The 72089-nt window shown below is 38.8% G+C and overlaps 1 protein-coding gene across 1 annotated transcript; it reads right to left on the minus strand.

Moving 5' to 3' along the window:
- Window positions 1-8752: 8752 nt before the first annotated feature.
- LOC136879103 (uncharacterized) lies at window positions 8753-33809 on the minus strand. The gene is made up of 3 exons (XM_068229045.1): window positions 33730-33809; window positions 31311-31625; window positions 8753-9637 (listed from the first exon to the last, which is right to left on the minus strand). The coding sequence occupies exons 1-3, from the start codon at window positions 33807-33809 to the stop codon at window positions 8962-8964; spliced, it is 1071 nt and encodes a 356-aa protein (XP_068085146.1). The 3' UTR covers window positions 8753-8961.
- Window positions 33810-72089: the final 38280 nt, after the last annotated feature.

The following is a 72089-nucleotide window of genomic DNA, read 5'->3' on the forward strand; positions in this document are numbered from 1 at the left end:
GAAAGATTAGTGAATATTTCAATGTATGAAATGTCATTAATGTGCAACATGGCATATGATCCTTCTAGTGACAATATCATATTGTTTGAAGATTTAGGTGATGAACAGACACCAAAAGTGCATTAAGCGCCTCTTTCGTCACGTATTTAGAACCTATACATTTGTTATGATGATAAATGAGGTTTTTAGCAAGTTCAGGCAGCCATTATTATATTGTCTTTCTCAGGATGGAATAAGTGCCAAGCATTTGAAAAACTTATTTTTTACTATTGTAGATAAACTGAAAGAAATAGGATTGACTGTTAAGACTTGTGTATGTGATCAAGGCCCTAATTTTATGGAGTGGAGAAAGTGTTTGGGCATTACTGAGTCAAAGCAGTACATAACAGTTGGTGATAACAATATTTCTTTCTTTTATGGCACACCTCATTTATTATGAAGTGTTAGTAACAATTTCTTTAAATATAATGTGATGTACAGCTTAGAAAGTGGTGAAGTAGGAATTGCTTCTTGGCAATATGTTAAAGATTTGCATGAAAGTGACAATAAAAAAAAAATTATAAACTTGCACCAAAGCTTACAAAAAAAAATCTATAGAGCTGCCACCTTTTTCAAAAATGAAAGTTAGTACTGCTTGTGTGCTAAGCCACTCTCTGGCAACAGCTATTGAAACACTTGTGGCAGGTGGCAGTATGCATCCAGCAGCCTTGCCTACTGCAGAATTTTACCAGAAGTTGAGAAATGTCATCACATGTTATTCTGAGCATTTTGAAGTGCTTTTTAGAGAATTTGTAGAATCTTGGAGATTTGTGGATGTGTACAGTAAAGATGCAACAAATAAGATAAAGTGTATAAAGGGGTTGAGAATGAATATTTTTGCATTATGGGTGTTGAAAAATGAATTGCTGGATAATGATAATAATATTAATGCAAAAAATAAACCAGGATCGCCTGGAACATTTCTTCTCTCTAATAAGGCAGAAAGGAGGATTTTGCTCCAATCCATCTCCACAGCAGTTCATTTCTACATTCAATAGTGCTACATTCAGTCAACTATTTATTAATACTTCAAAAGAGAGTAGCAACTGTGAGGTATTCAGTTGGGGCCGTTTAATGTTGGGCATAAAAAGTGCCCATAAACTTAAATTGTCAACATTATTAAATAGTGTTAATGTTCAGTCAGTTATTGATATTCTGAATGTCAAACTCTCAAAAAGATTTTGGTGAGTTAAATAGCATGAAATATGTGTTCAGTTACTTATTAAAACAGTTTCCCTCTGTTCACGATTGTAATACATGCAGACAGTTTCTAGAAGGTAAGACAGATTTTCTAGATAATAGTGCTATGATTTATTGTCATTTCAAAAATTATGAACATAATAATTCTGGTGGTCTGACTATGTGTAACCATGTGTTATATTCTTTTTTAGGAAAGTGTGAACACAGGCCTTCCTCTATGTTTGAGGAGAATGCTCACAAACTTCTGTGTGGTGCACTGTTCGTTAACTCCCTAATGGAAATACCTAATTTTCCACAGGAATGCTGTGAAGGTACTAAGCTGTTGCTATTGAAATTATTTGTGAAACTAAGATTATATTACATTGTCAAATTTTGCAAAGAAAGTTTTCGGTGCAGTAGAAAAAATATGAAGTACCTAAAATTCAGTCATTTAGGTTGCCGAGATGTTAACCAAATTCACTTCAATAAAAGGTCTTTGAAAATGGCTAATCTTAACGAGGCTATTCATGCTGTAGCAATAAATAGTCTATCAGCGTGTTTTGTAAAATTTACTATTAGTATAGTTGTTCAGGTGGTTGCAATATTTATAATTTACGTGGAAAGGTACAATCAGCTTTTGGGTAGAGAACAGTACTGGCTTGCTGGCCGCTGTGAGCGCTGGCATCATTCCGCTTGTGAACAGGATGTCATTTCATCACTAAGGAGCTTCGCGACTGTGTGTATTAGACAATGGTAAAATAAAATCCTCAAAGGATTGTGGAGTCAAAACAATCTAAACCAAGTGAGTAAAATCACATTCAATGGAATTTTTAGTTATTTTTATTTATTCATTTTACATGAGTATTTGTATCACTGCATACCCTCAGCAAGTTCAAATTTATATTTCCTTTAAACTCAAAACTAATTTAATTGAGACACCAGTTACGCCAATTCTTAATTAGTGTGATATAGTTTATAATGTCTGCACTGATGAATCACTACAGAAGTTACAGCGCTCACAAAATGCATGTGTGAGGTTCATCTGCTACCTTAAATACACAGACCATGTGACATCGTCCTACACCAAACATGGCTCGCTCTGTCTACAAGATAGATGTAATCTTCACTACCTAACCGCACTGCAACCAACTTTAAATCTCAATTCTCCTTCTTACCTTAAAGAAAGTTTTCTATAATTTCTCTTTATACTGCGAAAAAACCCACAAGAGCATAGAACATGCATATTCTTACCATTCCCAATCACAAATCTTAGTATATGGTAATTCCTTCACAGTTAATGCAATTCGTGAATGGAACAGTCTGTCACAAGACGTCAAAAGAATACCACACTGGTGTTCAAGAAATTTAAACATACGTGCACAAAAGACACAAATAGCTCTTCCCCCCGTCTACATTATCCTTCCCCTGTACCTTTCTGAACTTAGGTGGAAACTTACATTACAAGAGTTAACTTTTGTTTTACAGTAAATTCTATTTTGTTTTGTAATTCTCTTTCTTTCTTTCTTTCTTTCTTTCTTTCTTTTTAAAACTTTAGTGTTTATGTACAGTATGTCTTCAAAACTGTAATCCTTTTCTGTAATATTGTGCTCTTTCCCCTTGACTTTTAAAACTTTTAATGCACTAGTAGTTACTGTTAGCGTTAACTAGTTCTCATAGTTTACATAGGTTACTTGGCACAGGCCAGAGCAAAGTGTAGTGTAGTATAGTGTACCTTCCACACAATTCAATTCAATTATCCACAATTACAAAAAACAAACCCCATGGCACAACAGCCCCGAAGGACCATGGCCTACCAAGCGACTGCTGCTCAGCCCGAGGTGTGGTGTGGTCAGCATGACGGATCCTCTTGGCCGTTATTCTTGGCTTTCTAGACCGGGGCCGCCATCCATCAGATAGCTCCTCAATTGTAATCACATAGGTTGAGTGGACCTCGAACCCGGGGCCTCTGGGTAAGAAGCAGGCGCGCTATCCCTGCACCACAGGGCCGGCATTCACATTTACATCCATCATTAAAGTTGAACATCCCCTTTTGACTAGCTTGGACTAGACTACTTGGACTGCATATACAAGATTTTTTCCAAGATCTTATATGGAAGGATTAATGATTAACTAGAAAAACAGTTAGGAGAATACCAAGGAGGTTTTATACCCTGGAGAAGTTGTGGTGAGCAGATCATCACTCTAAAATTAATAATGGCATACAACAGAAAACAAAACAAGCCTATAGTAATAACATTTATTGACTTTAAGAAGGCATATGATTGTATACATAGACCTTCAATGTTAAAAATTTTACAGAATTTTGGACTCCATCCTAAATTAATTTGATAGAACTTATTTTAACTAATACCATATAAAAAGTAAAGTTTAGAGGAGAGGTTTCTGAACCATTTTTGATTAAAGCAGGTTTAAGACAAGGAGACTGTTTATCACCATTACTATTTAATTGTGCATTAGAATTTGTTCGAAACAAAATTTAAGTTTAAACTGTTCATGATTTGCTGATGACCTCACTCTATTATCCACGTGGACATTTGATATTTCTTCTGTGGATGCAGAGCACAGTTCTCTGCAAAACGTTAAAAATTTCACCTTATTTTCTTGACAAAAGCCTATACAGTATCATGTCTATGACCTCAGAGGTTGTTGTGTGTTTGGTCTGCGAGAGCTATTTTATTTCTCTCAAGTCCACCGGCAAACCGGTGAGACCCCCACTAACCCTATAATAATAATAATAATAATAATAATAATAATAATAATAATAATAATAATAATAATAATAATAATAATAATAATAATAATAATAATAATTTTTTTTTTTTTTTTACGAGGGATTGTGGAAAATCTTCAAAAAGACACTTGTGAAGGGTCCGCACTCCACAAGTGTGTGGGATTCTTACCCACTAAAAACCACACACCCTTTTCCCACGATGTGAGTCATCACCCCGGAACCGCTCTCGCATTACTTCAGGGTGATATCGTGCTTTGTCTTTCAGACGTCTTCTTTCTTCATTTCTTCTTTACGAACGTTCGTATGCTTCCAAATCCTTCTTCTTCTGACGAAGGATGTCCTCCACATGTACTACCACGCGATCCCAGGATTCCTGGTTTCGCAGCATCACCGAAATGACATTATCTGTTGTCAATTCTCCTAGTTCAGTTTCCACACATCTTCTCTGAATTGTCCAATGGCCGCATACAAAAAAGGTGTGATATACGTCGTCAATATCATCGCAGTATATGCATGCTGCGTCACTCGCTCTGCCCACTTTATGCAGGAATTTCCGGAAATATCCATATCCTGTTAGAAGCTGCGTGAGGTAGTAATTTACTTCACCATGGACCCTTTCAACCCAGATATCCAAGCGTGGTATCAGTCGCTTGGTCCATTTGCCTCGAGGGTCACTTTCCCATCTGAGTTGCCATCGCCTCATCAGTTGACTGAAGGCGCGCTTCTTTGCACATTTCTTTCCCAGCTCTCCTTGGGTACGCCAGATTTCATGCCGCTCCAATGCAAGTAGGTCTATTGGGGCTATCGCTGCCACCGTGAGGATTGCCGGTTCGGAAACCGTGCGGTATGCACATGCAATACGTAAAGCCGCTCTCCGTTGTACGGCAGCCATCCTTCTCCGATACCAAGCAAATCTCAAGGATTCAGTCCAGATTTCAGAACCATATAGAAGCACTGACTGAACCGTCGACATGAGAAGACGTCGTTTACTGGATTTCGGACCTTTAATATTTCCCATTAGTCTGCTAAGTGCAGTCATGTATTTTACTGCCTTGTCTGTCACTCTCTGAATATGAGTCCAGAATGTGAGCTTGGAGTCAAGTGTCACTCCTAGATAATAATAATAATAATAATAATAATAATAATAATAATAATAATAATAATAATAATAATGATAATAATAATAATAATAATAATAATAATAATAATAATAATAATAATAATAATGTTGTAACACAACAGGCAATACACTCACAAAGGAACCTGTACACAGCGTATATAGATTATCAGAAAGCATTTGACTCGGTTCCCCACTCATGGTTAAAAGAAGTAGGCCTACTTCATTTGTACAAGATCAATCCTGCCATAATTCATTTTCTTGAGGATACTATGAACATTTGGAGGACAGTGCTCTGCACTAAGACAAAAAATAAATATATCATGTCTGACACAATTAAAATTGAATGTGGTATATTTCAAGGATATTCATTAAGTCCTCTGTGGTTTTGCGTTGCAATGAATCCCCTATCCAATCTTCTAACAGCTACTGGTTTTGGATTTGATATTAAATATAACAATAGGAAACACAGTATCGGTATCTCATTTGTTTTATATGGATGATCTGAAAGCGTATGCCCACAATGAAACACAAATGAATGCCCTGCTGAATATAATAGACTCTTACTCATCTGATGTGCGAATGATGTTGGGAGTAAAGAAGTGTAAGGTGCTAACAATTGAACATGGTCGGTAGACAAACTCCCAACCATATAAGTTTCATACCAGATCTTTAGTTGAGGAAATGACACAGACAGAGACATACAAGTACCTTGGATTTACTCAGAATGTCACTCTGGAACACAAGAAAAACAAACAGGAACTCATTGATAAATACACATCGAGGTTGCATCAGATTTTGCGCAGCTACCTAAATGCCAAGAACAAAATTAAAGCAATAAACACGTACGCTATTCCAAGTCTTGTTTATTCATTTGGAATTCTGAAATGGTCTGCTACAGAAATAAACAGCATACAAAGAAAAACAAGAACTTTGCTCACCACCTATAGATTACATCATCCAAATTCATGCATGGAAAGGGTCACTCTTCCACGAAAATTGGGAGGCCGATGAGTACTGGATCTTCAAGTCATGCTCCTGAATCAGATAAAGAACCTAAGGAGATACTTCCATAAAAAGCAAGAAAACAGCCTTCTCCATAAAGCTGTAGTACGTGCTGACAAGTACACTGGTCTGTATCCACACAATGCCTCTGATCCCTCATACAAATCACCAAGTATCCCTGCAGGAGAAAGAAAGGACTTGGCGAGAGAAGACCCTCCATGGAAAATACTACAGCAATCTAAACCAACAGAGCATAGACAAGGATGCGTCGTGCATGTGGTTACAAAGTGGGCACTTATTTGGGGAGACAGAGGGATTTGCAGTTGCTATACAAGACCAAGTAATAGCTACAAACAATTACAAAAAGTACATCATCAAAGACACCAACATACTCTCCGACAAATGCAGACAGTGCTCCATTTATCTCGAGACCATCGACCATATCACTTCAGGCTGCTCAGTACTTGCCCCCGTAGAATACACGAGACGACACAATCATGTCTCGGGGATTATACACCAGGCACTTGCTCAGGAAAACCAATTAATTCAGGAGCATATCCCTTATTACAAGTACCATCCAATACCACTCCTGAAGAACGAGTTGATTAAGCTTTATTGGGACATTGCTGTAGTGAGAGACAAAACAATCAACCATAACAGACCAGACATCTTACTGGTAAACAAGAAAACTGAGGCAACTTTCGTTATTGACATTGCTATCCCCAATGACACCAACATTGACAGGAAGTACCATGAAAAAATCTACAAGTACAAAGAACTTGCAGAAGAGATCAAGAGGATCTGGAAGATGAAACTGGTATGGATAGTCCCTGTGATTCTGTCAGTCAATGGCCTCATTCCACACACACTTCACAAGAGTCTGCGAGAACTGGGTCTTCCACCGAACATCTACAAAATTATGCAACATTCTGTCCTCCTGTCAACATGCAACATTGTGCGATCATTCCTCTCGCAAGAATGAAGATCCCGTGATCTACAGTTTTGTATATACCTGTACATCAATATTTGTGTTATAATGTGTAAATACTTCAATTATTGTAAGGCACTTGGTGCATCCCGTGCCCCGTTACAACCCATATTTCCTGTGGAGAAGAGTATGAATAATAATAATAATAATAATAATAATAATAATAATAATAATAATAATAATAATAATAATAATAATAATCGTATGGCCTCAACTACCATGTGTAGACATTTTAATTTGATGCCATCTGGCTGTGTGCTCACCAGTTTCAACGTTCCGTTTTACTCTAGGCCTACTAGATGGTAGACAGAGTAAACTGAATCTCTCTTGACCGTCTGTGGTTGAAATTTAATGAATTGATGAGTGACTACTAGGCTATTTGCATGGTGAAAAATATTTCTTTTAATGACAAAATTGACAGTTATAATACATCAACAAAACTACGTTTTACTTATAATGGTTTTATTTTACTGTATTTTGTAGTATTGGATTAAAAATAAAGAAATAAATTAATGATACTGTAATAAATAATTCCTGTGAGATTGAAATGAAGTAAAAACTAATCAAAATACACAAACAGATGAGACATGTGAAAGATGGCAACTGTGTTTAACATCATATATCACCATGTGCTTCGCATGGGTGTGGTTTGGGATAGTTAAGGAAGGGAGAGAGATGTTAAGGCATGTCTCTCCCTGTAAATTATATCTACAGTGCTCCATATGAAGATTTCACATGCTATATATTCACATGTTGAAGATATGTACTGTAGGCGTATGACTGAGACACATGGTGATGCTAAACGTATTTGTCCGCATTTGTCATGTCAAATCATTTTATCATCACCATTTGTGAGATTGGTGTTGTATATACAGCATGTTTAGGAATGAGGTAAACATGGAAAGAACAGCCCTTTCTACTACTGACTGCATTCATATTCTAACTATGCTGCAAGATGAGTGATGACAAGTAGATGTCATCGTTCATATTGGAGTGAATCAATGTCTCTAGAGTTTAGAAGAAGTTCAGAGTAGTGTCTCTAGAGTTTAGAAGAAGTTCAGAGAGACACAAAAATGGTTGATGATCGACGATGGATGGGACACCCATGCAAAGCAACTTTCAGGGAGCTCTTCGAAGGGCCACCAGATCAAACAGTATACGTTGGAGGACCAACATCATGGAGGCCTCTGCCAGAAGCCCAAGGCACAGAGAACAGTGAAAGTGCACGCTCTTTTCCAATGAAGCATTAGATTCTGGTGAGAGATCAGCTACAAGTGGGTTCCATCATGCTCTGGGGTGGGATCATGTTTGTTTGACGTATTAACCTGGTCTGGTATATGAAGACAACATCCTCCAACCTGTAGTTACAGGATTTGCTGTCACTGCGGGTGAGGACGTTACACTAGCAATGCCCACCGAGCCTGAGTGGCCAGGATATTCTGCAGATTCTGCAGACATGAACTGTGTTGAGTGTGCATGGCGTGAAATGAAGAGAGCAATATCCTGCTGCTAATATTCGGCAACTGAATAAAGCTGCTATCCAAGAGTGCGATAATCTGACCGAAAACAAGTTGGATTCTTTGGTGCTGAGTGTGTTGTCATGTTCAAGCATGCCTTAGGACCCGAGGTGATCTACCACACAATGAACAATCATTTTGTGTTCAAACTCCCACATTACCAACTTTTGCTTTGTTGCATTTCTGTTGCTCTTGCATGCTGTTTCTCTTTGTATATACCCTTTCCATGTACATGCACACAACAAAATAAAAAGTACACTAAACCAGAAAATGCAAAACTCTTTTAGAGCAGTGATTGATAAAAAGTCAGTACTTTACAGGCAAAGCAATTGTTTTATTAACCATAAATTTGTATAAGAGTGACTTAGTTAGCCTCCATGCCTGACACAACAGTTAATGTATCCTCTTCTGGAGTCTCCTCTGCTACCTCCTTGTATGCCAGGGGATCGTACGAAACTGTTGTTGTTTGTGATGGCTCTCTCTCCCCTTCCAAGGTTCCAAATACTGCTCTTCCTTCTTCTTCTTCCTCATCCTCCTCACTCTCATATTCTTCATCTTCATCTTCCTCTTCACTCTCTTCTTCTCCTTCCGCTGGTTCTCTTTCTTCTCCTTCTATTGGTTCTCCTTCTATTGGTTCACCTTCTATTGGTTCACCTTCTTCTGGTTCTCCTTCTTCTGCTCTCACACTTGGAACTTCTTCTACTCCTAGTCCTTCCAGTTCTCCTTCTCCTTCACCTTCTTCTCCCTCTGCCACCACCAACTTCTTCTTCTTCTTTTTCTTTTTCTTCTTCTTCTTCTCCACTGTAGGTACTGCCTGCACTGCCATGGAAGCACGGGCAAAGGTTGATTCGGTGATCACCAGGAGATCGGGGAAGTCTTCTGGTGCTGGCTCTGCTCCTTCTAGGTACTGCGGGAAGAAATAGTTCTGATCCTTGGCGCCTACTTCAGTGGTCGGACTGATGTAGATTGGGTTCAGCAGACTCAGGGAGAGCAAGGCATCATCCTTGGTCACATTCACAACCACAACCAGCTTCTCAAGACTGTGAACAAACAGAGCATTCTTCAGTCTTCATCTCCGTAAGCCTCTCAGACCTACATTATTTTCACATGAATAAAGGATTTTGGGTACTGTATGATAAAAGAAAAAGTCTATATCAAGTAAAAGAATTTAGATATCTAGAAAGTCTGATCATATCTGGTGGAAAATATACAAGTAGTAAACACCTGAATTGCACACGCAAAGGAAGCTTTCTCAAAAGAGAACTATCTATTAACATCTACGAAAACGCTTTGTGAAAAGTTTTGTATGGAGTGTTCTAAAGTATGGCTCAGAAACATGGACCCTGAAAAATTCATAAGTACTGAAACTCAAGGCCTTTGAGATGTGATGCCAGCTTCGACTCAAAGAATACCTTGGACCGATGAAGGGTTAAAAATGAGAACTTTCTCAAAAGAGCAAATGAGGAGAATGCACTTTAGATGATATGAGTATGTTTTTTCATAGAGTATTCATTAATGGGTACCATAATTGGTACAGTATCAAAATAACTGAAGCACAAAACACCAAAGTATAAAAATGAAACACTTAGAAATCTAGGATTTATGTTGTCATTGAGGATGAAAGCAGTAAAGCATTGTCCATTTATTCATTGATTAGTGCAATGTTAAGATGTAGCTTGTCATAACAATTTGAATCTCACAGAAGGAATCGATGAAGAATTATTATTATTATTAGCGTATGGTAACGTACACAAAACAATACAAAGATTAAATATACATGAACAGTAAGCATAAACTATTATATACATAATTATAAGCTATACACATTATAACATTGAAAACAATCATGCAAGCCAAAGGGTTCAAAGAGTTAGATCTAAATTTTCTAGCCATTGTATGGCCTCAGCAGAAGCCACCACAAAGTCCTGGCTGGATCCAATGAATGTCCTTCCAATGCATTCGGTGACAATATCCATAGTCTGTTTAACTGCACCACAGTCACAGGCTGGGGAAGATCTCATACCCCATTTAAACATCATTGAACCACATCTCCCGTGGTTAGTACGGACTCTGTTGAGGGCTACCCATGTCTTGCGGGGCAAATCAAAGCCAGCTGGAAGATTCTTATAATTGAACAATGTCCGCCATTGAGTCGGAGCTACGCTGTTCCACTCTTGTTGCCAATCAGTTTTTGGATTGAAATCCCTCCTAACAAGTTCCTGTGCTGTTTGAATAGGAGGAGATCTTGATTTGAGGCGGCTGAATCTGACTTAGCATCTACATGGATGGGGAGATCAGGATTGGTTAATATATTGTTGTATTCTCTAAACAAGTTATTCAATCTTCTAATTCTAGGAGGTTCTATGTGGCTGAGCACTGGCAACCAGAAAAGAGGAGCAGATTTTACTGTGCCACTTATGGCACGCATTGTTTCATTCAGGACCGTGTCCATCTTTTAAGCATGAGAGCTGTTGATCCATACTGAAGAACAGTACTCAGCTGTGGAAAGCACCAGCGCCATAGCTGAAGTACGCAAAGTAGATGCAGTAGCTCCCCATGTGGAGCCAGCAAGTTTGTGAATGATGTTGTTGCGTGACCTTAATTTGGCTGCTAGGTTGGTTAGATGTTTCCTGTATGATAGCGTTTGGTCGAGAGCAACTCCAAGATATTTGGGGTTGGCATCATGAGGGAGAAGACTTCCATTAAGTGACACTTTCAAGGTGATATTCGCTTGCCGGTTATTTAAATGGAAGAACAGGTTTCCGTTTTACTAGGGCTTGGTTTCAAGCACCACATTTTGAAGTATGTGCACAAAACATCCAGGTCTGCATTTTAAGTTCTTTCTATCACATTAGCATCCACATGCTGACTAATTATTGCCAGATCATCGGCATAAGCAAACTGATGAGAGCTTGTGACAGGTATGCCTGCAATATACAGGTTAAACAGTAATGGAGAGAGAACGGATCCTTGAGGTAGACCATTGTTAAGTACCTTTATTTTGCTGTGATTTGTATGGATGAATTATAAAAACACATATGAACAGTGGAAAATAATACATCAATTAGAAAAATCTTATGTCAATTATCATTATGAACATTAAAACATTGTCCTTTCATTCAATGCTTCTTTATTCTTGTCTGGTGATATTATTGGTGCAATTGTAAAAAGTTTGTGGAGTAGAAGTGAGTGGTTCACTGGTGAGTAAAGAATTAGCCCGCCTGGTGGCCTTGATTGTCAAGGAATTGAAGTGTAAATGGTCTGACATCGTGGTCCCGTTGTTCGAAAAAATGTTTCCCAACAGAATGTTGGCTGGCACGGTAGGTGAGGTGGTGGTATACAATTTCTAATCACTAGATTGCGTGCCAAAAGCCTAGATTAAGTTACAACTCTGCAGTGATCATATGAAGTGAGGGCATATGATGCTGTTGATGGTGATTTGTCCATCAAGTGGTGCTATTCGATAGGAGTAGGTTATGTGCTGGCACCGGGTTTCACCCTCTCCCTTCCTACTATCATAATCACGTCTTTCATTTCATCTCATTAACTCCTCTGATAAGGTTGACATCAGGAAGGACATCCGGTCATAAAAACCTGCCACAGCAGATTCATCTCACCTCATATTCAACCACATAGAGAAATGGGACAACAGTTGGACAAACAAACAATCTGGTGAGTAAAGAATAAGATATTTACATACTTATTGACATGCATGTTACCCACCTACCTTAGAGTTGAGGAGAAGCAGAAGAAGAAGAAGAGGAAGAAGAAGAAGAAGAAGAAGAAGAAGAAGAAGAAGAAGAAGAAGAAGAAGAAGTTGAAAACAAGATACAAGATCAGTTTTCATCCTTTAAAAAAGTTGCCATTTATTTTCTATGTCTTTCACAATTTAATTTTTCTTTTTTCTTCTAAGATACACACTTTTTCAAGGACAAGTTGAGGTGTAAAATGTCAAGTGTTATGACTAAGCTACATGTTGTACAAAAGAAGAAAAAAAATATATACGAGGATTGGGGCAAAAGTCATGGCAACTATTTTTTTTCTTGAAGATACCAGTCCAGTTGGAATATGTGACATATATAGACGAAAGGACAAGGTGTTAACTACATGCATGGACAATGAATAGCACTGAAATATCGTAACACATTAACTTATTATGGTAGTATACAGGGCAATATGGCCTTCCCGATGCAAAAGAATGACAACACAGTACACATACAGTTGACATGACAAACCTGGCCCTAAAGACCCTCAAAGTAGTCCCCTGCTACTGACACCATATGCTGTCAACGATGTGGGAGGTGCTGAATACCATCTGCCTCAGCATTTGCCACACCATGTGTGAATCGGGTCACCTGTTGGCGCACAGCATTAGCAATGTCCTCTCATGTTGCAAACCGTCTACCACGTAGTGGTTCCTTAATCTTTCAAATGAGATCAAAGTCACAGGGCAAAATGTCGGCAGAGTATAGTGGGTGCTCCAATTCTTCCCATCCCCAGTGTTGCAGTAGCTGCCCTAAACACTCTGCTTTATGTGGTTTTGCATTGTCGTGCATGTTTATTGTACTGTCCACAAGATCCGGACGCTTCTCCTGAATGCCAAGTCGTACCTGTCGCACCAGGAAGTCTCTGTAGTGCTGTGCGGTCACTGTTCTGCCATGTGGAACAAAGTGGCAAACAATGACACTCCTGACATCATACGCGATGATCACCATCAATTTGACTGGGGAAGGATTCTAACGGACCTTCTGCCTCCTTGGTGATCCAGCATGTCACCACTCTGCGGACTGACATTTCAGTTCTGGTTTGTATGCCCTGGCCCAAAATTCATTGATGGCGATTATTCGTTACAAGAATTGATCGCCGTCCTGTTGCGAGCGTGCAAGGTGGTCGAAGCATATTGCATAGCGCATCCACCTTGGACTTCCGTCAGTGCATGCGGTACCCACCGCGATGTGATTTTGTGCGGTTGCAGCTCATTACGCAATACCCTGTGGATTGTGCGTTTCTCAATGCCACTTGCCCTCTCTAACTCCAGTAGCGTCCATTGTCTGTCTTCATCCAGGAGTTGCTCGAAGACGACACGTGCAACGTCGGTCCGCACACTGACAGGTCGTCCCAAACGTCGCTCATCACTGGTTGAAACACATCCTTGCTGAAACTTTCCTACCCACTGTGCTACTGTACGGTATGGTAGGGCATTATTCCCAAGGGCTTCCACTAATTCACTGTGACATTCCATCGCATTTCTTCCTCGGAGAACGGCTATTTTGACGTAAGTGCGCTGCTCAGCACGGATTACTTCCATCTTGCATGACACTCACCAACTGACTGATTTCACAGCCCTCGCTGCGCTACTACCAGCTATTACAGAGCCATCTGTTGTTCTGCATACATACTATCCCTGCAGAACAGCCACACGACACATATGTTTGTGATCCGTTCATATATCTACAAGAAAAATAATAGTTGCCATGACTATTGCCCTAATCCTCGTATATATTGTACCCAAAATGCCGGTACAGCAATTCCAAGTTAAAGTTAAAAAGTATTTCTGTGCATGATTACATGCCAGCTCTTGGTTCAGGCTAACGTAGGCCTCGCCACTCCTGGGCAAGGTTGAAACACGTCATCTGGGATCACTTGATGTTATATCCCATTTTATATCTGCTATAATAATTGTAATCTGAGAAAACAGACAACGGCAACTTATGTACCTCTATAAGATCTATGAAATCTTCTAATTTGATGAAAACAGGATCATTATGGAAGTTACTGAGGAGGCAAGAAACCGATGCAGTTGGCATCCCATGTCTCGCTGACTGCAACTCACCACTGGCCCTGATTCACTCCAATTATCCAGTTGATGATCCACAGCTCTACTATGCTGGTCAGCTGTGGAACTTGATACAAATTTCTACATTGAAACTCTGTGTGTCTTAGGAAAATTTCTACGTGATTGTATTACGGACTTCAATGCAACAGTGTTTCGGATTTAATTATCGTCTTTGCTGAAAATAAAACTTTAACGTTCTTTGACACAACATATCATTTTGCGATACTGTGAGTGAACATGTAAATACAATCTTCAAGTGGAATAGACTTAACTCACTGTCCATTCCAATAATACTCAATAAACATTTAACTTGAAGTAACGTTAAAGCAAATAACTCATTAGGACATACAGTAGTTATTAATAAGTCCTTTGTGTGTCACAAATTCTGACAAAGTATTTTCTGCCTGGTAATTTGTATAGAAAACAGCAGTGTTCTTGCATGTTGATGAACTCTTATACATTTTTAAATACTTAATAATTTTCAAGTTTAATTATTTTCTGGCATGACAAATGGTTGTGGGTTGGCTACTAAATGACATTCAAACGTGATTTATTTGTCATCTGAATGTTCATCTCCAGTGATGTCCGTGAAATTTAATTTTCCTTTTTGCAAATTCAACTTAAAATTCGTTTAACAAACTCAACAATTCTTTAGTTCTTGTTATGTTTGGGACTTCTACTTTCTATCTCGCGAGTGAGTATAAGCCCTCACTAAGCACATCGAGAACGTCAAGAACATCCGTTGAGGGAACCTCTACAGATACATGTACCAGGGAGATGACTGCAGGACGTGGTTCCATGGTGCTGACACAAGCTCAATAGTGAGGACGGCCGGAGTCGTGTTTAGATGGGGAGGACTTCATCAGCGGACCGTGGAGAAACCAAGGGACCAGAACTCCACACTTGTACCAAGATGATATAAATCTGAACTTGAGAATAAAGCCAGAACTTTTAAAGTAAATTACCTATATTTTCTGAACCAAGATCCTCTCTCTGTATCCACTCCAATAATGTACGATACATGTCCTGCATAAAATCTCATGCTCTTCAAGCTAGCGCCTAAGTACGGGAATTTCCTAGAAATATATATAACTGTGTGTGTGTATATATATATGTCAAGATCAATCTGTTCTATTTCATTTAAATATGTCAATTTACCCACAATTTTTAAGTAAGATCCATTTTTCAATAAAAAACAAAACTGATAAGATATTATCAAAAATATTTTCATTTCACTCATCACATGATAAGTTATTTTTCTACATACCTTCCTCCTCTGTTTAAACATTTATCATAGCATTCTAATAATTTGTTTATGCCCACGTAATGAAACTTAAGTCACATGTGAAGACAACCAATCTTTAACTGTTGTTTTCACTTCTTCATCAATGTCATACCGCTAACCAGTGTGAAACCCCTTCAGGTGGTGGAACAGGTGGTAATCACTTGGTACAAGGTCTGGGCTGTATGTAAGATTCTCCTCTGGGAAGGTATTTTGGAAGGGTGAGAAGAGTGGGTGGTCAATGAAGGTGGATGCCAGTAAGTGGCTGGAAAAGTTGAACCTCTCTTTGCTGGGATTTATAATCAGTTCACACACATCCTTCACTGCAGTGTTCATCTTCTTTTCCCTTTGCTGTCTTCTTCCACAACAATGCTGTCAATACTGTCCCTTACTTTCGATATTTCAGTTTCAAAGGAGCTTACTCCACATTGCACGGGTACAGGGTTAGCAGAACGCTTTTGCGGTCGGTTGCATAGAATGTCCATGAGAGGCATAATCCTGTAAAAGAACTCTGTTTTATTTTCAAGTGCTTGTTTCATAATAGCCGTTTGTATGCTTGTGTCTTTAATTTTCTTCGAGCATTCCCGTATGGCTTCCTTATGCTCATGCAATGTAAGAACATACCTTGATTTTAAGTTCCATACTGAGCAAGTGGCTGCGCGGTTTGGGTCATGTAGTTATCAGCTTGAGTTTGGGAGGTAGTGGGTTCGAGCCCCACCTGTCGGCATCCCTGAAAATGGTTTTCACACCAGGCAAATCTGTACCTTAATTAAGGCCATGATCACTCCCTTCCCACTCCTAGCCCCTTCCTATCCCATCATCGCCATAAGACATTTCTGTGTGAGTGTGACTTAAAGCAAATTGTCAAAATAATAATAATTTCATCTCATAACTGAGCTCTGCGGAACTCTTCTGCCCACAGCCACATCAAGAATGGCCTCTCTCTGAGGAGGAAAATGAGAAAAAAATGTTGGTATCTCCTCAATAGTGGCAAAGAACATTCACACTTCTTTGTTGTGGCTAGCAGCCTGGGTCAGAATTAAATTTCATTGATGGGCATAACAATGCACAAAATATGCAAATGGGTAGTCTTGCCCTACAATTGTTTGTATTCGAGAGTGTCAGCCTCCTAACACTGCCACCATCGTAACTTTGGGATACTACCTTTTCTTTGTTTTCTCCAACTACTTCAGTGAGGACCCCTTTTACACAATCGGCTAATGAACAGGCATCATTTCCTGTTGGGTTTAAGAAAGTCGAGAACTTTTCAACAGGCTTCCCATTACGTAATACATAGTGAAGTACAATGACTAACTGACACTTTGATCACACATCCACTGTTTCGTCTGCTACAAGGGAGATGAAGTCTGTAGCAGCTACCTTCAGCTAAAATATTCTCACATATATTCCAGAATGTAATATTGAATGTCCTTTGACATACCCTTGAAGACTGTAGCACCGTTCAGATGATCCCTAGCCAGAGTATCCAATGCTGAAGTAAAATTAACTAGTCCTCGGAATATCCCTGGATGTTTCAAGTTGAGTGTTTCATCATAACCGCTCAAAGCAAGTTAAAATTCACCACAAAACTTCACGCAGTCGATGATCTTCGAGAGCACGTATCTATTTTTTCTGACACTATCATTATGTCTCTCAATATTTCTTCTGAAAGTGGTACTTAGCTGCTGCCTGATATCTGCATTTCCAGAACTGAAAGATCCAATATGCACTCTCATATGTAAGAGATGCTTCGTTGTTCTTGATCTTTTGTGTTAAATGCCTGGGATCTGATAACCATGTTTTTGTGCAACCTGTGTCCTTATGCTTAGCCAAAAGCAAGTACGGTAAACAGAAAAACCTATTAATGGTATTGCAACCACATATCCAAGTATTCCTCTCATAAATCTCCTTCTTCTTTATCTGTTTAGGCCAACGGCCGTAGCCGTGTTGAAACACCGGATCCCGTGAGATCTCCGAAGTTAAACAACATCAGGAGTTGGATGGGTTGCCACGCGCTGTTGGTTGGGGGTAAGGGAATGGAGGAGCGGAAAGGAACTGGCCACCCTACCGCATGTAAAACTCCGGCTCAGGAATACGTCTGCGGAGGTTCGGACCTGCCTTCGGGCAGAATAACCCTTACCTACCTTTATCTGTTTACCCTCAAGGGTTGGTTTTCCCCTCAGATTCAGCACCTCTACCACCTCAAGGGCAGTGTCCTGGAGCGCGAGACATTGGGTCGGGGATACAACTAGGGTGGAGGACCAGTACCTTGCCTCGGCAGCTTCACCTGCTATACTGAACAGGAGCCTTGTGAGGGGGTGGGAAGATTGGAAGGGATAAACAAGGAAGTGGGAAGGAAGCGGCTGTGGCCTTAAGTTATGTACCATCCCGGCATTTGCCTGGAGAAGTGGGAAACCATGGAAAACCACTTCCAGGACGGCTGAGGTGGGAGTCGAACCCACCTCTATTCAGTTGACCTCCCGAGGCTGAGTAGACCCCGTTCCAGCCCTTGTACCACTTTTTAAATTTCGTGGCAGAGCCAGGAATTGAACCTGGGCCTCCGGGGGTGGCAGCTAATCATACTAACCACCACACCACAGAGGCAGAAATTATTATTATTATTATTATTATTATTATTATTATTATTATTATTATTATTATTATTATTATTATTATTATTATTATTATTGTAAATTTGTGGCTTAAATCATCATCATCATCATCTTCTTTCAGGGTAGCGGGAGCCTCCCAGACTCATTTTGGTTTTGGCCGGGGGTTTAAGAACGGATGCTCTTCCTGACGCCACGTGATTCTAGAGATGAAAATCTCGACCGGGATTCGAATCTCGGCCTCTTGAGTGGGAAGCCTGCATCTAAGCCACTGAGCTAATCACGCCCCCCAGATCTGGTTAATTGTTGATGTGCATGTCATGGAAGGAACAATCTTCTTTGGTTACAATAAGCAAAGGATATCCCAGAGTTTTAAAGCAAGTCTATCCATCCGTAAGCGTGTTAATGGGGAAATACCAAAAAGAGAAAGAAAGAAAATGAAGAGGAATCCAGCAGGGAAGTGCCTTGTGGGTTTATCATTGTCATAGATTGGATCATAAGATCTATTAAAGAACATTGCAAAGAGCTGATCATGGTAATATTTGCAGATGATGTTCTGTTTTGGAGAGGAAATGAAGCAGAAGTATAGGAGAAACAAAGTCTTTGGAATGGCAAATTTAAATAATACGGTCTAGCTGTTGAAATGACTATCAACAGGAAAGGCTCAGATTCAAACATTTTTCTGGAGGGAAGTCTGTTACAATCTGTTTCTATTAACTTCAAATACCTTGGAAGTTCAAAGGATAACACAATAAAACAAGAAATACTTAATGGGACTTTAAAAGCTTCTCAATTTTATTTTCAAGTGAGAAATCTACTCTGGGATGATAAAATACCCTAAACAGCAAAACTGACCACGTTTCATACCTACTTGATTACAATTCTCACCTATGGATTTGAAAGATGTACCCTAAATAACAAGGCTAATATTAAAATTCAGTGAACAGAAATGATATTCATCAGAACAATGAACCAAAAGACCAGGAAAGACATGAAGCAACAGGAAGGAGGTTGGCATCAAATACCTGTTATCAAGCTTTAATAAGACTCAGGCTTCAGTGGTTTGGGCATGTTATGAGGATGGACAGGAAAAGTACAGTAAGAAATTACTTTTACAGAGAAGTGAAAGGATAAAGATCAGTAGGCAGGCCAAAGAATCATTGGGTAGATAACAGTGGAGGTCAGAAAGAGGAATATCAAATGGAAGGACATAGAGGAACTGAAACTATACTTTGAGAGGAAGAAGTGGAGGTGCTTGTTCATCACAACTGGGAAACTGGAGCTGGAAAATGATGATGAAGAAGAAAGCTGGGGAAGTACAGGAAAAGGGATGAGGAAAAAAAAGATAGATGAATACAGGTGCAAAGAGACTAGAAACACAGGACAAAGACAAAAGGAGGAAAGGAAACCAGTGATGAACTAGAAACAAGCTCGTCAAGGGCTGAGAAGAAATTAGGATTGATGAGGAGTGAGCCTATCTATTTGAAGATGTGGAGACTGTCCTTGTCCTTTTGTGTTTCTCTCTGTTTCTCCCTCTTGTCACAATGACCTGTCATTGTGTCTTCCCTGCTGTTTGTTCCTTTCGATGTCCCTATCTTTCTATGGTTGTCTTAATTTGCACATTTTTGTTCCTTTCCATTTCCAGGTACAATGGTGGGAAGAGCACAAGAAAAATGTAATCGCCCTGAATTACAGTTATCTGAGAAATATTTTAATCATTTACAATTACAAATTACTTCTTAAACAAGTGATCAGTAAATTTATGATTACAATATTACAATTACTTTGCAGCAAACTCATTGCACATGTTACTTCACTGCATTTAGAATGGCTCAAAATCCAAGCTGCACGTTGACGTGGATTTACCAGCCAACCGTAAACTGCTATAAAGACAAATATTACCTAGACAACATCTCCGTCCTTGGACTCACGATTGGAGCTTGAGTCGCAATCCCTAAATTCCTTGTACAGCTATGGGATTGTCTCGGTTGCAACGGGATATATGACTTCACAACATTACTATCACCGCAAAGCAAGGTTCAATAAGCATACTCCGCAATCATCTGTACAACATTTGAATAACCATACACCATGTCCGTTCAGAGGACATCAAGAAAAGAACGAATGTAACAGACATCCTAGAGAGAGTAGCAAGACTAAAATGGCAGTGGGTAGGACATGTAGCTCGACAAGACTACAACAGGTGGACCTCTAGGATTGTTCACTGGAAACCATGGGAACACAAGAGAGGCATTGGAAGACCCCAGAAGACCGAGCTCGATAGCTGCAGTTGCTTAAGTGCAGCCAGTATCCAGTATTCGGGAGATAGTAGGTTCGAACCCCACTGTCGGCAGCCCTGAAAATGGTTTTTCCGTGGTTTCCCATTTTCACACCAGGCAAATGCTGGGGCTGCACCTTAATTAAGGCCATGGCTGCTTCCTTCCCACTCCTAGCCCTTTCCTGTCCCATCGTCACCACAAGACCTATCTGTGTCGGTGCGACGTAAAGCAACTGTTGTTGTTTGAGTCATCAGTCGATAGACTGGTTTGATGCAGCTCTCCATGTCACCCTATCATGTGCTAAACTTTTCATTTCTACGTAACTATTGCATCCTACATCTGCACTAATCTGCTTGTCATATTCATACCTTGGTCTACCCCTACCGTTCTTACCACCTACACTTCCTTCAAAAACCAACTGAACAAGTCCTGGGTGTCTTAAGATGTGTCCTATCATTCTATCTCTTCTTCTCGTCAAATTTAGCCAAATCGATCTCTTCTCACCAATTCGATTCAGTATTTCTTCATTCGTGATTCGATCTATCCATCTCACCTTCAGCATTCTTCTGTATCACCACATTTCAAAAGCTTCTATTCTCTTTCTTTCTGAGCTAGTTATCGTCCATGTTTCACTTCCATACAATGCCACGCTCCACACGAAAGTCTTCAAAAACATCTTCTAATTCCTATATCAATGTTTGAAGTGAGCAAATTTCTTTTCTTAAGAAAGCTCTTCCTTGCTTTTGCTAGTCTGCATTTTATGACCTCCTTACTTCTGCCATCGTTAGTTATTTTACTACCCAAGCAATATTCATCTACTTCCTTTAAGACTTCATTTCCTAATCTAATATTTCCTACATCACCTGCCTTCGTTCGACTGCACTCCATTACTTTTGTTTTGGACTTATTTATTTTCATCTTGTACTCCTTACCCAAGACTTCATCCATACCATTCAGCAATTTCTCGAGATCTTCTGCAGTCTCAGATAAAATAACATTATCATTGGCAAATCTCAAGGTTTTAATTTCCTCTCCTTGGACTGTGATTCCCTTTCCAAATTTCTCTTTGATTTCCTTTACTGCCTGTTCTATGTAAACATTGAAAAGGAGAGGGGACAAACTGCAGCCTTGCCTCACTCCTTTCAGGATTGCTGCTTCTTTTTCAAAGCCCTCGATTCTTATCACTGCAGATTGATTTTTATACAGATTGTAGATAATTCTTCGTTCTCGGTATCTGATCCCAGCCATCTTCAGAATCATAAATAGCTTGGTCCAATCAACATTATCGAATGCCTTTTCTAGATCTACGAATGCCATGTACGTGGGCTTGTCCTTCTTGATTCGATCCTCTAAGATCAGACGTAAAGTCAGGATTGCTTCACGTGTTCCTACATTTCTTCTGAAGCCAAATTGATCTTCTCCCAACTCAGCTTCAACTTGTTTTTCCATTCTTCTGTAAATAATACGTGTTAAAATTTTGCAGGCATGAGATACTAAACTAATAGTGCGGTAGTTTTCACACCTGTCAGCACGGGCTTTCTTGGGAATAGGTATAACAACATTCTGCCGAAAATCGGATGGGACTTCTCCTGTCTTATACATCTTGCACACTAAATGGAATAACCGTGCCATGCTGGTTTCTCCTAAGGCAGTCAGTAATTCAGAGGGAATGTCATCAATTCCAGGTGCCTTGTTGCTATTTAGGTCACTCACAGCTTTGTCAAACTCTGACCTCAAAACTGAGTCTCCCATTTCATCAGCATCAACAGCCTCTTCATGTTCCAGAACCAAATTATCTACATCTTTACCTTGATACAACTGTTGGATATGCTCCTGCCATCTTTCTGCTTTGTCTTCTTTCCCTAGAAGTGGCTTTCCATCTGAGCTCTTAATATTCATACACCTAGATTTTCTTTCTCCAAAGGTTTCCTTAATTTTCCTGTATGCAGCATCCACCTTTCCCAGGACCATACAGCCTTCAACATCCTTGCACTTCTCCTTCAGCCATTCTTCCTTAGCTACTTTGCATTTTCTATCCACTTGATTCTTTAATCGCCTGTATTCTTTTCTGCCCTCTTCATTTCTAGCATTCTTGTATTTTAGTCGTTCATCAATCAGGTCTAGTATCTCCTGAGTTATCCACTGACTCTTAGTTGATCTTTTCTTCCTTCCTAACATTTCTTCAGCAGCCCTACTGACTTCATTTTTCATGACTCTCCACTCTTCCTCTATAGTGTTTCCTTCAGCCTTTTCATTTAGTCCTTATGCAACATGTTCCTTGAAACAATCCCTCACACTCTTTTCTTTCAACTTGTCTAGATCCCATCTTTTTGCATTCTTTCCTTTCTTCAATTTTTTCAACTTCAGATGGCATTTCATGACCAACAAGTTGTGGTCAGAGTCCACGTCTGCTCCTGGGAAAGTTTTGCAATCCAACACCTGGTTTCTGAATCTCTGCCTAATCATAATGAAGTCTATTTGATACCTTCCAGTGTCTCCAGGTCTCGTCCACGTATACAGCCGTCGTTTATGGTGTTTGAACCAAGTATTGGCAAGGACTAAATTATGATCAGTGCAGAATTCAACCAGCCGACTTCCTCTTTCGTTCCTTTGTCCCAATCCAAATTCTCCTACTGTACTACCTTCTCTTCCTTGGCCTACCACTGCATTCCAGTCTCCCATCACAATTAGATTCTCATCACCTTTTACATATTGTATTACATCTTCTATCTCCTCATATATTCTTTCAATTTTTTTGTCATCCGCAGAACTAGTAGGCATATAGACCTGCACTATTGTGGTGGGCATTGGTTTGGTGTCTATCTTGACAACAATAATTCTTTCACTATGCTGGTCGTAGTAGCTTACCTGCTGCCCTATCTTCTTATTCATTATTAAACCAACTCCTGCATTTCCCCTGTTTGATTTTATGTTGATAATTCGGTAGTCGCCTGACCAAAAATCTTGTTCTTCCTGCCAACGTACTTCACTTATACCAACTACATCTGACTTTAGCCTATCCATCTCCCTTTTCAGATTCTCTAACCTACCACAAAGATTCAAACTTCTAACATTCCACGCTCCGACTCGCAGAATGTCAGTATCCATCTTCCTGATGATCGCCCCCTCTCATGTAGTCCCCACCCGGAGATCCGAATGGGGGACTAGTTTACCTCCGGAATATTTTACCCGGGAGGAAGCCATCATCAGTACATCATTCATACAGAGAGAGCTGCATGTCCTCGGGAGGTATTTACGGCTGTAGTTTCCCGTTGCTTTCAGCCGTGTAGCAGTATCAACACAGCTAAGCCATGTAACAAGGCCGTATCAGTCAATCAAAGCAACTAGAAAAAAAAAAAAATACAAAAAAAAAATCCAGAAGAGATGGCTCGATGACATAAAGCTGTTGGCTGGAACACGCTGGTTCCAAGTGGGTCAAGACCAAAGACGATGGAAGGATATGGAAGAGGCCTGTATCCAGCAGTGGATTGAAATATGCTAGAAAAGAAGAAGAAGATGCTGCATTCCAAATTTATTCCTGAGCCTTGTGATGGGCACACTAGCAAACTAACCAATAACTTAGAAGATAGAGTACTGTGTCCTTGTGGCAGCCTCCTCATGGGGGAAGTTGTATTAATGAATTAATCAATAAGGAAATCAACAACATTTTTTCTCACATGTGGTCAGAAAAATACGAAAGTTTGCAAGGAAAAGATATTACTTCATTTTGTGTGTATTTGAAGCATAGAGACGTAAAGTGGCAATCACCACCAGGTGGGAACTCTCGAAATGACCTTGTCCCATCATTTTTATTTTAGGCCATTTACTTTGCAAATAAATTAATTGTTTGTTAAATTTCTCATTGCTAAGCCTTAGTGTCTTGCGGGGGAAAGTACATTTTTGCATTTTACTGAAAAGATGCCCTACATGGGCACTTGAAGGAATTCCTGCATTGGGAAAATACGATGTCTTTGGAAGTACTAGATAGGTAAGAAAGAACTGGTGAAGCTACTGGGAAGTGAAAAAGTAATCTTCATCGATCTCCATATGATGTATATCAATTACTAAAATGTAACTGTTATAACTTTATTTTGCAAGTAAATTACAACAAAAAATTACATTTTGTAAAAAGTAACAATTGAAAGTAAAAATTAAGTTACTAAGAATGTAATAGTTAAAATTAATCTGATTACTTCTCAACTCTGAAGTGGTATATTTTCAGCCATGTTTACAAGCTGTTATTCTTTTATTCTGGAACTCTCAACATGTCCTAACAGATGGCACCGTTTATCAACAGCAGATCCAGGGAAGTCTATAAACATGTCTTAGGTGGTTAAAAGTCGGATGTGTTGTAGGTTTTGATGACCAATGGTTTTTTCCTTTCTTCCTCCTTTCCCATTATCCAGCTCCTGCCGAGTTGGAGCCTTCTCCACCTTTCTCTCTTTCCATCATTTTGTTCCAGTCCAGGTTTCTTCTTCTTGCACTCCTCTTTATTGAATTCATCCACCTTGTTCTACGTCTCCTCTTGCTCTGTTTCCCTCCGAACTTCATCTCCATCATCTGTTTTGGTATTCTTTTCTCCTCCATCCTCTTTACATGTTCAGACCATCTTAGTTTACTCCTGTCAATTCTCTCATTTATGTTTCCCGTTCCAACCTTCCTTTCAAAATATTCCTGCCATCTTTGTAAAACTTTGTTTCCATCATTTAACAACCTACCATCTTCTGATTTAATCATCTTTACTTGATATATGTCATAGTGAAAGATCACCAAATTTGGTGCATGAAACCCTGAAAAACTCATGTTAACTCTCAGTAGATGTCAACTTATCTTGCTAAGTCTTCCCTCTATCTACTGTACCAGGAAATACATGTATTTTGTGCTTGAAAAGCATAAGACGGATGCAAGGCTTGTACGGTATGCTGTCTTGGAGCAGGTGCAGAGAATGAGAGGTTTGAACGTGAAGAAATAATGTTCATAATCCTTTTGAACTGTTCTTTTATTGAAAGGAAAGAAGCTGGAGTAATTGAGTGTAAGATTCCCTCATACAGTTGAATGTGGAGTCAGCATCGAACCCTGGTCCCCCTTGTCCAGATCAGGAAAAAGCTGCCAGAACCATGAAAACCACGGACTACTCCCTCCTTGGCTGATCTTGAAGGTCCAGAAGTTATAGAATTTTACAGATGTTCTAGAATGTCTTGTAGTTCACGTACAGGTTGCACTCACTCGAGTCAACAAGGTGAGCACACGTATGAGTCACTCATACTTGTACTATGGCTGGGCAATAAGGTGCACTTTGTGATTTATGTTCATAGTCCCATGAACGGATTAAAAGAAATGCCTTAAATGTTTGTAGAGATTGAGGATGCAACAGATTGTAGAGCATTACAGTAATATTATGCACAAGCATTCCGAGAGTTTATTCATGATGGAACACTGCTGTTACCAAAGAAAAATTATTTATAGGTTTTTGAAGCACATACTTCGACTGTCTGCTTGGACTTAACATGTATTATGCATGAAGTTAGTCCCATTCATGATGTTTCAGTGCAAAAGTAATACAAAGTTATTTTAATTGAATATTATCACTGTCCGAGTACTACACAGTTCACAAAATAAAGAACACAAAGACAATTATAACATAATTCAGTTTGTGGAAAGAATAAATTAAAGTTATTTCATATGGAGACAATCCTTGCACTGTGTGGTGCAAAATGTTTACAGGACCAGTGTTCCTGGTTCACTACCTATTTGAAAAATATTTTTCTCTCCCTGGTCAGTGTTAGAGTTATCATAGAAGTCAGCATACTGTATGCTGCTGCCTTTGCCTTTGTTACACCTCTCTTAGCTTGCTTCTTTGTCACATTATACTCTCTCATAGCCTCTTTGTCTTCGAAATCTCATTTCTTCTTTGCTTTCCTCTCTTCTTTTATACATTTCTGGACCTCTTTGCACAACCACCATGTCTCATTGTCTTCTCCCCCCGTTTTCTGCCCATGTACACTATGTTCCACCTCTCAGGTAGTTTCTGCTATTTCTTACCATCCATTCCTGGCAGTCATCAGTATATACATATTTGAACATATTGTTTCAGCCCCTTAGATAACACTTTTAAGCCTTGCAGTACTCTTTCATCTTGATGGAAAATGCAGTTCTTTGCTCTTTGGTTCTTTTTCCACCAGGTTGTCTTCTCACACTTTCCAGAAGATCCTTCAACCTGCATATACAGGTCTTCAATTTCTTTCTTTCTGGAACCAGCTGCCATGGAGTGGTACATTTTCAAATCACGAGAAGATCAAGAATTCTTTGCGATGTTCTGTATTAGGCATTCGAGAGAAATGAGAATTTGAGTTATCCTCAGCTGTCAAGTACCTTTGAGTTCAACTTGATCACTCACTCACATTTAAAGAGCACTGCCATTCTGTCAACATGAACTTTAGAGGAGGGAACAGCTTGCACAGGATGTTAACGGGATCTGCTTGTAGAGCACGTGCAGCTTTGGCACTCTCTTTCTCTGCGACTGAGTGTGTATAGGCCAAATCTGTGCACTCCAAGAAAGTGGATACTGCCTTGAATGAAACATGTTACCCAAGAGCAACTAACATCAAGTTTATGACGGCTGAAAATAACCACAAGCACAGTTTTCTTGACATCACATTTCTAAGAAGAAAATTGAAAATTTATAGAAGGTTCTGTAATTGTTTTAGTGAAAGTGTTTACAATGTTTACAGTTAATGTTTATGTCTAATGATGCATGTTCCATCTTTCCAGACATGTAAAGTATGACACTGTGGGATGCTCTGATTTATTGGACGGTGGAGGAGTCTCGGAGGCGAGGGCAGCCAGCATTGAGATGAATAAACTCCATCAAATCCAGGAACGTGTCACTGAAGGATCTGACGTATACGGTTGAAGACCAAAACATCCATGCGGTCGCCAGGAGTCGACGTCGATCATGATGATCATCAAATGCTCAAAATGTGCAATTCTGGAGTACTGAGAACCTGTACGTTGCACAGAGTCTCCTTTTATAACTCAGCAAAGTAGGTGGATGGTGGATAATTACGTCTGTATTTTTTGATGACTCTGTGAATTCAGATATCCATGTGAAAACAATTTTGCATCCACTTTTTAATGAACTGACGCAGGAAGAAGAGAATGATGGATATTTTCCAACAGGACAGTGTCACAGCCCATACCGCTCTTAATTCTATAAACACTTTACCTCCAGTGTTTGATGACCGGTTTATGGTCCTTTACATCAGCCGACCCAACTGTGATTATTATCTTTGGGGAACCCTAATGGGCAAAGTTTACCAAAATAATCTCCTTGCAACAGAGGAACTAAAGATCAAAATAACACATCCAATACAATCTATTACCAAAGTGGAATTATAGAAAGTGGTAAATAAATTGTTTAAATGATCTGAGGCATGTCTTACCATGGAATGAGGTCACTTTGAACAGTATGTGAAGTAAATGATTCATAATAAGCCTGTATACAAGTACAATACTTTTAATAATATTTAAATTTGTGGCATTATTTTATTCTCTACTTCTGAAATGTCCTGATTTGGCAGTAGCAAGAGAACATACACCTCATGGTAAAGTTTGAGGTTCACTTGTAATATAGTTTCCTTGTTTCATCACCTGTCATCTGGAGTCAGTCAGCAGGAGAATGATTTGAAGTTTCCTAAAAAACATGAGAGTACTGTACTCTGGCTTGTGGTGGTATTTGGCCTGCCATGAGATCAATTTGGAATGGTAAGATGATGATGATGATGATGATGATGATGATGATGATGATGATTATTATTATTATTATTATTATTATTATTATTATTATTATTATTATTATTATTATTATTATTAATGAAGAAACTCGGGACATTTTCAACCCCGAGTGCGGATCTGCAAACCATTAAACAAATTGTGGATACACTATTCCTAGACCATCCAGAGAGGATTGACTGTGATGATGAAAAAGAACTGGATGATATACCCCTCTTCACAGTAGAAGAGCTGAATAGAGCTATTAACTCTCTTAGAAACAAGAAAACTCCAGGACCAGATGGTATACCTACAGAAGTGCTAAAGATAATATCAGAACTATGTCCAGAACTGTTGCTGAATATGTGCAATCATTGCCTGCAAATGGGTGTTTTTAGTCCCTGATGGAAAATGGCTCGTTTGGTTCTGATCAGCAAAGGAAAACTTGGTGGTTATTTAGACCTTTATGTATGCTGGACACAGCTGGAAAAGGCCTGGAGAAACTTCTGCAGCCCAGAATCCTCTCAGCAGTTCAACTAACAGGGGATCTATCTGTTCGCCAACATGGATTTCGGAGAGGACACTCGACGCTAGATGCAGTGTGGGAGGTGGTGAATACAGCAGAAAGGGCACAAATGGGCAACCATCATTCCCGTAAATTGACACTTCTTGTGACCCTGGATGTGAAGAATGCCTTCAATTCGGCAAGATGGAGCAACATGTTGGTAGCTCTTGAAGAAACTTTCAAGCTACCACAATATCTTATGCGCATAATGAGAGATTACTTCAAAGATCGCACTCTGTTGTATGATACGGAAGATGGACAAAAGACAAAATGTCTGACGGCTGGTGCAGCGCAGGGATCGATCCTTGGTTTTGGAACATAATGTATGATGGCTTCTTACGTTTGGAGATGCCAGAGGATACGAAGCTTGTGGGCTACACCGATGATGTGGCCGCCTTGATGGTAGCTCGTAACGTTGAAATGGCTCAAATCAAACTGAACCAGGTGATGCGGCGCATAAAAGAATGGATGATGAGCCACAGTCTAACATTAGCCGATCACAAAACGGAGATAGTTCTTCTGACGAGGAAAAGGATCGAAACTCTTGTACCAATGACTGTTGGAGAGTTAGTGATTGAAATATCGGTGAGCATAAAATATCTAGGAGTGACACTTGACTCCAAGCTCACATTCTCGAATCATATTCAGAGAGCGACAGACAAGGCAGTAAAATACTTGACTGCACTTAGCAAACTAATGGGAAATATTAAAGGTCCGAAATCCAGTAAACGACATCTTCTCATGTCGACGGTTCAGTCAGTGCTCCTATATGGCTTTGAAATCTGGGCTGAATCCTTAAGATTTGCTTGGTATCAGAGGAGGATAGCTGCCGTACAACGGAGAGTGGTTTTACGCATTGCATGTGCATACCACACAGTTTCCGAACCTGCAATCCTCACGGTGGCAGCAATAGCCCCAATAGACCTACTTGCATTGGAGCAACATGAAATCTGGCGTACCCAAGGAGAGCTGGGAAAGAAATGTACAAAGAAGTGTGCCTTCAGTCAATGGCAACTCAGACGGGAAAGTGACCCTCGAGGCAAATGGACAAAGCGACTGATACCTCGCTTGGATATCTGGGTTGAAAGGGCCCATGGTGAAGTAAATTACTACCTCACGCAGCTTCTAACAGGACATGGATATTTCCGGAAATTCCTGCATAAAGTGGGCAGAGCGAGTGACGCAGCATGCATATGTTGTGATGACATTGATGACGTATTTCATACCTTTTTTGTATGCGGCCATTGGATGATTCAGAGAAGATGTGTGGAAACTGAACTAGGAGAATTGACAACAGATAATATTATTTCAGTGATGCTGCAAAACCAGGAATCCTGGGATCACATGGCAGTGCATGTGGAGGACGTCCTTCATCAGAAGAAGAAGGATTGGGAAGCATACGAACGTTCGTAAAGGAGAAATGAAGAAAGAAGACGTCTGAAAGACAAAGCACGATATCACCCTGAAGTAATGTGAGAGCGGTTCCGGGGTGATGACACACATTGTGGGAAAAGGGTGTGTGGTTTTTAGTGGGTAAGAATTCCACACACTTGTGGAGTGTGGACCCTTCACAAGTGTCTTTTGAAGATTTTCCATAATCCCTCAATAAAAAAATATTATTAATATTATTATTGTTATTATTATTATTATTATTATTATTATTATTATTATTATTATTATTATTATTCCTTCTTCGTTATGCCCAACTAAGGAGCGCGATTGAACTTATTTAGCTGATGTCATTGCCTTTTTCTTTTCCCAAAATCTCTTCATCTTCTCGCTGTGGCTTTTCTTGCGATCATCTGACCAGGTTTTGTTGGTGGTGGTGCTTGGATGATGTTTAAAGTGGTGATTGTTGATTAATTTTCTGAACTTAGATCCATCTAACACAGTGTCAACTGTAATGCCTATTTCCTGAAGATATTTTCCAACTTTGAGCAGCCAATTGTTTTTTACTTTCATTGATAGGGCAAAGTTCAGAATTCTTTTGGTCGATCTCTGATTACTTATTCTGAGAATATGTCCATAAAATTTCAAACGTCTTTTCCTAAATGTGTCTGAGATTTGCTCTGAATGTTGGTACAGGTCATGAGATTTCCTTATCATCCAAATTCCCCCTGTACAGACTGGTCCAAAAATTTTCCTTAAGATTTTTCTTTCTTGCTTTTCTACGTCTTTCGTCACTGATCTGCCCCCAATGATCAGTGTACAGCACTATATGTGGATTAAGCCTAGTTTTATGGTTGGATAACTTTCATGCATGTTTCTGTGATGGTTTGTAGAGTGATGTGATGTAAATGAAGATGTGTTTTAGCCCCTGAGCTAGAGGTTGGCCACTACACAGGCCATTCAGTCAAGCAGCTTGAACTCACCCAGATAAAACGGGAAGGTTATGATAGTCGTCGAGCGACCCTGCGACTTGATGCATGCGGTTGACATCAGTGTAGTCAAAGAAGCCCAGTTCGATGAGTTGCTCTTCACACTCTGTGAGAACATCTGCTATGTCATCCACCACTGATGCTGGGAACACCAAGGTCATCACTGGTGGAGGTGGTAACGGTTCTGGTTCCACAAACTGATCTGTGTAATCGGGGAAGAGCAACTGAATGGCCTCAGCTTTACCCCTCCAAGTGTTTGGTGTCCACAAACCAGGTACGTCCTTAGATCTGGCAAACTGGGCAGCAAGGCTGAAACAAAGACACGGTTACTGACATAGACTTGGAGGAACTGATCCTTCTTAATATTCTGTTAATCCACACAAACTTATCTAAAAATGTCAGCACTAACTTATCAGTGCCATTCAAAAAGCTATTAGTTCTACAGATACAGTTTGACCAAAACAAGGTTATGTTTCAAAACACACTGGGGCTCAAATTTATATGACAGAATTTCTCTGAATATAAGCATGTACTTGAGCCCTAAATTATAGTAAAATACAATTAAGAACTACAATGTAAAATATAATGTAAAAGAAGCAGCAATCCAGAAAGGAGCAAGGCAAGGCTACAGTTTGTCCCCCTCCTTATCAATGTTTATATAGAACAGGCACTAAAGGAAATCAAAGAGGAATTTGGAAAGGGAATCACAATCCAAGGAGAGGAAATCAAAACCCTGAGATTTGCCGATGATATTCTTATTTTATCTGAGATTGCAGAAGATCTTGAAAAGTTGCTGAATGGTATGGACGGAGTCTTGGGTAAAGAGTGCAAGATCAAGATCAAGATGATGATGATGATGATGATGATGATTATTATTATTATTATTATTATTATTATTATTATTATTATTATTATTATTATTATTATTATTATTATTATTAGCATATGATGTGTACATGACAATCAAAATATACAAACATAATACAAAATATACAAATATATAAGTTGCTGACAGCATCAGGACTTCACTTTTATATTTTAATGTCCAAATTTTTTATCCATATAATCACTTCTGGTGTTACTTCAAAAAAATTCCTCTACAGAGCCATGAAATGCACATAGGGGGCACTCTAGAACTATGTGCTTGATAGACTGCACTTGAGCACCACAGTCACAGCAGGGAGAATCTACCCATCCCCACAGATGTAAGGCTGTGCCAGTCCTACCAACACAACATCGGATCCTGTTCAGGGTTGACCAAACAGCACAGGGCAAACTAAAGCCAGCCAGTTTCATGCTGGGGTCAGAGATATCACATAAGCCACTGGGAGATGACATCCTCCACTCTTCTCTCCAGGCATTCCTGGGATTGAACCGAGGACATGACAGGTCCAAAGCTGTCTTCCACGCTGGTTTTCTTGATTTCAGCCTACTTGCAGTGTGCTGCTTTATATTCTGATGTATAGGAAGGGCCTCATTCTTCACTATTCTGCACCATAAGCTAGTAAGTGCTTGTTTTCTCCTTATATGAGGGGGAGAGATATTGCAATGGACAGGTAACCATTGCACTGGAGTTGAGTACAGCGTGTCGGATACAATATGCATAGCCTGGCGAAGTTGGATATCAATTAGATTGCAGTGAGAGCTATTTAACCATATTCCGGCACAATACTCAGCTGTAGAATACACCATAGCCAGGGCAGTAGTTCGCAAAGTATTGGCGTCAGCTCCCCATGAAGTTCCAGCTAACTTGCTCAGCAGGTTATTCTGGGTCTTAAGTTTGGCGGCTATTTTCTATATGACTTTGATATGTCAGTGATCTGTCTAAAGTTACACCTAGGTATTTTGGTGTACTATTGTATTTCAAAAGTTGATTCCTGAACCATATCTTGGGTTGATAAGTAGCCTCTAGGTTGTTGAGATGGAATGCGGCTAGTTCCGTCTTTGAAAGTCTTGGCTGAAGTCTCCACTTCCTAAAGTATTCATCCATCACCTGTAGATCTTCAGACAGTATATCCTCAGCCTCCTTGAAAGTAGATCTCTGTACTGTTAGGTTTATATCATCGGCATAAATGAATTTCCGAGCTGTAGTTTCTGGGATATCATGGATATACAAATTGAACAATATAGAGGCTAAGACTGAAACCTGCGGTAAGCCGTTATTCAATTTGTGAAATCTACTCCTGGAATTTCCAGAGAATACCTGGAATAATCGATTACTCAATACATTATCAATGAGAGTAATCACCTTAAGACAAGGTACAATCTTGATGAGCTTCAGGAGGAGACCTCTCTCCAGACAGTATCATAGGCTGCTGACAGATCAAGGAAGACAGAAACATTTTAAAATTTCTTCTCAAAACCAATCTCCAGATATGATGTTAAGGCAAGGACTTGGTCACTACAGTCTCACTTGGGGTGGAACCCAGCTTGCTCTATTGGGATCAGGTGTTCAATTGCAGGAGCTATCCTGTTCAGAATTAGCCTTTCCATTAGTTTATATGTGACACACAGTTGCAAGATTGGCCTGTAGCTCTGGGGTAGAGAAGGGTCCTTTCCTGGCTTCAGTATCAAGATGATTTTGGTTCTCTTAAATACTGGGGGGTACATGTCCAGAGTGCAGTATATTGCTAAAGAAGGACGCCAGCCAGCATACAGTTGCGGGGCCATAGTTCTTCAGTAGCTCAGGATATACACTGTCAAATCCAGCTGCTTTACCATTCTGGAGGAACTTCAGGTCATGCTGTACTTCCTCTGGAGAAAATGGTCGAGAGTAGATGGTATGAGGTTCAGCTTCTTGTCTTAACCGCTTGAGTTCAGATCGAATTTTTCTGCTGTATTTCTTATCTTTCATGGGCCTGGATGAGGAGACAATGTAGTTGGCAATGTTCTCTAAGTTTATAGATGATCGTTTTCTTGCTGGCTTGTTTGATGAGTCCAATTTTCGGATAAGTGACCAAGCTTTCCGGCTTGAGTGAGTAAAGCTGATCCTTTCAACAGTTTTGTTCCACTTTTCTTTTCTGCCACTGTCCAAGGATGCCAGCAGTTCAGTAGCTTTCTCATGACTGTTGTCTTGTTCGTACTCTTTGTATATATGACTAGTTTCCTCACTCCACTCAGGTATGTAATCTTTATGGAATCCTCTCGGAATACTTCGCTTAACAGCAGCTTTGATTAGTCCCACACAATGAACGTAGTTCTCAGGAGATGGTTTTACCCATCTTATGTTAGCATCAGTGTACGAGGAGTACAGTTTCCAGTCAGCTTTCTGAAAATTCCACCGAGTTTTAGGTGTTGATCTAATTATTCGGATTTGCAGACCGATTTTATAGATTATGGGCCTCTGTTGGCTTTGTGGGAAATCGTTCAGTACTTGCCTTTGTGTTTGTGAAGATTGGTTCATTAGTCCATGTGACATAAGACACAAGTCTGGAGAATAATCATGATCCCATCATGCTGAATGGAATGTACCTTTGTCCTTGGCATCATACACCAGTATTACATGTCATAAACCTCATTTTAGGTCCGTATTGAAAAATTTTTAACAGTTCAACAATAATAAAGGTGTTTCAATTTATTCCACCTATTCAATACTTATATTTTCACATAGTTGTTACATAATTAAATTCAAATTTAATTATGTAACAACTATGTGAAAATATAAGTATTGAATAGGTGGAATAAATTGAATTTAATTATGTAACAACTATAAGTGAAAATATAAGTATTGAATAGGTGGAATAAATTGAAACACCTTTATTATTGTTGAACTATCATACACCAGTGTCAGATTGTTAGTCTGTCCATTCGAATAGTCTATTGCCATTCTCATCACTATTCTTATAACCCCATAATGTATGATGGCTGTTAAAGTCATCTAGGATCATACTATTTTCGGTGGGTTTTAGTGTGATAGGGTCTGGCCAATTAACCATCGGTGGTTTGTAAACGTTCGTGATACTAATATTTTGAACCTTGACAGATGTGGTGAAGATATTATGCATGGAGTCTGGTGGCAGAACTTCATACTTGTCAATATCGTTCTTCATATAGATGGCGATGCCATATTTAGGGTGGTGAAGTCCAGTAGTTAGTTTGTACCCAGGTAGTTTTCCCCCGGTAATCTTGATGTTCATCTTCGCAATGAGTTTCCTGTAGCACCAGAATATCAACAGAATGATCCAGGAGTATCTTGGATACGTATTCACTTTTGGCTCTTCTTATACCCTCAATGTTTAGTTGACAGATTGTTAATTGAGGGCCTAGTGTCCATGTGTAGGATGCTGCGCCCTGAAAAGGGCTAACTCTTTGATTGTCATTGCCGTGAGAGAAATGTAATAGAGTGCAGTTGAACAAAGGCATGTGATGCAGGTATATTAGATTAGGAAATGAAGTCTTAATGAAGTAGATGAATATTGTTACTTGGGTTGTAAAATAACTAATAATGGCAGAAGTAAGGAGGACATAAAAGCAAACTAGCAAAAGCAAGGAAGAGCTTTCTTAAAAAAAGAAGAAATTTGCTCACTTTGATCATTAATATAGGAATCAGAAAGATGTTTTTGAAGACTTTCGTCTGCAACATGACATTGTATGTCAGTGAAACATGGATGATAACTAGCTCAGAAAGAAAGAGAACAGAAGTTTTTGAAATGTGGTGTTACAGGAGAATACTGAAGGTGAGACGGATAGATCGAATCACGACTGAAGTGATACTGAATCAGATTGGTGAGAGGAGATCGATTTGGCTAAATTTGGTAAGAAGAAGAGTTAGAATGATAGGACACATCTTCAGAAACCCAGGACTTGTTCAGTTGGTTTTTGAGGGAAGTGTAGGTGGTAAGAACGGTAGAGGTAGGCCAAGGTATGAATATGACAAGCAGATTAGAGCAGATGGAGGATGCAGTAGTTATGTAAAAATGAAAAGGTTAGCACAGGATAGGCTGGCTTGGACAGCTGCATCAAGCCAGTCTATGCGCTGATGACTCAAACAACAACACTTAAATAATGAAGGAAATGCTTCTCTTAGATGTCAAAAGTAGCCACCATCTTTGACTACATCAATGTCATACAGCAACACTGGACTTAACTCCACATTTCACTGTTCTGTGTATATTCTCTGTGCATGTTTTAAAGCTTAATAAAAATAGCTGTTTGTTTTATGCTGGAAGTAAATGTGTGTCTCTGCTATTTCATTTTCATCAGTTATGGCCCAGGATTGTGAACTGCATGAGTATATTACGACTTTCTCTATAAAATTGTACCGTAATTGTGCAACATGACTGAAGACAGTATAAAGTTAAATATCCCATTACTGAATGATGGCAGTTACATAATTTGGAAAACAAAGATGCGAGCTATTTTCATATGTGACGATTTATGGGAAAACCCGAAGATGCAAATGATGACAGGAAAATTACATTACGTACATTAGTACATTACGTCTGTCTCCATAGTTAAATGGTTAGTGTGCTGGCCTTTGGTCACAGGGGTCCAGGGTTCGATTCCCGGCAGGGTCGGACATTTTAACCCTCATTGGATAATTTCACTGGCACTGAGGCTGGGTGTATGTGTCTTCTTCATCATCATTTCATCCTCATCACGATGACCACCTGGCGAATTGAACATGTCCTTGGACACTCCCAGCACTAAAAGTCATACGCCGTTTCATTTCATTTCAGCGTACATTATGTTAGGTGTCGAGGACAGCCAACTCATTCATTTTGCTCATCTGGAAAACGTGTATGGTGCATGGAAAACAATGTCAAAGAAATACGAGAGATCCGCGTTTGGCAGCAGGTTGTATTTATGTCATAAGTTGTATGGAATACACTATCGTGGTGGCTCAATAAACAAGCATATTGATGCATCATGGAAGTGGTCAGATTGCTGCGCTTGTCAGGTAAGCCTCTTCAGAATGATGAAATCATTGCAGTGTTATTGGTGAGCCTTCCAGAAACATATTCAGAACTCGTTATGGCACTCGAAGGTCATGATGAAACAAATTTAAATGTGGTGTACGTAACAGGAAATATACTCGATGAGTATGAAAGACATGTCGAAGTAGGCCAGCCGGGAAATGATGACTTTCAGACAGCACTACAGTCAACCGCAACAGGCTCAAGTAAGGTTAGTTATCATAATAAAAAAGGATCACACAAAGATGCAAAGAAAGAAAAATGAAATAAAAATTATAAGGACTGGGCGAGTTGGCTGTGCGTTTAGGAGCACCCAGCTGTGAGCTTGCATCTGGGAGATAGTGGGTTCAAACCTCACTGTCGGCAGTCCTGAAGATGGTTTTCCGTGGTTTCCCATTTTCACACCAGGCTGTACCTTAATTGAATCGTTTGTTTCAGAAACAACACTTCTCCAACATACCAAATTGTTCAGAAAACAGGAAAAACTGTCTGTAGTGTGTAATGTCATATCTATCCTTCCGATATTTATTATGCTTATTCTACTGTTGAAATGACTCTGATAGATAGGTTGTTTGTATGAATTAGTCCAATACGTTCCTTTATAGACTTTGTTAAAAATGGTGGAGACGTGCTGTTTCTGCAACAAACACCATTAATGAGAATATAAGGAAGTGTAACATTGATTTTAACGTCATTTCAATTTCAAAAGGAACTTTATTAAATAAAGTACAAATTTTGTACTGAGGAAATACAGTGTTTAGAGCCATTATTTAATAGTCATTTGTAAGACTTACTTATTTGCACATATTATGATTAGACCACATTGTATAGAAAAATAAACAGAAGAATACTCCTTTTATGTCCCTTTCTAAAGTTCATAAAACAAAACAACACAATATAATACAAGTAACATGTAAGTCTCTTATCTTTGAACAATACTTCTCACTTCTATTGCGCTGATATTGTTCATGCAAACAGTTCATTATAAAACTCATGGTGTTCTTCTGGTATGTAAGATTCTAACTTCTTTATGTCTGCTAATTTCTTTTCATTCAATGGAATACAGCCTTGTGGATAAGCAAGTCTAGTTGGTAACACAGGAAGACGGGTTGCAGAAATAAGCAACTTGAAAGTATGAACGCACAGTCCATCAATACAGTATTTTCCTAAGACATGATTTGCCTCATACTGAAACTCCATAAATTGATTTATATGAAACACGACTTTTGCATCTTTTTTTACACCTCTTCCTAGCGACTCAAGTGAAGTAAAAATAACACCTCTCCAGGATAAGTGTTCTTTCTGCACAAAACGGAAACTTTCATTCGCGACTGACAGGCAGAGATACATGGTAGAAGTGTTTTTTCTGCACAAAATGGTAGCACTTCGTGCATTAATCATGGCAGTATTAATAACTCATATAGTGTCAAAAAGTGGAGAAGTGCTGTTTTTGCAACAAACGATTCAATTAAGGCCACAGCTGCTTCCTTCCCATTCCTAGGCCTTTCCTCTCCCCTCATCGCCATATGATTTTTCTGTGTCGGTGCAACGTAATAGCAAATAGCAATTATAAAGAGACACAAATATGTTATTTTTAATACCAATATAGTTGGTTGGTCTGTTGTTGGACATTATAAATTTTCCAGCTACCTCATTCCTGGTTGCCAGCGTTTTGCCGCAGTTTGTTAAATTGGGTACATCAGTTGGTAAATAGCACACCTACCAAGACTAGTGCATACTGTGGAGGCCACTGTGTAGGTTACTTAGAACCACTGGCAGTGCCAATGCACTATGAGAGACTTTGTCTCATTTTCAAAAATTGATGCCTGCCTGGCCATCAGATGATATCGATGTTGATTCCCATAGTGAACCTGAAATATAGTTGGTCCGTTATTGGACATTATAAATTTTCCAGCTAACTCATTCCTGGTTGCCAACATTTCGCCCCAGTGTGCTAAGTTGGGCTCATCAGTTCTGATAAGGATGTCTGCATCTATGGCATCATCGTTTGGGGCACAGGGATTCAAGTATCTACATGTTCGCAGGAGGTAATATGCAATAATTGTATTAAAGCAAAACTAGCTCATTCAAAGTTTTCAGATGATATGCCAAGGGAAACAGAACTGATGAGACATATCCGTTCCAACTTTTGCAGGCCTATGCAAATGGCAACACCTAGAGGCAATGGATATTTTCTGACTAATCGACGACTACTCAAGATTTACTGTAGTGAGATTAGTCAAATCCAACGTGTCATACGTGAATATTTCACTCAAATGTCAATGAGATTTGGGAGAAAACCAATTTCCATTCGCACGGACAATGGCAAGGAATACGTTTGTAAAGAACTCCTGCGGAAAGAGGGCATACAACATCAGCTTACTTTCCCCTATACTCCTCAGCAGAATGGCGTCGCAGAGAGGAAAAACAGGTCACTAACTGAATCTATGAAATGTATGCAGTTAGAAGCTGGATTGGTTAACCGTTACTGGAGAGAAGCTGTATTAACAGCAGCATACTAGTGGCTTTACATCGCACCGACACAGATAGGTCTTATGGCATAAGCAGGATACTTAAAATATCGGTCAGCGAGTCGAAGTACCAATAAAACCCCAATCGATTTATTCACGGGAGTGAAACCTGATCTTAGTCATCTATGAGTTTTTGGATCGAAGATTTATTCCTTGATTCCCAAGCAGAAACACAAGAAATGAGGTGATAAAGCAGCAGAAGGCGTTCTTGTTGGGTGTGATGACTGTAATAGGACTTTTGGATCCTAAGACAGCCAAGGTTTGGGTCAGCAGGTCTGTGAAAATAGTCAAATATGACACCAGTCACACGAATCTTGTTAGCAGTGCAATGCCGGAAGGGGAAACCAATGTCATCTTGAAGACCAACTCAATGATGAAGGGAATTCCTAATGAAATATATTCACCTAATGACAATGCATAAGATTCTTATGAAGGAAAAGATGGCTTGGAAAAGGAATTTGACAGCACAACTGAAACTGAAGAGGAATCCCAAAGATGTGCATCAGCACAAAGAATAAAGGAGTACCACCATCAAGATTAACCTACAAAGTGCAAACAGGTTATGTGAGAGAGCCAAGCACATGGGATGAACTGCTGAAAATGGAACCCTTTGAGTGAAAGTTATGGTCGACTACTGCTGAAGAGGAAATACATTTTCTACAGGAACGTAAAGTATGGGAATTAGCAGATCTTCCATTTGAAAATAAAGCAATTTCATGCAAATGGGTTTTCAAAGCAAAACATTGGGAACATTCACACGTATAATGCCCGTTTGGTAGCTCAAGGATTTTTGCGAAAATTAGAAGATTTTGATGAAATATTTGCACCAGTTGTTAAACATGAGACTATTAGAGTTTTGTTTGTTGTAGCTGCACAGAAATGTCTCCATGTTCACCATTTAGATGTCAAATCTGCATGCTTGAATGGCGAATTAACAGAAGATATATACATGAAGCAGCCACAAGGTTTTGAAGAACCGGGTCAGGAAAACAGAGTATTAAAATTGCAAACAAGTCTGTATGGATTGAAACAGTCTGCACGTGTATAGAATAACAAGGCTCAAGAAGTTTCAATGAAGCTAAAGTTTCGACAAGGTAAGGCTGATCAGTGTCGGTATTTCCGAAGAGAAGAAGATGGTTCTGTTATGTATATTCTGTTATACTTGCTGGTAGGTGGTAGATCTTCAGAATTAATGGCATGGGTTGGTCGAGAACTGCTCAATTATTTTGACTTGAAAGACTTACAGCTTATAAATCTCATTTTTATTCCGTATTGGCTCAGCACAACTAAGGTTAAGTTATGAGTAGGTTCCCACCTTCCAATACTTATCAATTTCTATATAATAGGTTTATTAATTACATAATATAAACCATATAATCTCTAGTACATGTTTCGTTCCGATTATGGAACATCTTCAGCTAAAATTTGACAAAATGGCAAGACAATTAAAACACATTGATGTTATGATGATACAAAAGCTAAAAGATATGATAAAATGGCGCGAAGATTAAAACATATAATTATGATGATGAAATAAAGTTCATTCATATTGGTTAAAAATTCAACAAGTCAGTGTTCAAATGACGAAGTAAAAATGGCGATAAGGTTCTTCTTCATGTTGGAGACGTGTACATTTTGTTAATCTTGAAGATAAATTGGAGAAATACAAGATTTTCTTAATGTATATTTATCGGGGGGAACTCTTGATAAAATAACCGTATTTGAAGTTGAGTTGTGGTTAGATTATTGAAATGAGTCTGAAACGAGAAAAGAATGAGTAAAATAGAAGATTTTTTTTTTAAGGAGAAAACCTTGTTAAAAATGTATGTTCGCGAGAATGAAGGATAATGGAGTTGATTACGTTATAGTCAGTCGTGTCGTATTTGACGTCCTCCCTTATGTCGTGTTGTTAACTGACTGAGTCCTGTGTACGTGTGTAAGGCACTTGCGGTGGGCGGGGAGTATTGGAAGGAGAGGTAAGTGACGTGAGGAGAGCGGGTGAAATGTTGTGTAGGGTGGAGCTAACTGAGGAGTGGCGTTGTGATAGGCTAGGGGAAACGGAAGGAAAGGTAGGGGGACAATTGTGTAGGGTGGAGCTAATCAGAAGGAGGTGTGTTGGTTATTTGTTGGGATTCTTTTTGATGGTTTTTCTAGATGAATCTAATTTGGTAGCCTCTTCTAATAATATATTTATATTTTCCGTAATTTCGTTAACATTCTGGTTGGGATTTCGTTTCTGATCAATTTCAATATAGATATTTTCAAGAATATTCATTAATTTGCCTTTGTTTAGCGTTCGTAGAATGGTTAAGTCCCTTTCTATCGATATAAAACTGTGTTTATATTCGGTCATGTGAAGACTCATGGCCGAGTACTTCCTATGTTTTTCGGCATTAATATGTTCTTGATATCTTACTAAGAAATTACGGCCTGTTTGTCCGATATAAGAATTGGCACAATTTGAGCATTTAAGCCTATATATCCCGGAATTTAAATATTTGTTATTACTTGCAATGCTTTGATGATTGAAAATTAAACGTTGATTGTTGTTATTGGTGCGAAAAGCAATTTTAAAATTGAATTTCTTAAAAATGTTAGTAATCTGGTAAATATTCCCGTTATTATAAGTAAAGGTGGCGAAGTTTGTCTTTTTTTGTTCTTTTACCAGCTGCGTTTGAGGTTTATTCTTCATTTTATTCATTAATCTATCTATGTAGTGTTTTTTGTATCCATTGCTTATAGCTATTTTGTAAATGAGATTAATTTCTTTTTGGAGGTCGTTTTTGGACAAGGGAATGTTAAAGGCTCTATTTAACATGCTTAAAAAGGAACTCCTTTTATGTGCCTCAGGATGGTACGAATCTTTTCGTATGGTATTTATAGTTTGAGTCGGTTTTCTAAAGATTGTAAAGGCCAACTTTTCTTCTTTCCTTTCGATTGTTAAATCAAGGAAATTTAGTTTTTTATGTTCTCGGTTTCTAACGTAAATTTTATGAAAAGGTCCAAACTGTTGATCTGATCTAATAAATTAGTGCTACTATTGATTTGTTCATCTCTAATTGCAAAGATGTCATCGACAAACCTTAGCCAGATAATGATACCTTTTTCATCATTTAAAATTTTATGTTTTTCTAAGTGATCCATGTGTATTTCAGCAAGGATACCTGACGCTGGAGATCCCATAGGAAGACCACTTTGTTGATATACTGTGTTATTGAAGGAAAAGTAATTATTGTTAAGTGTAAATTCTAGGAGTAACATAAATTCTTCTATTTCATGGTTACTAAGTTTTCTGTGTGTCTTTAAGTTGTTCTTAATTATATTTAGAGTTTCTTTCGTGGGGATCGTAGAATACATATTAGTGACGTCGAATGAGTTCAAGGTGAAAGATGGTTTTAATTTTGTGTTCTTGATAATTTTACAAAATTCTATTTAATTATTGATTGTGGTTCTGCTTTGGAAAGTATAGTACTTTTTTTAGGACGCTATTGATAAATTTAGAGGTTTTGTAGGTGGTGCTATTTCTAAAGTTAATAATTGGTCTTATGGGTGTGTCAGGTTTATGTATCTTAGGCAAAGCTCTTGCTGTTGGTAGTCTTGGATTCATATTAATTAGGTTTGATATTTCGTTCTCATTAAGGATGAAATTAATGTTTTTAAGTATTTGTTTTAGTTTTCTTTGGACAGAGTTAGTCGGGTCTTTTTTAATTTTTGTGAAAGTATTATCTGAAAAAAAATGCTTCGGTTTTTTCTATATATTTTTTTTTATGCATAATAACTGACACATTACCTTTATCCGCCTTTGTGATTATAAGGTCATTATCTTTAATTTTTTGTTTTAGGCCTTTTATATCTGTAGAGGGTAAATGGGGTGTGTTAACTTTCTGATCTTTAAATAATTCTTCAAGTTTCTTTTTGACTTCGAATTTAGTTTCAAGTTGTCGATCTATTGGAAGCTGAGCTATGACTTGTTCTACTTCAGCAATGGTTGTTATGTATTGCTTTTGGTTGTATGGATTAGACCAATTATGTTTGGGTCCTTTGTTGATAATCTGCAACTCTTTGTCCTCGAAAACGTCAGTTAGATTCTTAGTTGGGGGGTGAAAGGTTGAATTGGGTTCGATGTTAATGGAGGATTCTTTTGACTGATTTATGTTTTTTTGATTTAGAGTAAGACCGTAAAGTTTTTTGTTCAAGGTTTCTTGTTTCTTATCTAAGATATTTTGAATTTTAGTGTCACCATATTTCAAAAAGGAATCCCATTCAATAGGGGCCATAAGGGAGGAAGCTTCTAGATGAGCATTATATAACTTAGAGTTTAAATTTTAGCTGAAGATGTTCCATAATCGGAACGAAACATGTACTAGAGATTATATGGTTTATATTATGTAATTAATAAACCTATTATATAGAAATTGATAAGTATTGGAAGGTGGGAACCTACTCATAACTTAACCTTAGTTGAAAGACTTATGATATTTGTCACAGGTGAACAATATAGTAGAAGTGGAAAGTGTTTTTGAAGACTTTATTTGTAAAGTATGATATAATGTTTTATTGGTAATGACCTAACCTGTACTGTGTAATATTTGTAACATATGTATTTGTAAATAGTAGATTTCAGTTCTGGACTTACTGGAAGTATCTAGAAAATTGTTGAACAGGGCGTGTGCCTTTTGTGGGTTATGTTTTCTAGAAGGAATTTTTTAACTATTCTGGAAATGGAAGATTCGCGAACGTGTGTATTCGAGAATGTTAGTTAAAGTTCGCGACGGGAGTAGGAATTGTGATTGGTGAACCTAGGAGGGGATGGGTGGACTCATGCATTCTGATTGGCTACTCCAAGGCCAGGGTTTTCTATATATAGTGAGCGAGGCAGTGTTCGTGATAATTCGGTCTTGTCTTGGCCTGATCTGCCTTTAGTTTGTGTTGGTCTGCGTCGTGTGCGACGCCTCGCTTCCGGGATGGCGCACCTTCGGGTAAGCACTCTTACTTTCCGTTCCGGTTAAAATTTCTGTAATGTTCGGTTGCTATTTCGTATAGGAGTCTGCCCTAGCCTAACCTAGATTCGCCAAATTAATTATTTACGACACCTTAGCTTTTCTGCTGGGGTTCCCTGTTTGTTTTCGAGGCATTCCCATTTCTTATTTCACTAAATATGTACATTGTAGTTTAATATATTACCTTGGGGTTTGCCTCTGGTAGTTCAGAGTCACTTGATGTATGCTAGAGTTTTGGAGAGTACATTCACTTCACTGTAAATTGTAATTGCTTTTACGTTGCTTTTGACCTACTAAATTACATTGTACAACTGCTTTGGTAACTAGATGTATAGTGATTTGAAATTTTGAATTTACAGAAAAGCATTATCAAAGAACCTCTAAGTTATGTATATCACAGAGCTTATAGTTCATATGTTGGAAGTTTGGTGGATTTCGTTTCAGAATGTATTTGTAAAATTTTCACTTGTAAATATTTTTCAAATTTAAGGATTACGGCGAATTATTTCGGAATCTGCAACCTAAGCCATATCCATGCCCTCAGTAGGTCGTACTTCCTTCCATTTTCCTGGTTCATTGTCTACTAGTTGGCCCTACTGATATGTCATATTATGTTGTTGTTGGCAGAGGTCCGCGTAGGCCAGCTGATGTTTCTTTGAGTGTATAATGTTTTCTGATAGTGTGTAGTTGTTCTTACTTCCCTCCTTTATTGTGTTTAGTACTTGTTTTGTGTAACCACCATAGTAAAGGTTACAATATTCATGTTGATTCCCAAAGGGAATCTGAAATATTTGTTCTGAATGAGTAAATTTATAATACCAATATAAATGGTCCGTTGTTGGACATCATAAATTTTCCAGCTAACTCTTTCCTGGTTGCCAGTGTTCCGCCCCCGTGTGTTAGGCTGGGTTCATCAGTTGGTACCTAGCACACCTACCAAGACGCTAGCTAGTGCATACCATGGAGGCCACTGCGTAGGCTAATTGTAGCAACTGGCAGTGCCAATGCACTATGAGAGACATTGTCTCATTACCAAAAATTGATGCCTGCCTGGCCATCAGATGATATAGATGTTGATTCCCAAAGGGAATCTGAAATATTTGTTCCAAATGAGTAAATTTATAATACAAATATAAATGGTCCGTTATTGGACATTATAAATTTTCCAGCTAACTCATTCCTGATTGCCAGCATTTTGCCCCAGTTTGTTAAATTGGGTACATCAGTTGGTATAAATAGCACACCTACCAAGGCTAGTGCATACTGTGGAGGCCATCATCATCATCATCATCATCATCATAAGGTTGGTTCATTCCCACTCCTCAGGAGAGGAGGGGGCGGGCCACCAGCTCAACTAAGGAGCTCTTTTGCCATTGGGAAAAGAAAAGAACATAGAAAGAGACAACATTATAGAAAGTATGTATTGTACATACCGATAAGGAGAAAATGATAGAAGTGGCGTAGGGGGACCGGGACAACGAGTTGGGGCCCAGGGGAGACCCGCAAATCACCCCGCACGAAGAAGACCCCCGCGAACACCAGAGAAAACGGAGACAAGGAGTTTATTCTTTGGAAGTAATCTCGGGCGCGTATGTGGATAAGATGTTACATAGTTTTACAATAGTACATGACAAATATTAAGCTTAGAAAGAGACGGGTTCATGGAAATTTGGGAGGAAGAAGCGGGATAGTAGTGTAAGTTACTGAGGTGTAAGAAAAGGGGGTTGCGGAAGGAAATGAGAGTATGGAGTAGTATAATATTGTAAGAGAAGACAGTAGAAGGTAGTGGTCATGTTAGTAACGGAAGTGGCATAGAGACGGAGGAGGTCCAAAATCTGGAGAGGGGGTAGGACGAAAGGTGGTGGTGAAACAGGAAGGTTGACTGTGGGCGTCGGCGGGGAGGGTGGCGTGATTGGAGGAGAATGAAGAGGAGGGGCAGGAGAGAACAGGGGGCCGGCACGAAGTGAGGAGCGGGAAGGTTCTACTCGATATGCTCGCCGGTGAAAATGGATTCCAGTCGCAAGGAGATGATCGACGTCGGCAGCAGATGAAAGTTGTAGACGCATCATGAAGGTCGGGCCTTCATCATTTAAGATTCGAATCGCCCGGCGAGCTGGGATGCCTGTCCGTTGCAGTTCATGAAGTAGGTCCCGTTCGGTGATAGCCGGATCAATCCCCCGGATGACACAGCTCGGAGGGTGAGACAGTTGGTGCGCTGGTCTAGAAACATCTGCGTTGCCAGTGAGGGTTGCGGGAGCCGTGTTGGTGTCAGCCGGAGAACGGTTGAAAGACTGATCCAGGAGTGGGTTAGTGTCACAGACAGTACTAGTCGAAGAAGGGAAGGGTAGCGAAGAGGGAGCACCAGTTGTATGGTCGGCGACGGTAACCTCAATGGAAGGATCTGGAGGCAAATTAGGACGGGGGAGGGAGGTGAGTGGGGCAGACATAACAGGAGAATGATGACTGGAGGTGGTTAGAACGATGGAAGGAGAAACAGTGGTGGTGGACGGGGTAGTAGTGGTAGTAGTAATAGTAGTAGTGGTGATAGTGGGAGCAGAGGTTTGCGCTGGTTTATGCGGGTAACGGGAGTGAATAGTGACAGGAGGATCTGGAAGATGATGCAGATCTCGTAAGAGATGCTTGGGAGCGGCAACCACGTCGTGGTAGTGAGTCTTGAGAAAAAGACGATTGGTTGTCAGGCAATAGCCTTCATACGAGTTTCGGTAGAGGAGCAGAACATCCAGTGAAGGGTGACCCGAGAGACGATCTTGAAGGCGGATGACTTCTGAAAGTGATGAGGTGCAAGGTTCATCAGGGCCACCAGCGATTTGCTCGTAAATGTAGGAGTCGGGGATGGATGCGTCCACGCCCTTCACTAGATATGCGTACATGATGAGCAGGGAGGCGACAGCCAACGAGGCGTGTGCCTAATTATTATTGATTGGCCCGGCTGAGGCTACGATGAGGAAAGAGCCACCCAGTAGCAAAATGTTGAGGCGTAACGAAGTGTGTTGAGAGGGATGTGGAGGCCACTGTGTAGGCTACTTAGAACCGCTGGCAGTGCCAATGCACTATGAGAGACTTTGTCTCATTTTCAAAAATTGATGCCTGCCTGGCCATCAGATGATATAGATGTTGATTCCCAAAGGGAATCTGAAATGTTTGTTCCGGCAACCAGGAATGAGTTAGCTGGAAAATTTACAATGTCCAATAATGGACCATTAATATTGGTATTATAAATTTACTCATTCGGAACAAATATTTCAGATTCCCTTTGGGAATCAACATCTGTATCATCTGATGGCCAAGCAGGCATCAATTTTTGGTAATGAGACAATGTCTCTCATAGTTCATTGGCACTGCCGGTGTCTACAATTAGCCTACGCAGTGGCCTCCATGGGGACATGGAGAATCTCTACAAGTGGAGGGAGATCGGATCACATCTCCAAACTCTGAAAGTGGACTGAATAGCCCTAAAAACACCCCCAAACATTTTTCTTCGGCCGGGTGGCGCCACACCTCTAATTTCGCGCCCAGCCGACCCAAAAAAGCAAAATTGGCCAGACACCAAGAGGAAGTCGGCCCCCCTCCCATAATGTACTATACTTGCATTGCCCACGATATTGACCCAGCAATTCCAGCAGATGACATCCTTACGGAACTTCGCCCCACAGGCGTCTACGCTGCCACTCGACTTTATCATCTCGACAAACCCACAAGAGAAGTACTATTATATTATCTAGTGCTAGAGGACGTCTACAACGCTCTAGACAATGGGGTATATATCCAAGGACAACTGCATCGAGTGCAAGATACCCCAGGGAAATTACTCGACCGGCTAATGAAGGAGTACGCCACAGCCACCGCCACTACTGGCACATCACACCCACAGCAGTTGCTCTCTCCTTACACTTCCCAGACCACCACCACCGTCACCACCACTACTTCCACCTCCTCTTATTTTACCTCCAACACCCCTACCACCACCACAACTACTACCCACCCCTCTCCCATAATGGCATACCACCCCCCACCCTCCCACGCTCAGGGCCTGCAGGAAGAAGTAACAACGCCGCCAAATGAAGCAATAGCAATTCAAGCAGACAATACACAACCACCAACACCAGATACTGTACGACCGCTAACTTCACCGCCCAGCCAGAACAACCTATACAGCTGTGTTGCCTGTGGCGTGGAACCTAACCTACCACCAATAGCTATCCTCCAAGAACTCCAAAAAGCAGGAATCCCGGTGAAGAAAGCCATTAGGATCCACAACGATGATGGCCCTACATATTTAGTACGCCTGCAACTACCAACGCCCGAAGACGTCTAGCGCCTCATCACCCAAGGGATATACCTCAACGGTCGACATCTCAGGACAGAACCGTCCCGCTCTCCGCCCCCAACTCCTAACCAACATAAATCACCCCGCCACCGCACACGCCCCCGGCCTGCACCCCCTCAGCAACCTCCCAGTCCACACTTCCGTTTTCCACCATTTTCACCCAGCAACTATCCACCACTCCCACCTGCAATCTTTCCACTACCCCCTCCTCCATCTAACCTCCTAAGTCTCCTACTCACCTCCCTGGTAAACTTCTCATCCCTGTATCACATCCTAGCACTTCACATCCTCCCTCCACCTCACGAAACCCGTCACTTCATCACATCACCATACGCAACCTGGTTGTAAAATCGCTCATGTAACTCTCATAAACATCCATAAAGCTCTGTATATATGTATGCAACTTTGTCAATAAACACAGACAATGTAAATCTGTCAATAAAGCGCTAGAGAACCTACACTTCCTTTATCCCGTCTCCTTTACTTATTCAAACCACCTTTTCCCCATCTCCCTCTTTTTTTCACTCCTTCCCAACCCCGTCATCTCTCCTGGCCAGAGAGAGGGCGACACCCTCTAGGTGGCCTGCCCCACCCCATCAGGGTGGGAAATGAAAACTTGCAAAGCAAGCAAGCCTCCATGGTACACACACATAGCTACTTCCAGGGCAAGGATAGCTAATCTCATCTCTCCACACTTCGCCAGTCCACACTTTTTTCAGCTGGGTGGCCATTCTCTCAACAGCTACTCAGTCGGCCTAAGAACAATCAAACGGGCAGACGCCTAGTTGGCTGTCGCCTTCCCGTTCAACATGTCCTCCTGCCTCGTCAAGAATGTGGACACCGCTTATTTACCATCTGAGATTCGCACTTGGCTCAACAACTTCGGCAACTCCTTAGTAGATGTGGTTCTCCGCCTCCAAGATGCCTCATCTGGCCACCCGTCTCCAGACATTGTGGTCATTTTCCACTATCCATTGATAGCATCTCTCTACACCACTAAAGGCACCATCTGCCTCTTTCACGCTGAGCATATAGCTCTCCCTACTCCTGCCCACATTCTACGCCAACTGGCCTTGGATCCCGACTTCCCTCTCAAGGTCCCATTTCCTACTACTATTCCTGCTTCTGTCCATCATTCCTCATCTACCACTGCTACTACCACCACGGTTACCCCTTCCGTTCATCTTTCCCCAGTTTCTTCCGTCTCCACTCTTACGTCTAATCATCCCTCTCCGTTAATTTCTACACCCACCACCTCCTCATCTATGACTCTTATGAGTCCTCAGTTGCCCCCTGCCGATTTTGTAGACACTGCCGCCACTGCTCAGCCTGCCTCCGTCAGAGAGTCTGGCACTACCACGACTCATCATCCTCCGTCATCTTTAAGCTGTGTTCTTCGTGGCGTTGACCCTACCATCACTGACCAAGACCTCTTGAATGATCTCCACCTTGCAGGCGTCCCGGTACAGCGAGTCATCCGCATCTACAACGCCCAGGGTCCAACGCAACGTACATGGTTCGCCTACAGCTTCCCACCAATGAAGACGTCAACCGCTTGATCACCACCGGCGTCCATCTTCACCAGCGAACTTATCGTGTGGAGCCTTCTCGCTCCCCACCTCACGTAGTGCGCTCTCCCTCCCATTCCCGTACCCGACCAGCACCGCCACCCACCCCACCGATGCAAGTCATCTACCCCCCTGTGTCACAAACTCCTTTCAGCCTCCCGCTTCTTTCTATTCTGGAACTTCTTCGTCTACTTGCCACATCCATCACCAATCTCACAACCAACCTCTATTATCTCCTCCTACAATATTACCCTTGTCCTCCTCCTTATCACTTCCTTCCGATCTCCCAACCTAACGTTGCACAAACTCTGTAACTATGTACATACTTGTGAATTTCTGTCATCTCTGATTTGCGCACCCGAGATACATTAATAAAGTTTCATCCCTTACCTCTGCTGTTTGTTGGGGTCCGCTCATGCGGGGTGCTTTGTGGGTCCCCCCCTGTGGTCTGGCTTGTTCTCACGGTGCCCCTGCGCCAATCAACACTTTTGTGCCCTCTCATGGTATGTGCCAGACATACCTCCTCTGTCGGCCCGCCCTCTCCTCGTTTGAGGGGAGGGAATGAAATAAGCCCTTTGATTGATTGATTGATTGATTGATTGATTGATTGATTGATTGATTGATTGATTGATTGATTGATTGATTGATTGACTCCATGGTATGCACTAGCCAGCGTCTTGGTAGGTTTGCTAGCTACCAACTGATGAGCCCAGCCTAGCACACAGGGGTGAAACGCTGGCAACCAGGAATGAGTTAGCTGGAAAATTTATAATGTCCAATAACGGACCATTTATATTGGTATTGAAAGACTTAGGTGATGTAAAGTATTATTTGGGACTCCAGATCGAACGAAAACAAGATGGATAATTTTTGTTAAACCAGAGGTCAAAAATTGTGAAACTACTCAAAGACTATGCATTATCAGAAGCAAAGCCAGCAGTTACTTAATGGAAACAAGTTTCCTATCTGCAGAAACAACTGATAGTCCAGATTTAGAAAACAATACAGCGTACAGGAGGGCAAGAGGATCTTTAATGTATTTAAGTATAGTATCAAGGGCTGACATCAGTATGGCAGTTGGCATTCTTAGTCGTCGTGTTGAAAGACCAAAGCAAAGTGACTGGAGTGCTGTGAAGTGGGTAATGTGTTACCTTGCTGCAACAATCGATAAGAAATTGCAGTTATCTTCACATGGAAATTTAGAGCTGAAATGTTATATGGATGCTGACTGGGTTAGTGACAGGATGAATTGAAAATGGACAAGTTGGTGTGTATTCCTACTCGGAAAGGGGACAATTGCCTGGTCTAGTCGCAAGCAAACTTCTGTTGCAATGTCATCAACAGAAGCAGAGTATGTTGCAGCGCCTCTAGCTAGTTGGGAGTTATTGTGGCTCAAGCATTTAATCAAAGATTTCAGTATATGGATTGTTCAGACAATCAACATATTCGAAGATTACCAAAGTTGAATTTCACTGACTGAATCAAGTGTTTCTGGAGCTCGAACTAAACATATCAAAGTCTGTCATCATTCTGAGAAGGAAGCTATAAATGTTCAACACTGTCCTTCTAATATGATGTTGGCAGACTTATTTATGAAACAGTTACAATAGGAACCGTTCAATCGGTTTTTGGAAGAATTTCTCAGAGTACTGAATCTGTGTCAGCGAGAAGAGGTGAAAGAAACGCTTCTCTCAGATGTCAAAAGTAGCCACCATTTTTGACTACATCAACTTCATACAGTGGTGCTGGACATTTCATTGTTCTATGTATATTCTCTGTGTATGTTTTAAAACTTAATTAAAATAATAGCTGTTCTGTTTTATGCTGGAAGAAAGTGTGTGTCTCCGCTATTTCATTTTCATCAAATAAATTAAAAATTGTCTAAAAACTGCTTAGAAAAGATCTTTCTAATTTATTATTTAAGAAAAGATGAATATAAACTCATAATGACCACATCAGAACTCTTCAACCTATGATGAAGTTGGAACTGGCCTATCGACTGACTCAAAACAGTCACAACAAGTGATGACTGTCAAAAGCTGAAGCTGAAACTCTACACAACAGATCTTCAATCAATCAATCAATCAATCAATCAATCAATCAATCAATCAATCAATCAATCAATCAATCAATCAATCTAATTTCTGTAATTAATTTTCAGCCTATCACTGGTTTCTTCTTCGATTTTGTGTGTAACTTTTCATCTACCAATAAAAGTGAAAGGGTGTGTGGCTTGTTTATTCCTTAAAGGTCTCAAACTTTCCCCAAGGGTTTATAAACTAAGGATTTTCACGTCTCTTGGCCATTTGATCAACGTCTATCTAAGTGTGTGGATGTGAAGCAGGAGGCAGGAGGCACTTCTTTCATCAGGCTGGATGTGAAGCAGGAGGCAGCAGGTCTTCAGCAAGGTAATGGCCATTTAACATCTTTATTTCTTGTTAGCTCAGCAGTTTAACCCGCGGGAAAGGTCCGAAACCTTTACCATGTAACCTATCTTTCTAAACATGTAATTTTCTGCCAGCTTATGTAAAAACTTAATTAAATCTGTAACTGTAATTCGGGGATAGAGAGTGATTTACCCTCTCGAGCTCCCCTTCATTTTGGTTTGAGGTGACTACGTTTTGGTAACTGATTTTCTTCTCTTCCTTAATGTTTTAAAATTTATTTCTTATACGGGTCACCTCCATAGTTTGGGAATAGCCCCTGTTTCATCGGCCTTGTGCCCATTAGGTTTTGGAAGCTACATAGAGGAGTGCAAGTATCTACCTCCTTCCTTTTTGTTTGGGCCATTTATTTAATGGTTATTTCTTTTACTTGAAGGCCCTGTAGGTTGGGTACGAGATACCCCTGTTTCAATTTGTAAGCTGGGCCATGGAAGGCCAGAAAGAGTAAGACATTTTTGGTGTTGCCTTGACTAGGCTGGAAAAGCTGAGAGCGTGTCTGCTCTTTTCAAGTATTGTAAAAATGCCTCTAGGAGGCTTGATATTGTAAATTAGGGAGCAAGTGCTCCAGGTATTAGGGGATTTCTGCCCTTTTATAAATTTATGTTCCTCTGTAAAGTTTGATCTGGAAGCTCAAAGATTGTAAAACTAGGGGCTGGTAGCCCAAATGTGTTAAGGATTTGAAGTCTTCGATTTTTCTAAAGTCTTGTTTTTAATTTGCTATCTAATTGTTATCTCACTAAGTGAGAATTTATTAACTTGTTGCTTTTCGAAAATATAACCTTCCATTTCAGTTTTAAATTCTTTCTTGACAAGTAGTTAGACCCATTCACCCCGGCACCTTCTTTCACCTCTGCTGATCCACCAAACCACGGTAACAATTATTATTATTATTATTATTATTATTATTATTATTATTATTATTATTATTATTATTATTATTATTATTATTATTATTGTTATTATTGTTGCCATTGGTTGTGGCATCATACAAAACCATTAACCCGGCTCAAGGGTGAGAGGTCATCTTCCCTATCCTTCACTTGAGTAATTCTTGTCTGGCGCATCCATGTAACGGGGATGGGTATCCTCCACATCAGTAGGCCGGTGTGAAGGAGAGTTAAGTTCAGGCAGGGACCCAGTCTCACGAGGTATAACGTGGAAACCATGCCCAGGGTTATGGGTGAAGTCCTTAACAGCATCTTAGGCAGAGAAGGAGACCTTTGGAATGGCAAAGATGGTGTATGAGGCAACCCATCATCTCTGAGGAAAATTAGAGGAGGAAACCACTGCCTTGTGGAGAAGAGGTATCTTCAAAGGCTAAGGGAGTAAACCCCGAAAGAAAATCCTTAGATGCGTTAGGCTTAGCAGGTCAGCAGATGAATAAATGTATACTTGCTTTCAACTACAATACAAGCCTTGGATGGAAGTTTAAAAATGGAAGTGGAACTGACAAGTCTCTGACTACAGTTGCACAGTATGATAGTATTACTGATGTTCGTGCAAGTGTTAGATTAGAGAACAAAACCTGATTTGGAACTATAAATATTTTAACAATGTATGGGAAGGAAAATGAGTTGATTGACCTAATGGAGAGACAGAAACTCGACATCCTGGGATTACGTGAAGTAAAATGGAAAGACAAAGAAATGAAGAAACTAAGAAAGGGGTACACCTTATACTGGATGGGTAACAGGAAAGAGAAAAGAAATGGAGTGGGATTTGTAGTGAATCAGAATGTTGAACCAATAGCTGAAGTTGAGTATGTAAATGAAAGAATTATAATAATGCACATACATTGGCGTAGGGATGTGGCGACCCCATTGCCCAGTGGGAAACCACTGCAATCAGCTACCCGAGTATTGGCGGGAAAACCATAACGTTTGCTGGGTATGGAGGAAATGCCTACTCCCAGTCCTGAACAACTAGGATGAACTTGTAGCGTTTCATTTATCACCAATTCATACTTCATTAATCACATTTCCAGATCACATCTGGAATTGTAAAGCCTGATCTCGGTCAGAAATGTTTCGATCGAAAGATCAGACAATCAATGATGATGAGTCTTCTAATGAATAAATCCACTGGTGTGGACAAACAACAACAAGGATCTGCACAAAGATGCCACTCGGAATTGGTGGGGTGTCAAGTAGAAGACCTAGGCGAGTCGGAGCGCCTGGAAGCCCAACAGACAAACGATAGACAGCTGACAGACAGTGGACAAACCCAACAATGTAAGAGGAGACTTAAGTTCAACAAATTATGAAAATTTTCATATTTTGCAACATTAAACATTAATTCACTAAGTAAGGTGGGCAAGTTGAAACATTTAACTGATGTGATGGACCAACATAGGATTTTAATAATGGTTTTACAAGAACTTAGGAATACAGACTGGGACCCAATTGAATCAGGAGGTTATCATCTCTACAAAGGATCTCCAGGACAAAGAGTAATGAAGAATGTCCCCCAGTCTGGTATAGGTTTTCTGGTTCATATAAGCATAATAGACTCAGTTGAAGATTTTTCTTCACGCTCTTCGAGGATGACATTTCTAACAGTTAAAGTAGGGAATAAAACTTATACTTTAATAAATGTTCATGCACCAACAAATGACAAAAACAATAAAGATAGAGAAGGAGTTGAAAATTTTGGGAAGAACTTTATTACATATTATCAAAGATCCCTGATGAGCATATAAAAATCTTACTTGGAGATTTCAATGCTAAAATAGGAAGAGAAAAGAAGTATCGCACAGTTGTAGGAAAATGGTCAGCTCATAAATTAACGAACAAAAATGGCCAAAGATTAATTGAACTTTGTGCAGATCATGGACTCATTTTGGAAACCACCAGATTCATGAGGCGACCACATAAACTTATGACATGGAAATGCCCTAACGTAAAATTGGGAGAGTTTCAGATTGATCATGTTGCTATGGATAAAGATTATCATAAAGAAATTTATAATGTCAGAGTCCTGCATGGGGTAGACATTGACTCGAATCTTTATATCTCAAAAATAAAAATCAAGTTAACACCAAAAAGGAAACACAAACGTAATCATCTCAAAGCAAGGAGAAATTATGATCCCAGTTACTTAATAAATAATCTATATATATATAAAATAAGAGTTTTGTCTGTACATTGCTCAGAATTTGAAAAAATGGTATTTCTGTATTGGTCATGTCCACAGTAACAAGAAAATGCAGTTTTTACTTTTCCGTAATTTCTGTCTGTCTGTCTGTCTGTCTGTCTGTCTGTCTGTCTGTCTGTCTGTCCATGCATCACGAGAAAACGGCTGAAGGGAATTTAACAAAAATCGGTATGTAGAGTCGGGGGTTGAACCGCTACAATCTAGGCTATAAATTAGTTTATTCACACTGAGTAAAATGGTAGTTTAGGGGAAGGCCTAAAATTCAATTCTCAAATATTTATATTATTAGCGGTCATATCGATAAATACTACATAGCTAGAGTTATATGAAATTAAATTTCTGATCATTTACGTCTAATGTATTTTTACCGTACCGGCTATGATAACACAGATATTCATGAATTTGGACTTTTGTTGCTAAGTCCATATCAACGCCGAACCCCGACAAAATGGGTTAACAGAATTTAATGAAAATCGGTATATAGAGTCGGGGAATAAGAAACTACAGTTTAAGCTATAGAGAATGTTATTCACCCTGGGTGAAATGGTAGTTTAGGGGAAGGCACCTAAAATTTAACTTTTAAATACCTATGTTCTTGGTCCTGTGGAAAAGTACTACATAACAAAAGTTGTAGAGAATATAATTTCCGATCATTTATGTTTTATTCAGCTTTACCGTACCGACTATGATAAGAGTGGTATTTCAGAACCGGAAGACAATTAATAATGTGAAGGCCTACAATATCGAAAGCGCGTAACATAGATCAACAATAACATTACACTGACCGTTGTTTGTTGAAATGTTCTTTGTCTCTTATGCTGCCGCTCAGCTCCGATAGATGGGATTGCTGCTGCGTACCGAGTATAACAGCCTAACTGAATATTGGCGGGAAATAGCTGAGGAGTTAGATAACTTTCTTCTTTAGCATGCCAATCCTCTGGTTCATACATTTTCTGATACTGCTGGTACGTAACACACTGGTTCATCATAGTATGCCAACTATTCGATACCTACTCTGACGCGCTGTTTTGAATGAGCAGTGCGCGCACTTAAGTCAGAGGCTCAGTTAGTAGTAGTAGGAGTAGTAGTATGAACTGGTCTGGAATTACAATTTAGCCCTATTCCAAATTATAGTACCATAATTCACTAAATAACTCAAAATTCAACCCTGAAAAGAGCCGTTTCTGAGGAAAAGCTTCTTCCTCTTCACTTTCATTAAATCTACATTAATTTTATTCCAAATTGGCAGCGAAGATGTGGTTTCTTCCCTGAATTGGAAGAAAAATTGCCTCCACGTCAGACAGTTCTTTCCCCCGCCAGTGTAGTGAATTGAGATTTTCCGAATCATAGGGTACTCCCAGGAAACAGATAAGTAAAAGGGCATAGTTTTTGCCCTGGGACTATCCACTATTTGAAACCCCCTCCTCCTCGCCGAAAAAAGGACGAAGATTGTTCACGGATGTCTGCGTCTTGGTCATTCCAGCTCTGTAGCATTGGACTGTTAGTTCGGCAGCATAGTACTGTTCGTTAAAAGTGAGAAAATGTGTGGTTTTTCATTTGATCGAGTATTTCATATGAAGACATTGTTTTTAATCGCGCCATTCCTACTGACGTCATTGTAATGACCCATGTTCATTTCAGTTGGGAAAACCACTAAGAGAGTCTTTCTGAGAATCTATACAGGCAGGCGGAGAGTGAGTGTCTGCCATTATAATAAAAACTCCCCAATCTGATTGTGACTGACGGTAGGCAAGCTGGCCTACCATTACAATGAATATTCCCTAACCCAGTTTCATATAAGAAAAAACGTTGGTGACTTGCCCGTCGTGCTTCTAGGGCAACTTTAAGAGCTATGCAACTTAATACAATCTTGCTCACAACGTTTACACTACCTAACCTAGAATTCTGTATAAAATTTAGAATTCCGTAGCGAAGCACGGGTACATCAGCTAGTAAAATATATTTAGAGAGATCCAAAACACCTTTAAATGACAAATTAGAGACGATGATCAACAAACTTAAAACCATAGCTGAAGAAATTGCTCCAATTAAAAGGAGAAAGAAACATGCATGGTGGAACAGGGAATGTGACAAAGCAATTCAAGCAAGGCACAAGGCATGGTTAAATGATCAACAGAGGAAAACAGAAAAATCTCGAGAAGAACTAATTAATGCCAGAAGACAAACAGCTAAGGAAATTAGGACAATTAAAAGAAATTATCAAAAGGAATGCTTAGCACAATAGAGGAAACATTTAATCAGCATAAAACAAGACACTATTACAAAACATTCAAGCAATATCAATCTAAGTTTACCCCTCCCACACTTATGTTAAGGAATAAAAATGGAAAAATGGCACACAATAATCAAGATAATGCTAACATCCTTGCAGAATACTTTAAATAGTTAATTGTGAGGATATTGTGGAACATTTAGAATTTGACCCTAACCCAAAAAATAAAACTCCATTACAAAAGATTATACCACCAGTTTACAATGAAGTGAAAACAGCAATTAATGCACTTAAAAACTACAAAGCAGCAGGAGAGAATCAAATAGTAGCAGAAATATGGAAGAATGCCAATGATCAGACTATTCAAAACCTACATAAATACATCATTGATATTTGGAACATGGAGAAGCTTCCCGAGGAATGGAATACAACGATAATCCACCCGCTGCATAAGAAAGATGATCGCTCCGATCCAAATAAGTATCGGGGTATATCCTTGCTTGATATTACATACAAGATTTTATCCAAGATTATATACACAAGAATCCAAGAACAACTCGACCAAGAACTTGGAGAATATCAGGGAGGATTTCGACCAGGTAGAAGCTGTCCAGATCAAATCATTCATTTAAAATGGATAATGAAGCACTAAAGAGTTCGAAGTAAGGGTCTAGTCATCACGTTTGTAGATTTTTAAAAAGCATATGACATATTCATCGTGAATCATTATTAAAAAGCCTTAAAGAATTTGGATTACACCAAAAACTTGTTAACCTCATTAGTATGACTTTTAAAAATACGAAGGCAAAAGTTAAATTTAGAGGTGAATTATCAGAATCATTCACTATAAGAATTGGACTTTGACAAGGAGACGGACTCTCACCATTGTTATAATTGTGCATTGGAGAAGGTTATGCGTGAATGGAACAAGAAATGCCAACCAACTATCAAGATCGGTAGAAGTATTAAACTCAACTGCCTTGCTTTTGTAGACGATTTAACATTACTTGCAAATACAATAGAAGAGGCTAAATTTCAAATTGAACAACTATAAATTATAGCCAAAAAAATGGGATTACAAATTTCATTTGAAAAAACAGAAATGATGCCAAATTTTTAAGTTGATTTACCAGTTATTCAACTGAACAATAATAAAGAGATTAAAATTCTTCAGAAATTCAAATATCTTGGGGAAGTAATAACATGGAACACAAATGAAAAAGAAGCAATAGAACACAGAACAACTAAATTTAAACAAGCACAAAGACTTACCTGGCCGACCTATAAAAAATAAAAAAATAAAACTCTTTCGATAAACGCTACGCTGAAACACTGTAATTCCATAGTTAAACCAGAGGCAACGTATGCTAGTGAAACTTTATTCAAAGTAAATGTAAAATCTACAACAGACAAATTACAGAAAACTGACAGATGAAATCTTAGAACAATTATTAATAAAAAACACCAAGCTGATGGACAGTGGAGATTGTTGCCTAACAACATTGTCTATTGTGAATGTGAATCAATAATATATACAATGCGTAAAAGAAGAATTTCCTTTTTCTGTCACATATCAAGATTATCAGACACCAGGATATTGAAACAACTATTTGATTACTTTTTGAAGAATAAAATCAATAATAATTGGTTCAAAGAAGTTCAGGATGATTTGGAAGAATTGGGTATAACTCGGCAACAAATCAAAGACAGAAAAGAGAAGAGGATTTTGAAGAACAAAAGCATAAGTCTCAAACTAAAAACAGTTGAACGGAAACAATATACTATATCGGACACACAAAGGGTTTCCAGGTCGGAGAGGATGAGAAGAAATTAACTCAAATGTATTAAGTGCTCCAATGTGGGCGTAAAATATGTAAATAAATAAAATAATGCACATACATGTAAACAAGGAACTACTGAAGATAATACAGGTATATGCTCCACAGAAAAAGAAGAGTTCCTCAATGAACTGGAAACACATATTGTTGGAGATGGGATCATGATAATGGGAGATCTGAATGCTCATGTATGAACTGATAGAATGGGATATGAGAATGTTCTGGGCCCACATGGGTATGGTGATAGAAATGAAGATGGAGAGAAACTGTTGGACTTTTGTATCAGAAATAACCTGATGATAAAGAACATATGGTTTATGAAGAGGAATAGCCATAAGATCAGCCGATATAGTTGGGATGGACAGTATGGAACATTCATCGATTTTATAATAACAGACCGAGAATGGGGAAGATATGTCATGAATACGAAGATAATCCCCAGTGAAAGTATGGAAGGTGATCATAGATTGTTGATTGTGGTATTAAAACAAGTAAAAATCCCTAAAATTGTATTGAAGAAGAAACCAAAGATCAGGATTTGGGAATTGGAGGAGGAAGATAAAAGAATGGCATTCCAAGATTGTATAAAAAGGAAGTTGCCTAACACAGAAATACGAAGTGGAGGAGAAAGGTGGGACAATTTAAGACAGACATTTGTGGAAGCAGCAATTGAGGTATGCAGGAAAACAAAAGTAAAGATTAAGGGAAAGGAGACACGGTGGTGGACAGACAAAATAAAGAAAAGAAATTAAAGAAAGGAACAATGTGTAGAAAGAAATGGATAAGGAAAAGCAAAAAGCATATAAGAGGGATGAGAATAAGATAGAAAGGTTACATGTGGAATACAAAAGATTGAAACTACAAGTAATGAGGAGAATCAAGGAAGAAAAGGATAAAAGTTTTGGAGGGTTTTCCAACAAAATTGAGCAAGGTAGTCAACGAAATCAGAAACTATTATACAGAGTAATAAAATCGAAAAGAATAAATCAAGAAAAAATCAAGGCATTAGAGAGGGAAGCTGGATCCATAATACATGACAAAAAGGGTCTTCAGAAGGTGATGGCAAAGTATTTTGAAAAACTTTATAATGCGGATGAGTGCTCGGAGGAAGAAAGAGATAAGAAAATGGAAATAATAGATGGAGGAAAAGAAGAGAACCCGATAATATGACCAAAGGTAAAGCAAGTGGAAAAGACGAATTCAATACTGAAATAATGCATCAGGAAGCATTGGACTACAGTGGCTATACAGAGACCTCAATGCCATATGGAAGGATGAAAGGATACCTGAAGATTGGCAACAAGGAAGCATTGTACCACTGTTCAAAAAAGGAAATAGGAAGAAATATGAAAATTGTAGAGGTATAACCCTATTATCACATGGGCTAAAAATAATGGCTCGTCACCATAAGACCTATCTGTGTTGGTGCGATGTAAAGCCAAAAAAAAAAAAAGTCAAAGACAAAAGACTGAGGGATATAATAAAAACACAGTTAGAGGAAGAACAATATGGTTTCAGACCAAATAGATCAACAATAGACATTATATTTACAGTGCAAATGATAATAGAAAAACATCTGGAAAGGAACAAGGAAGTCATATTTGTATTTTTGGATTAGGAAAAAGCTTATGCCACAGTTAAGAAAAAACATGTATGGGAATGCCTACTGAAAATGTGTAAAACAGTGTATCAGTAGTGATGAAGTGAATGCTTTGCTATTTGCAGATGATGTGGTGATTTGGGGAAAGGGAGAGAAGGAAGTACAGAGGAGACTGGACATCTGGAATGAAAATCTGATGGAGTTTGGAATGGTAATTAGTAAAAAGAAAACTGTAATAATGCACTGTGGAAAAGAGAAAAAGAGAAGCCAAGTGAACATATATGGAGAACGGTTAGAGAATGTAGAACAGTTTACATATCTGGGTAGCATTATTAATGGAAGTAATGAAATCAACCCTGAAATTAATAACAGATTAAGTAAAGGTACAACATTTTATCATCAAGTCAGAGAGCTTTTATGGGATGACAAAGTACCCAAGAGAACAAAATGAACATAATATAAACAGTATTTCACACCAATTGTAACACACAGATTAGAAATGCTGGTAACTAATAAGAGACAAGATAGTAAGATCCAAGCAGTAGAAATGAAATTTTTAAGAACATCGGTTAAAAAGACAAGAAGAGATAGAATTCAAAATATTAAAATCAGAGAAGAGCTATATATAGAACAGTTAGTACAGAACATACAGAAAGCAAGACTGAGATGGTTTGGATGTGTAAAAAAAATGGGAAAGGAACGGGTAGCAAGAAGGGAATTGGAAAGAGAAGTTAAGCGAAAGAGACCAGTTGGAAGACCGAGAAGGTGTATGGATCAGATTTGGAAGGACATTAGAGAAGCTGGATTGGATGTGGAAGAAGTAATGGAGCAGGAAAAGTGGAACGACAGAAAGGAGTGGAGGAGGCTTGTTAATCACGCCCGGATCGAGCTCGATAGCTGCAGTCGCTTAAGTGCGGCCAATATCCAGTATTCGGGAGATCGTGGGTTCGAGCCCCACTGTCGGCAGCCCTGAAGATGGTTTTCCGTGATTTCCCATTTTCACACCAGGCAAATGCTGGGGCTATACCTTAATTAAGGCCACGGCCGCTTCCTTCCCACTCCTAGCCCATTCCTGCCTCATCGTCGCCATAAGACCTATCTGTGTCGGCGCAACGTAAAGCAAATAACAACAAAAAAAATAAAAAATCAAATCACGCCCGGGCGACTGGAGTGGGACATTGATGATGATGATGATGATGATGATGAGTAAGGAATGAACAGAATAGATATTGAAGGTTGTATGTATGCCATCCTAAAAGTAATCTAACTCTTGTAAAACCTTCAATTATTATGTTTAATATATCTTAAGTATCTTTTATTAAATGTTAAGTACAGCTATACCCTGTAAATATGTAGGCCTATTGTAAATTTGTATAACCTCAATCTGTATAGTCTAAACTGTAAGAAACTCTGTAATATTCATATATTGGGTATAATCCACTATCATTCTGGTACATATGGAGGTTGCAAGTGACTAATCTCATGTTTTAATCTGTATTGAAATCTGTTAATTTACAATAACAAAGTTTAATTATGAACCACCTGTTCAATACATTATAATGTTGTCACATTTAAAATATCTTCATTAATTAAAAAGTTATAAGTGGGACATATTTCGCTCCCTTACAGAGCATCATCAGCCAAATCTGAATCTTGAAGAATTATTATGTTCGTAAATAATGACTTGAAGAACTATTAAACCATTTTTCACAAACTTAAACTTACTCTACTAGAATTTCATAAAATACAGAATCTTTGGAGAAATGCCTTAATAACATGGGCTTAATAGAAGAGATTCATTAATATTGTGGAAGAATGAGTTCTTCTAAAATATTTAAAACAAGTAGCATGTCTAAAATCTTAGAAAGTTGTGAAAATCAATCTTAAGAGCTAAATTTGAAGATTTTCTTTGCAATGAGATCTGGTAAAAAAGTTTTTTATCCCTTAAGGATAAAAGTCTATAAAGATTCAAAGATCTCGTCAATTTGATAACTGAACTTGTGACAGGATGAATGTTGGTCTTCATGAAATTTAAATGCTTGTTGTCATTTGACCTCGGCGAATGCTAGTTGAATAAATATGCTCTTGTTGACGTCAGTGACCGTACGTTGAAATAATGGATTTAATAAGGCATGATTGAAAGGATGTAAATCGACGATCGTAGTTATAAGTTGTTAGGTAGTTTATCTGGTTATATGTCCCTCCAATTGCTGTTTGTCAGTTTGGTGTTATCTGAGGATCAGATTTGGAAGGACATTAGAGAAGCTGGATTGGATGTGGCAGAAGTAATGGAGCAGGAAAAGTGGAAGGACAGAAAGGAGTGGAGGAGGCTTGTTAACCACACCCGGGCGACTGGAGTGGGACATTGATGATGATGATGATGATGATGATGATGATGATGATGATGATTGTGATGATGATGATGATGATGAGTAAGGAATGAACAGGATAGATATTGAAGGTTGTATGTATGCCATCCTAAAAGTAACCTAACTCTTGTTATCCGAGGATAACACCAAACTGATAAACAGCAGTTGGAGGGCATACAACCAGATAAACTACCTAACAACTTTTAACTACGATCGTCGATTTACGTCCCTTTCAATCATGCCTTATTAAATCCATTATTTCAATGTGCAGTCACTGACATCAGCAAGAGCATATTTATTCAACAGCAGTCGCCGAAGTCAAATGTCAACAAGCATTTAAATTTCATGAAGACGAACATTCATCCTGTCACAAGTTCAATTGTCAAATTATCAAGATCTTTGAATCTTTATAGACTCTTATCCTCAAGGGATAAAAAACTTTTTTACCAGATCTCATTGCAAAGAAAATCTTCAAATTTAGCTCTTAAGATTGATTTTCACATCTTTCTAAGACTTTTTTTTTTGCTATTGGCTTTACGTTGTACCGACACAGATAGGTCTTATGGCGATGATGGGACAGGAATGGGCTAGGACTGGGAAGGAAGCAGCCGTGGCCTTGATTAAGGTACAGCCCCAGCATTTGCATGGTGTGAAAATGGGAAACCACGGAAAACCATCTTCAGGGCTGCCGACAGTGGGGGTTCGAACCCACTATCTTCCGAATACTGGATACTGACCGCACTTAAGCGACTGCAGCTATCGAGCTCAGTTTCTAAGATTTTAGACATGCTACTTGTATTAAATATTTTAGAACTCATTCTTCCACAATTTTAATGTATCTCTTCTATTAAGCCCATGTTATTAAGGCATGTCTCCAAAGATTCTGTATTTTATGATATTCTAGTAGAGTAAGTTTAAGTTTGTGAAAAAATGGTTTAATAGTTCTTCAAGTCATTATTTACGAACATAACCATTCTTCGAGATTCAGATTTGGCTGATGATGCTCTGTAAGGGAGTGAAATATGTCCCACTTATAACTTTTTAATTAATGAAGATATTTTTAATGTGACAACATTATAATGTAGTAAACAGATGGATCATAATAACAGTTTGTTATTGTAAATTAACATATGGAGGTTTCTGGAAACTTACTGTAATGATTTATTATCTAGATACATGTAGAAACATTAAGAATTTTATAGACTCCTCCATGTGTGGTTGTAAACTGTAGTCGAACATTCAAGTTTGATCTACTCCAATCAAGAGGCCGGTTGATCAATTGTTCCTTGTATGTTTGGATGTAATCCATTTAGAGTACTGCAAGAACATTTCCAGAAGTCGATATTTCTAGACTGTTTGTTGAACGGTGTGTATATATATATATATATATATATATAGCTGACAGGCCGAGAGGTCAGAGTGAAAGTGTGGGTTAGAGTGAGTTTTACAGTGAGTTGAGGACTTGGCTGATATCTGTACTTGTCAGAATCAACAGTAAATTGCTTCAGTATGTCCCCCATACTAGTGTTGTAGTGTTCTTGTGTGATATTTATTTACACAAATAAAATTGCATTGAGAACCATAATATCTTGCTGGAATTCTACAAGTTGAGCTTCAGTGAAATAACCTTCCCTATAACCCAACTGCCTTCTATTGATCTACTTATTCATTTTGCAAACATGTCTAATATAATGACAAAAGATGCTTTCCCAAAGCACACAGTCAACACATGTCAAACTAACTGGCCTGTAATTATTATTATTCATTTTATTGGCCACATTGGACCACTTGAGTCTTCCATGTACACTTTTTCTTTGCAGGCTGTACTGTTTGATTCTTACCTGCCCAGTACTTCTTCATTCATTCTGATCACAGTGCTCTTAAATTGTCTGAAATCTCTACAGGCCTGCTGTGTATCATTTCAGTTGAAAATTTGAGTTTCCTAAGAAGGGTGGTAATTTTATTCTTGTTCTCTGCATCTGTAATTTCGAGTCAAACGGTTTTGAGATCCTCTTCAATTTCTTTGATCCAATGCCCTCCTGTCTTCTTTCCCAGATTTCTCACCACTAGTTGTCATAAAATCCTATTTTCTGGTAATCGTAAGATGTGAAAGAAATAAGAGATTCTTTTCTTCTTCATCATGCTAGTAACTGGGTCAATCTCTCAATAGTTTCATTGGGAAGGATTCTCCAGACTCCTTCAACCTGGTACTTTTTATTTATGCAAGTTCTAATAATTCTTCTTTCAGTTTTGAGGAGCTGATCAGTTCTTTTTTCATTTTTAATTTGGAACAAGGTTTCAAAAGCATAAGTGGCTTCAGGCATAGTTTTGTAGTGTTGAATCTTAGTGTCTATTGATAAGCAGTTTCTGTTATAAGTTGACCAGGTTAGAAATTGTCCTTTTTTCATTTTGTTGGTTCTGTTTATCCATGTTGCTTTCTCGCTTAAGTTGTGCATAATGATTTCTCCAAGGTATTTAAATTGTAGGACTATGTTAATTTTTTTGATCATTTATGATTACTTTGTTTATGTCAAGGGGTTTCATTGCCATGATCTCAGTTTTCTCAAAGGATATTTGTAATCCTATTTTTAATGGAATTTTCTGGAGACTGATGATCTGAGCACCAACTTCTTCCATGTCAAGGGCTAATAGAGCTAAATCATCTGAAAATCCTAGGCAGTTTGTCCTTATTGAGGGTTTTGTTCCAATTTTGATTTTAGGTGGGTTTTCTTTTTGCCAAATTTTCATGATATAATCTAGAACCACATTGAAGAGCAGTGGAAATAATCTGTCACCTTGTCTGAGGCCTGTATTTATTTTAAAAAGCATTTGACATTTCTCTCCTAAACTTTACCTTTGAAATTGTGTTGGTTAAAGTTATTTCAATAATTTTTGTCAATTTAGGATGAAGGCTATATGATCTGAGGATTTTTAAAACAGTGTGTCTATGTATACTATCATAAACCTTTTTGAAATCTATGAATGAAATTTCCATATTTGTAATATTCCATTATTAGTTTCATTCGCATTGAGAATAGTAATAAAGCTAAAAGTTCAATTTAAAGTAGTCATTGAGCTCACCGGAGCATGACGTAACAAACTAGCCAGCTGACCTCACACAAATGATAGAGCATTACACTGCATTGCACTCTTTGTTGGACTGGCAAGAAGAGAGGAGCACTTCATTCAAGTAAGTTCTAACTTTCAAGGTATAAACAGAATTTAAGCATATGAAGGCTGTTTCTTTTTCAACCTCTGGTGGGCTATAAATATAAAAAGAAAGATACATTGACATAACAAAATGTTTTTATCACCAAAAGTTTTGTGATTTCATACTTATTTTTTTACATAATCACCAAACTGATTTAGGCATTTGTTGTATCGTGACACCAGCTCTGATGCCCCCTGCAAAGAAGTCTGCCACAAGTGAGGTAATGTGTGTCTGGACAGCTTCTGATGTTCTTCGTTTGTCTGCCACAAATAGAGGTTTATGATCAGTGACCTTTCTACAGCAAATCCAGACATTTCAAGGTCTTTTCTGTGCACAATTGTGACTCAACAGTTAGGATACTGGAGAATTTGTTCAAATTGGATCCCAACAATTTTGAGTGACGATCACAAAACCCAGCAAATGACGTCAGCCGTAATGTTTCTCATGTGTTATATAGTGAGGGAAAGAGTTTTTAAAGTCTGTCATTACTGGCAATGAAACTTGGGTCCTGTGTGACTCTCCAGAGTCCAAAGAGCAGTCTAGGCCTAAGCAGTGGATGTATCCTTCTTCTCCAAACAAGCCAAAAAGGTTTAAACTGACACTGAGGAACAGGAAAACAATGGCTACCATTTTTGGGACCATAAAGGTGTCTTGTTGGTGGACTTTTTGGAGAATGAGGCTGTTGAGATGCACATTACCTCAGTGGTGGCAGACTTCTTTGCAGAGGGCATCAGAAAGCTGGTGTCATGATACGACAAATACCTAAATCTTTTGGTGATTGTGTGGAAAAATAAGTATGAAACCACAAAACTTTTGGTGATAAAAATATTTTGTTATGTCAATGTGTCTTTTTTTTATAACCCACTGGAGGGTGAAAAAAGACAGCCCTCATAAATATTTCTACATTTCTAAACAGTTATCATCAATTAAAAAGAGAAAGTGTGATTTGATAGAACCTGATGATATTCTTCCAAGCATGAAACATGCCATCCTTTGTTTAATAGTGTATTTCTTTTACAGGTATGTAATAGTGCATCCAGTATTTTGCCCACAGCATACCCCTGTTCCCTAAAATTTCTGTGATCATCACCAGATATATTACTCTATATCCTTACCTATCTTCTGCAATCTTTTGTGCATCTCCAAGTGACGGAGGAGGATAGCCATATATAGCAGTGACAGTGATGATCAGTGGGTCTGGCTCATCACTACTTAATCCTTGTGCACCCATTTCATGTGCTGAAGCAAAATAGAGATCGTCATCACCGAGAGAAGGCGGCCGACGTATCTCCCACCACTTTATCATACACTTTCCCTCCTCTAGTGCTTCACAGCACTCTTCTGAGATCTCACGCTCGTCATTGTAGAAGAGCTGAAATATTTATTTAGACATATACCACCAACAGAGACATCCCCCATTCACAAGTGGATTTTATACAACATAATGCACATTATAAAGAACAGAGTTTGTGAATAAATAACAAAAAAGTAGTACTTTAAAAAAGTAAGAGAAAGAAAAACAAGCATGGTAAATAATACAACGAATTTAGTACGGTTGCTACTTCTGCCAGCATATTGAGTACAAATATTAATATTATTATACAGCAATACTTTATTCTAAAATGATGTTTTTTAACAGAAACCTGTTATACCCAATGTTTATTTACACTGACTACAAAATAATGATACAGTATTTGATTTTAGATCTGTGTGAAACTGTGATGTGTGCTATTGGTTTTCTTCAAGTAAATTTTGGATCATTTAAAATTGTATTAAATTTTATTGTCAAAATTCGTGGGACAACCTGTATCTCACGTGTCAATTTTTCTGGGACTTGTTTCGGTAAGTTTCCAAGAAATAGACGACAAGCATCAAATTAAACATTTAAATTTGATTGGTTTAAATTAATCAAAAGGTAACTCTTGTGCAGTCATTGGTCATTAATTTTGCTGTGCCTTTTCCTGTTGCACCACCCAGCACGGGCTACCTTTGGAAAGCGCATCGCAGGCTGGTTTAATTCTGTCTTCAGCATCATGTAGAGCGCCCGTTCAGTCCAGGAACTCTGCCTTCTCTTGGGGTAAGCAAATCTTAAATTTCCTAATGTAACTTAATTTTATTACAAGTTTTAATTTGTCACAGGAGTTTACCCATCGATCCTTCTATCAGAAATCAATTGTAACTTATGATGGTGTAAAGACATCTTACAATCCACTTTGGCATGAGGCAAGCTTTTTCTAACAGCTTTGTAATTTAAATTAAATTTCTCACTAAGTTTGACCTCAGTAAATCTGCTTCATTTGGAATTATTTTCCTTTGACCTGTATTTTATTATTTTGGTGAAAGGGGGGTCACTTTACATTACAAGTATTTTCCATCTGTAAGATTGTAAGACTACATCTTCGTTTCATCTGAGTTTTATTTTTATTTTGTGTTTGTGCTACTGGCAGTGTTCCTTATTTCCTTTTCTTTGATGTTTTTTTTAAATAATAAATAGGTATTAACTAAATTATTCTTTGTTGAAGTCTCAGCCATAAAAGTCCTTCGATCCACAACCTCGCAGGGTTCCTGCTGCTCTCCAATCCTGTGGTTAGTTTCTGTGTATTTTACCTTGTTTAATGTTGATTTTGTGATATGGTTTTAATGATTCAAAATTTTATTTAATGTTCCAAATGTTTTTTCTTTTATAATTATTTAAGCCCCCAATCGCTGCTACAGAAACTACAGTTTCCACATGATGCACAATGTCTCAAAGAGTCATCGTAAAGTCAACTCTCTGATTACATGCAGCAATTTTGTTGAAAAGATTACACATTCTAACTAGTGGAGAATGTTTGTGACTTACTATTTTGGAGTGTTTACAATAAAACGTTTGTCTTGTCTATAAATTCATAATTAAAGTTCACTCTAGCAACTAGCTCACTATCATCACTCACAGATTGTACAAGAACATTTGTTGAAGAATTTCCTGTCTGTTACATAATGACAAAGGTTTAAATTCATTTTGCAAGTTGTTTTATGAAACCCTTCCCTTTGGTGCTGAAGTATGATACGTTTTATAATAACAGAATGCTGGGGGTCCACACAACACATGTATATTCAAGTTTACTATCCACAAATGTATTATAGAGAGTAATTAGTGTACCCAATTTTTTCAGTTTTATTTATAAGTTTTATTTATTGGGTATAGAATGTCCCAGTGAGCTAGTGGCTCAAGGAGGGACTGCCCTTTACAATCACAGCTTGGCAGCTTTAAGTTTCATTTAACAGATAAGGCATAGGCCTACATATATAACAAGGAATATTTACAATTAATAATTTACATCATAATATCATTATTTTGCATGGAAAAAAGAAGATATTAAAAACAAACTAAACTTAGGTGGAAAAATAGGTACACAGTGGTTATCGATTTATTCTCCAACATACTGTTCAAGGAAGTACCTGCGTACTTCTTTCTTAAATCTGTACAACTTATTGATTTGTTTTAATTTGGGAGGTAGATTGTTAAAGGCTGTGCTTGCTGAATAAGAAATGCTTTTAACACCATATTTGGTAGTGTTAGTGGAATCTTTGTAAAACTGGTTTGCTGATCTTGTGTTATGGGTGTGAATGTCCTTACTGTATCGTAGTTCTGTATTAACAGAAATCATATTATTTTTATACCTGAACATAAATAAAGCTTGAGAATATTTAATCTGGCATTGTACTGGTAATATGTTTGTTTCCTGAAAAACTTCCACAGATGGTTTTAGAAAATCATATCCATACATAATTTTTAAAGCTCTCTTTTGGAGTACTTCTAGTCCCTTTATAGCTTCCTGTGTACAATTTCCCCATATTATATTCATGTACATAAGGTGTGAATGTATGAGGGAGGTATATATGTTTCTTAAGTGTTGGTTGTTTATTCCATAGTCTTTCAATCTTTTTAGTACTCCAATTACACTAATAATTTTTTTCCTTACATTTAAGATATGCTCATTCCAACTTAAGTTATTGTCTAAAGCCAGGCCTAAATATGAAATCTGCTTTACTCTTTCAATGGGCTCATTGCCAATTTTTACTACATTACAGGTATTGATAATTTGTGTTGGTTTATGAAATATCATGTATTTTGTTTTTGAGGTGCTTATAACTAGGTTATTGTTGTTCAGCCATGATGTTAGTATGTCCAGATCTTTTTGCATATACTCCATAATCGTTTGTTCACAACTGCTGTCATAAAATATAAATATATCATCTGCAAACAGGAATATCTTACCAGTAAACTCAAGATAACCTATATCATTAATAAATATTAAAAACAGGACACCATGTTTAACATTGTAGATGGGCCCTTTAGTTTCATTGATATTAACATATTGCTTCCTATCAGTTAAGTAATTTTTAAACCACTCAAAGGCTATTCCTCTAATTCCTGCATTTGCTAGTTTATTAAGTAGTAGGATATGGTTAACTGTGTCAAATGCCTTTGCAAGATCTATGAAAATTCCAGCTGCTATTTTATTACTATCTAGTGCATTCTGTATCAGGGACACTATGTCAAAAGCAACTGAAAGTGTA

Source organism: Anabrus simplex, chromosome 8 (assembly GCF_040414725.1).
Source record: "Anabrus simplex isolate iqAnaSimp1 chromosome 8, ASM4041472v1, whole genome shotgun sequence".
Taxonomy (NCBI): Eukaryota; Metazoa; Arthropoda; class Insecta; order Orthoptera; family Tettigoniidae; genus Anabrus; species Anabrus simplex.

Bases quoted from the DNA above. Each gene is read 5' to 3' on its own strand.
- LOC136879103 (XM_068229045.1), bottom strand. From the start codon at position 33,809: ATGGAAAGGCTAATTCTGAACAGGATAGCTCCTGCAATTGAACACCTG. The intron at 31,626-33,729 runs GTGAGACTGTAG...TCTTTGTTTCAG, and splicing joins CAAGCTGGGTTCCACCCCAA to CCTTGCTGCCCAGTTTGCCA. The intron at 9,638-31,310 runs GTGAGTTCAAGC...GTTTGTTCACAG, and splicing joins AACCTTCCCGTTTTATCTGG to TCTTGAGAAGCTGGTTGTGG.